This window comes from Larimichthys crocea, chromosome XXII, assembly GCF_000972845.2.
Source record: "Larimichthys crocea isolate SSNF chromosome XXII, L_crocea_2.0, whole genome shotgun sequence".
In the NCBI taxonomy this organism is placed as follows: Eukaryota; Metazoa; Chordata; class Actinopteri; family Sciaenidae; genus Larimichthys; species Larimichthys crocea.
This window is the reverse complement of record NC_040032.1, coordinates 21,377,435-21,447,740: the sequence shown is the minus strand read 5'-3', so window position 1 is coordinate 21,447,740 and position 70,306 is coordinate 21,377,435. Positions and strand designations below refer to the sequence as shown.

General features: G+C 41.2%; 5 protein-coding genes across 7 annotated transcripts; 3 read left to right on the top strand and 2 right to left on the bottom strand.

Moving 5' to 3' along the window:
• Positions 1–8,150: 8,150 nt before the first annotated feature.
• Positions 8,151–14,684, bottom strand: LOC104921840 (microfibril associated protein 3). Of its 2 annotated transcripts, none has more exons than XM_019265371.2 (4): positions 14,574–14,684; positions 12,815–12,947; positions 11,700–11,988; positions 8,151–11,266 (listed from the first exon to the last, which is right to left on the bottom strand). In XM_019265371.2, the coding sequence occupies exons 3-4, from the start codon at positions 11,941–11,943 to the stop codon at positions 10,515–10,517; spliced, it is 996 nt and encodes a 331-aa protein (XP_019120916.2). In that variant the 5' UTR covers positions 11,944–11,988; positions 12,815–12,947; positions 14,574–14,684; the 3' UTR covers positions 8,151–10,514. The 2 variants fall into 2 exon arrangements, with proteins under 2 accessions (XP_019120916.2, XP_027129251.1); XM_027273450.1 differs by lacking the exon at positions 14,574–14,684 and having other exon boundaries at positions 8,152–9,645; positions 10,592–11,266.
• fam114a2 (family with sequence similarity 114 member A2) lies at positions 13,867–18,718 on the top strand. The gene is made up of 14 exons (XM_010734522.3): positions 13,867–14,123; positions 14,691–14,928; positions 15,067–15,166; positions 15,279–15,380; positions 15,476–15,579; positions 15,728–15,862; positions 16,071–16,235; positions 16,357–16,480; positions 16,566–16,651; positions 16,795–16,887; positions 17,062–17,186; positions 17,271–17,343; positions 17,428–17,481; positions 17,568–18,718. Exons 2-14 carry the CDS (start codon positions 14,713–14,715, stop codon positions 17,667–17,669), a joined length of 1,479 nt encoding a protein of 492 aa, XP_010732824.2. The 5' UTR covers positions 13,867–14,123; positions 14,691–14,712; the 3' UTR covers positions 17,670–18,718.
• A 1,158-nt stretch (positions 18,719–19,876) lies between these two features.
• On the top strand, positions 19,877–23,703 carry cnot8 (CCR4-NOT transcription complex, subunit 8). The gene is made up of 7 exons (XM_010734535.3): positions 19,877–20,026; positions 21,100–21,317; positions 21,621–21,814; positions 21,929–22,090; positions 22,307–22,451; positions 22,567–22,677; positions 22,845–23,703. The coding sequence occupies exons 2-7, from the start codon at positions 21,201–21,203 to the stop codon at positions 22,971–22,973; spliced, it is 858 nt and encodes a 285-aa protein (XP_010732837.1). The 5' UTR covers positions 19,877–20,026; positions 21,100–21,200; the 3' UTR covers positions 22,974–23,703.
• Positions 23,704–25,121: 1,418 nt separating this feature from the next.
• Positions 25,122–39,979, bottom strand: gemin5 (gem (nuclear organelle) associated protein 5). Of its 2 annotated transcripts, none has more exons than XM_027273559.1 (28): positions 39,712–39,979; positions 38,102–38,256; positions 37,371–37,552; positions 37,102–37,253; positions 36,907–37,005; positions 36,532–36,664; positions 36,143–36,308; positions 35,741–35,953; positions 34,963–35,048; positions 33,979–34,061; positions 33,136–33,272; positions 32,636–32,709; positions 31,819–32,000; positions 31,547–31,686; positions 31,289–31,460; positions 30,991–31,200; positions 30,854–30,916; positions 30,645–30,776; positions 29,395–29,490; positions 28,999–29,136; positions 28,698–28,845; positions 28,398–28,517; positions 27,527–27,737; positions 27,141–27,395; positions 26,866–27,028; positions 25,981–26,446; positions 25,740–25,827; positions 25,122–25,343 (listed from the first exon to the last, which is right to left on the bottom strand). In XM_027273559.1, the coding sequence occupies exons 1-28, from the start codon at positions 39,851–39,853 to the stop codon at positions 25,179–25,181; spliced, it is 4,371 nt and encodes a 1,456-aa protein (XP_027129360.1). In that variant the 5' UTR covers positions 39,854–39,979; the 3' UTR covers positions 25,122–25,178. The 2 variants fall into 2 exon arrangements, with proteins under 2 accessions (XP_027129360.1, XP_019120917.2); XM_019265372.2 differs by having other exon boundaries at positions 30,854–30,910.
• A 108-nt stretch (positions 39,980–40,087) lies between these two features.
• mrpl22 (mitochondrial ribosomal protein L22) lies at positions 40,088–45,318 on the top strand. The gene is made up of 7 exons (XM_010734554.3): positions 40,088–40,243; positions 40,329–40,371; positions 41,993–42,128; positions 42,227–42,292; positions 43,613–43,690; positions 43,822–43,891; positions 45,033–45,318. Exons 1-7 carry the CDS (start codon positions 40,219–40,221, stop codon positions 45,239–45,241), a joined length of 627 nt encoding a protein of 208 aa, XP_010732856.1. The 5' UTR covers positions 40,088–40,218; the 3' UTR covers positions 45,242–45,318.
• Positions 45,319–70,306: the final 24,988 nt, after the last annotated feature.

Genomic DNA, 70,306 nt, shown 5'->3' with positions numbered 1-70,306 from the left:
AGCGATTGGTTGAGGAGCTCAGACATTACGAAGTAGCTTACTGGCATGTCCTTGCTTCAGGATTACATATTGCATTGGATTACCCAGGTGGAGGTGGAAAACTTTTCTGGAGTAAGGGATGTTTGCCCTGCTAAAACTGCTGTCACCACAGACAAACAAAGGAAAACAAATAGAGAGAATTGTATCTCTGACTTGCTTTTGAGGTAAACACACTCTAAGGGGAAAGTTTTGAAGCTACACCGTAACCCCTTGACATTGTAAATTTTTTTTAACAGCACGAGAAATGCACGTTATCAATGACAGGTGGACATTAATTCCTTTGAGAGTATACAGATGATGTTCTGATTTTGCATGAACCCATAGTAATAATTTGAGTGCAGTCAAATTCCGTACTAGTTTGTTCAAGCGAAGTCAGACCAACAAACAGTTGTGGTTTCTTGGTCCATGAAAAAGTATTTATTTAGAGAACAAGAGGTGTTTGGATGAAAATGGTTTACATAAGCTTTGTAAGTGCCCTAAAATGATCTGTTCCAGCCAACTGAAAAGGACTATTTTGTACTAAGGTTGTTTTCCAGTGATAAAAAAAGTCTTTTTCTCTGAAAGTTCTTGAAAGCTCCTTGAAGAGGATGTCTGCTCCATAATAAAATCTACCAAAAATTAGGATGAAATATCAAAATTGCTTTGCACAGGGGAGACGTCTTTGAAAACCCTTCAAAAATATGGATGGATGTTTCCAAGCTCTTCTTGGCACCAGTTGCCACAGCATGAGTCCTCTTCTCTTGCCACTCTTTTAGATGAGCATATTCAGGTTCCTAATTGGTTTTACTATCTCAGAAGCTCAGTAGTTTGTTAATGACATCTAAACCTGTGGTGTGACGACATCAGACAGTTCCTGGAGTAGTGTTTTTATGAAGAAAAGTGTTATTCTTGTGATGCACTGTAGGTGGTGGAGGGCAAAGGAAGTGTGTCTGTGTTCAGAAATAAGTGTGTGTAAATGAGTTAGAGGCTGTCTGCCGTTTACGGGTGGGTGGTTTTGCTTAAGATTTTGTTTGCACAAGCTGTTGCTCCCATGTGGCATTTCTGCTTGTATAAAAGCTTTCTGAAATTCTCAATGTGTTAAAAGTGCTGCCAAATGAGCAAACACACACTGACAGCATTTGACTGCGGCGCCATTCAGCTGCAGGACTCAAAACAATAAAACAAAGCCGTTACGGCAGATGAGACGCATCTTCGCCAAGATCCATTTGAGTTTTGAGGGTGTGACTTTTCTCATTCAGGGAGTCACTAGAGCTCTGAGGCAGTTGAAAACCTTGAGTAAAAATAATGTCCTAACGGGTAGAAATTCAACATCCAATCTGCAAGAAAAACGGACAGATGGTTCTCTACACAAGCGAATGGTTTTGGTTTCTTTCTGTGATTTGGTTCGGCCTTTTGCCACGTAAACTAATTGTCACTAACAGAGAATCCTCCCAGGTTTTCAGTACAGTTTGACATGAAATAAGACGTTACATAAATTGACAATGTCATACAAGAGCAGCCACTCAGGGGGATCTTAATGAGAACATCAGAGAAATGAACCCAAGGCTGTAGACGGCAGAGAAATGAAGCATTAAAATGGTGCGATTTCCCGTGTGTGCGATGAGGAAAAGACAGCTTTCTTTCAGCTTTCTGAGTAAGACAAGGACGCTATCTTTTAATCTTAAAAGCCAAGCTTCATACATATTCTCATCTGCAGCCATCTTCCTTGCATGAGTCCACCCAAATAGTTCTGTCATGATGAAAAGGGCAGCCAGCTCTTTTTTTTTCCACTCAAAGTTTTAAGGTTTTTTCCATTAGAGTAAACTTTAATGGAATTTAAAGTTCGACTTCTATATTTCACAGAGGATGAGCTGGAGCTATTTTTCCATTTTGCATAACTTAGGCCATTAAGTACAAATCAGCCATACAGGTATTACTGTATACGTGCAATGCTGCTGAACATTTTACAAAGCGGTTTGAGGAAGTTTGATGGGTGAATATAGATAAACATATATTGTCTTTATGAATTGTTGGGCTATGACTTTGCCTTTCCAGGAACCCAAAGCCATTTAAAGGTCTACTGTGTAGGATTTAGTGGGACCTAGTGGTGAAGTTGTCTGTCTATAAACAAAGTGAGTACCCATTCATAAAGGTTAACAGGTAAGGCTTTTGTGGGTCATGTGAATCCCATTCAGACAGCCAAGAATATTCCAGTGACTCATTGTTGGTATTGTCTGTATGATTAGGATCACTGTCCTGCTGCATTGCACTACAACTGAGGGACTGTGTATAAAAAGGGCTCAATCCAATGTGGAAGACCTCAAATTAAAGCTGGATAACATCACTTCCATAACATGATTATAGCCTAATTTTAAATCCAAACATGCTGCAATATGGAGACAAAACTATAAAAATCGCAGTCTGACTTTAAAACAGTCTAAATGCCTACAGCGACATCTGTGATGCCAAAACACACATTCACACTTCATACTTAGCTTGTTCGCAGTGTGTCATGTAATTGAAGATTGAGCAGGGACTGTAAAATTGACTTACCAGTTTCCATGACCTACATATGAGAGAATGTTATTGCCATGCAGCTCGTATGAAGCCCATGTTGGATATTGGCAAGCCCTGAAATAATGCTCCGTGGCCCTGGGACTGTGACAGCTTGTCTTAAACTGATTTATGTAAATATAACCAGAGCTAAAATCCGCCATTTGAATAGTGGCTTGAATAGTAACTTGAAGTCATTACAGTAATGTCATCCAGTAACTTCCAGTCTTATTTCACGAGAGCAGCACATCCTACCTGTCTGGGAAAAGATGGAGGAAGGAGCTGGTCAATAAATATTTCATGAGTTTCATTATTGCATATTTATAGTGTGTCTGCCACTCAGTAAATCTGTCTGAGTCCGTGCCGTGAAACAATCTTTAACCCAACAGGCACAAAGTCGAGCCGTGCAGTGCCGATGAGACCGAGTCATCTAATTTAACTGTCCTGCCAAGTGAAGCCCGCAGAGCCGTTACTGCCAGAGAAATGACAACAAGGGCAGAATCTAGTTAGCTGATCTACTGCGGTGGGAAGTTTGTCTTTGAGGGCATCAGGACACAATATGTGCAACATGAAAAGCCACAGCAAATGAGGGGAATGAACTTTGTAAATGATGATGAGTTTGGGTTTTTATCTGTGTTGCTGCTTTATGCAGTGCATGTCTAATTGCTCAGCAGGAGAGCGAGGGGGGAATGATATGGGAATATGAAAGTGTAAATTGAATATTAGAGGAAAGGGCTTTTGTAAGCCTTCAGTGACTGAGCAAATCTGTTTTTTGGGGGGAGGAGGACTGTCTGCATACAGCACACATTATCATCAGTGTCTGAGCCAAAGGAATTATGCTAAATTAAAATACAAAGTTAAAAATTTGAAAAACAAAACATAATGTAAAAGCAAACACACACACACACACAAATCAAATTAAAATGAGTTTAAAAGAAAATAAAAGTAAGACAAAATAGGAAAGTGGAAGTTCCAGTGTCCCAGTTTTGATTTATTAAAAGGCAGAGGCAAGCAGAACCCCAAAATTGCTCTGAGAAAAGTGTTTTGCAAAGTGTCTGCTAAAAGTGCATCTGCTCAATATAACGGAAATTAAAAAGTAAAATAAAAAGCACTTAAAAAGAAATCCATTTTGTGGGCATGTTTCTTTTGTCGCCAAACAAAAGTCAAAATGTCCAATTAAAATCATTTCATTAATAATTGAACAACAACACAAAGACATTGTTCACATTTTCCAACAACCCTTACTATTTGAGCATATTATGACTGTCGCCTCTTTAAAGAAAGTTTACGGTTTTTAAGTTTTTCATTTTCTGTGAGACAGGAGAAAATTCATCATCATATTTTGGCCACTGACCAAACAGCAGTATTTAATGAGTTGGGAACATGATTCGCAAGGCGTGATGCAGAACTGATTTGCAATATGAAAAAAAGGAAGTGGTTGAAAGTTGTGAAATGTTACTTTTATTAGAGTAATATTAGGCATCTCTCTTGTGGTTTGAGAAAAAGTGAGGCACTGGTGGGTTAGTAGGTTAGTATTATTATTATTTTTTCCCTCTGTGGACAAATATATATTTGTGGAGAAAGAAAAATATAATTGTAGTTTCTGGTATAACTACTACATGGTTTTGTATGTGTCACACTTGCTCAAGGACACCTTGGCCGTGGCAATATTTTTTGAGCAGCAAGAGCGGAGATCGATTAAAGGGACTATAACTGACTAAATGCAACATAATGCTGTATGGAAGATGACTAGGCTAGTGAAACTAGTGTTTGAGACCACAAACTCATTAGGAAACTGTTTAATAAGGTAATAAATCAACTGAGAATTTGGGTCATTTTTCCATTACATTCAAATGCATGTCTTTTTGCAGCCAGTGGAGTTGCCCCTGCTGGCCGCTGGAGCTGAGGACAAGATCGCAGAAATCATTACGTTTGCTTTCATTGGTCTGAAGAATGACAATAGAAATGAAGGGACTGGGGCGGCATTTAGCTCAGTTGGTAGAGCAGCCGCCCCGTGTGCGAAGACTTAGTCCTGAAGAGAAATGAAGGGACCTTTGTTCTACACAACCCATAGCTTTAAATGCATGCACTTAAAGTCTTGGTAAGACTCCCATAAGCTGGACTCCTGACTTTCACAAAACAAAGTCTTATTCTCATTCCTTCTTTTAGAGTCACACTGTGAGTATCTGAAATGTTCAAAACTGATTTACTGATTTATTTTTTTTACTTCCACAACCAATTCTTTATGAAAGTAAAGGGATTATGTTCCCAAAATAAAAGCATATTGTACAAATGTTTTATAGTAACATTGTCAGAACAGCTCATTGCATGAATGCAACTATACAGTGCATTGATGATATATCACTTCCACAGTGATTATCTGTTTCCATCTCACTATCAAACTGCCCTACCCGGCATCTGATCTGATTATCTGCATATTTGAGTCGACATAGTCTTTTTACACTGGATGCCCTTCCTGATACGACCCCCCACAACAGGACCAGCAGTAAGGAATACACAGGCCTGTGGAATGACCTGTTCTACCGCCTGAGTCACGCCCACCCCATCCTTATAATAGATTAATTACAAATGTGTAGACAGGCAAGCACACATTTCAGCATTTAGGGAATAGAAACTTTCCAATAGTAAATGAGTAATGAGTGAAAAACAAAGCTTTTATGTCAAGACGTTTTCCTGTCCAGTACCAAATTATGTGGTTCTGTCCACAAAATTATTAGGAAATTAGAGACCCATTAGCACATGACATTTCACATCAATGAAGGAAGAGAAACAACCACTTAGACCTACCCACAAGCTTCATGGACGCACAATCAGTCTTCAGCCTAACAACCTTTCCGTACGACCTCATTTGGAAAACGTCATCACTCGCTACTTTCCCACTTTGCCTGCAGATGTTTTCTCTCTGTGCGGTATGTATCTGTCCAAGCATGCAAGGAGCTGTCAGAAGATGTGACCCCAATACTTTCACCCCAGTCCCTAGCGAGCCCAGCCTGCTGCTGTGATGCTTCTGCAGCCATTATTTCCCATTAGTTCCTGACAGTGGGGCTGTTTGTAGCAGTAAGACCGTATGGAGAATCAGGTCGGCCACAGTGCCCCCATCCCTTTGTTAGCACAAAGGCATAGGGGCACTGACCTAGCCTGGACTGTTCCTGGGTGCAAGTTTTTATTGGAGGTTATTTGGAAATAAGGACATACGTTGGAAACCTACATTTGCTGCTACTACAAAGTACGGTTGAAAATGTAAACCCAAACAACAAATAAGACTGTAAACTTGATTTATATTTCTACTTTTCAAACTTTTCAAAACTGCTTTGGGGAAAAGGAGAGAAAATAGAAGAGATAGAATAGACTATGGAAAACAAGAGTGTATAGCCATGCTAGTAAGGCTGTGCAAATTAAACTTAAATTTAACTCAGTCATTAAGGTTAATCATCTGCATACCATGATTGTAACCTTGCAAGACAAGATCACGTCGATACCACAATGGTTCAAACCAATCAGTGTCCTTCAAGGAACAACACCGATTGTGAGCCAGGACAAATCTTCACTGTACAAAAGTAAAGCTGTCGTCTCTTTGCAGAGAAAAAAGGGGTAAAAAAAACTTTGGAGTGTTTGTTTGTCCTTCAGTGTACAGTCCAGCATAAGGCTAAGAGAACAAAACAATGTATGGAATCGTGCCAATGAAAAAAAAAAAGTGCACATACACACAAAGTCGTAACTGCAGAGCTAATTGTGGTTGCAGCATCTGCACCGAGTCCTTTCATTTAATGAACAGACATGATGAGCACTTCTCTCATCATGTCATCTAATTCATCATCTACTGTCCTTGGCTTCTTTTTTTTTTTTCATCATCTTGCTCCTCCAGGCTGATTAGATATAAAATACAATTTGAGCTATTTAAATTCAAGATGCTCAAATTTACTGTATGCGCAGAGAGGCTTCATTCATTTATGTAACATAGTATGAAGGGACTACAACTTATATTTCATTGTCCAATCCTGGGATGCACAATGACAGATGAATAACCTTGATGGCAGACACACACACACACTCAAGAAATGCTCTGTCTTGCACGTAAACATACTCAACATGCACACAGGATGGTATAAGCATGTCCTTTAAGATAATCAATCTCTCATATATATAGTTCAATATATTTCTTTCGCTCACACACGTGCAGTGTCTGTCCTCTTTAACCTGATCAATTTGTTTAGTTTACCTCGATGACACCGAGCGCCTGCAGAAAATATCCTATCTGTAAAATCTTCCTTCCCTTTCTCCTTAAATGTCTGCTTTGGCTCGGCATGATGAATGATTGCTCGGGCCAATCAATTCTATTTAGATAAGCTTGCCTCCAGAGGGGATGGGAAAGAGAAGAAGGATGGATTCTTTGAGTTATTCAACGCAGAGGCCCAAGGTTATTGTTATTTGGGCTGCTCTCCAACCTGATCAGGTAAGGCAGGCTGTTCCACTTTGGTAGCTGTATTCCAGGAGATTAACCTTTGGGAAAGTATTGCTAGTACAAAGCAGCAGCATACACTGTATGGGATTAGCTCTATGAAGCATCATTTACTCACACAGGTAGAACATGCCAGAACATGTGTGTGTGTGTGTGTGTGTGTGTGTTACCACTGTTGACTCACAGCAAGAAGGTTCTGAACACCATAGTTGGTTGGGTTACTTTCTGTGAGGAGTGCATGTTCTCTATATGTCTGCATGGGTTCTCTCCGGTAACTTCCTCCCACAGACTTTGGGTTTGAATGTGAGAGTGAATGGCTGGTGGCTTGCCCTGAGTGTACCCAGGGTGTCACCTCTCGCCCAATATCAGCTGGGATTGGTTTAGTAGTTATGGAAATTAATGTATGGACTTTGAAAACTTTATGACACTTCTTTTTTTTTAGATTAGAAAAGTTTATGGTTATAGATGAGGAGGAAAACAGTAAAACGAGGCTTCATTTTTTAAATGTAATGTTTTAATACGTCTCAGTTTTGGTGACTCAACTCATTCTGGGTGGACAAGTACTGTTCTATCCCAACTAAAGCACAATAGCATAAATTAAATGTTGAAACAAGCAAAAAGTTCAACCTGAATGAATTCAACCTTTTTGTTTTTTTGTTTTAACTGTTTAACTAAGAAAATAATTTTCTTAAAAATTGTATTCTTTCTTGAGTTACTGACTTAAGAACAGGTGGAAATATATATATATACAGTACATATCGTTGTGACATTTATCTAAAGTTACTAAGAAAAGGGACACAGAAGTACAAATAAAGTATTTTAAACAGCAAACAGTACTTCAACAAGTAAGACACTGAAATGTGGGATTTACAGCGAAACTTGGTCCTGAGATGTGGTGACACTTCAGCTCTCAGCAGTTCATCTCTCCTTGTTCATTTAACAATGATGAGTGTTCATCTGCAGCTGTTGTGCATTCGCCACCTGAAACCCCTGGCGAAGGCTCATTTTTCACGAGTGTTGACATACAGAAGTGATGTTTGACGCAACAGCTCCACTCAGTGGCTTAATAACAGTGTTACCCAGAGAGCAGAAATAACCAGGAAACAGACATTTGCAAGATTTTTGGATTTATTGTCTATTACAGGATGTTTTTTTAAACTGTGGTCAAAAAAAAACAAAACAAAAAAACAATTTACTTCAATTCCTGAGAATAACCAATTTTTAAACACCTTTTAATATGATACCATTTCACACAGCAACAGCAGTTATACAATGGGAAGATTCAGCTTAAAGTATTACAGTGACCTTGTATTAAACGATAGTTATCAAGTTTCACAACCAATTCACAGTTAAGTAACCTTACGTGATGCAGTTTTCTTACATATTTCTCTAAGATGCTGTAAAGAAGTCGTGTGTCTAGTTTTCTTGACCAATTTTGGACTCTTTTAGTTTTTAGGTTTTAAGTACTCCTCATAACCACCAAGTTCATGTGATTTTGAGAATTACTTTCTTTTGTCTTTTGCTTCACGAGCTTGAAACAAACTTAAAACATCAAACACTTAAACCATCTTCATATTTGAATATACAAACAAATCTTAAGCTGGCCTGCAAACCTCAAGCCTGGTGAGCCCACGTAGCGTGACTGCTGTCGGGATGCGTATTTAGATTTACACCTATATATAAACCTCTATGTAAAAACACACAAACCTGTTCAAGTGACTCAGTATTCACCTTCCATACATCGTTAATGTAATTATTAAACCAGTCTTTACAAATATGACTCATGCATGTCACGATAAATACAGAGGAGAAACATTTTATCACCTTCATAACAAAACAAATAAAGCCCCTGAATCTTTCAAGCATTCACACACCAAAATATGATGGTGACCTGCAAATTTATGAGCACAATTTCAAGCATTTTCCTTCACAGCAGATATGTTTGAAGCCAGTGTAAAAATAATCACATTCATATTTCAGTTCCTCTGAAAGGAGGAAGTCGCTGGAAGCTTTGTGTTTAATATCCAACTATTTTCTCAAACATTTTGTATTGCTTTGAGTTTTGTCTTTTTTTAAGTTTGCTTCTATTATTGAAACAGTCACTCTGACTAAACTAACCTGTAATCAACTGCTATTCTGACTGACAAAGACCCAAATAAAGAGGCATGTAGATGGCAATCAAGTCTGTCAAGTGACATGTTTTTGAGACATTATTTCAAGTCTTCCACTTGTTCCTGTGAGCATCTGGTTGATTGACAGGAAGCAGTGACAAGAAAACAAACGACACAATGAAACAAGAGGGGTTTTGTTACAACATCTTGTTCTGTGGAACCTGACTGACAGACAAGATGTGTGCAGAGAAAGTAAACCACCACATGAAGATGAACACCAAAAAATTATTTAAGACGAGAGGGAAAATATTTCTGAGCTGATTGGATGCAGTTTGGCTCAGGTCAAACAAACATTGCTAAGTGGGCGGCGTCACAGAGACAAACATCAAATAACTGCAAAGTCACAGATACAAAAATTTGGCTGAGAAATGATGGTGAGTTATCCTCTGTCTGCCGCCAGGTTTCCTGTCCAATTCTATATTGCTGAAAGAAGCACAAAAACAATGATTGAGACACTGATTTCTGAGATTTTGCTTCCATAACATGTCTACTTTCAGACTAGTGCCAAGAAAACACCCCAAAAGCTATTTAACAGTATTCTTTCAATTCATGCAGGGATAAAAAGAGATAACCAGATTTCCCTCAGTTTAATATGTCGACAAAATGAAACAAGAATTTTGAACCTGCCTTTATCAAATGTTCACATTTCTGTTCTGGAAATGTATGCAGTGCGATAATGAGACAATGTCTTATTTACATATTGAAACATAAAGTTTCAGAAAACCTGTAATACAAATTAGTAATTGTAAATAACCCACTCAGGAAGTTCCATGGTGATATCTATCAGTCAAAAACGTTACCCTATTCACCTGCAGTGTCTCCTTTTAAAAAAGTGCAATTTTTCATGGTTTCTTTTAAAAGAAACCAGTTTGATCTGTCTGGTTTTGTTCTAGTAGTAAAATGTAATCACTGCATGGACATTTCACGAAGAACATGACTCAGCAGGTATAAGAATGTAGCATTTCGATGACCACAGACAGATGTAGTCACAATGTCCAATGACGATGTTCTCATATCAAGTTGGAAACCAGAAACAGAATCCAACTTGTTCACAGCAAGATAGAATATATATATGTTTTCCTTTATTTGACCTTGGGTATTCTACCAATCAGCATTTCAACACCTTGAAATAAGGCGGTGTTTCGCTTTAAACAGCTTAGGACAAGATTTAGAGCCAGGATTCCATAAGCAGAACAAAAATATCCAAAATCTAAGTGAACCCCACAATTTGGCAAATGATTTTTATCTCTTTTAACTCTACGCTTTGGAAAATGGATTCAGACTGAAGGGGGCTATATGTTGCTTTCGTAGGACACGCTTGTTCGTGAGCCTGGTGCGAGCACATGGAGGCACATGGCAGCCTCCTTACCCTCATTGGTGACCTCAGAAACTGTGTGGACTGACGCTTTGGTGTCAACGCTGCTTCCATTGTTCCCTTGTCCTTCACTCGACAGCAGTGCCTGACACACCCCCTCCTCTTCATCTTCATTTCTGTTGGAGGATGGCGGGCCTATAGCTTGTCTCTTCCCAGGCTTGGCTTGATCTGCAGGCTGGGGCTCCGGGTTGACTGTTTCTGCCCCCTCCTCCCCAAACGTACGGCAGTTCAGGATGAGTGGTGGCAGGGGAACGCTCCGTGCCAGCTCCTCCATGTGACGGGCAAACTCCATGGTCTTGAACTGTGTGACCTTGGCAAACTCCTGTGTCTTGGCCGACGTGACGATGGGAATCCGCTTGGCAACCTCGAAAGCCCTCTGCAGCTTCTCTGCGCCTTCGGTGCGGAAAAACTCATTGATAGCTCTTTCTGTCTTTTTGAGGTGACTGCTGACCATGCAGACCCGCGCCACATTAAGGATCATGGTGATGGTGAAGGTCACCAAGCAGACGATGACAAAGTACAGGCCCAGGCCGCTCTCACTGTGAGCTACACGCAGAGTGACGGTGTAGTTTTTGGACCCAGGGGTGACACAGGTGTAGCGTCCACGGTCTTTGAAAGAGACCGCAGTGATGTTCAGGACGCCATTCTCCTGAATCAGCCACTTCCCACCTGGAGTCACAACACAAAAGACAACAAGACAAAGACAGTTTCACTAAAAGCTTTAGAGATACGACTTGAGAATTGGGGAAAGCGGGAAGAGACCTTCTCATTGATAGCAGATTTGAAATCAGTTCTTTCATCAAGCAGTTTGTAATGCAGCATCAGAAACATTTACACTGGCAAAGAAACCCAGTTATCTCTCATTTAATTTCAATTTTACTTGATGTAATTTAATTTCTTCCACAAAGTGGTACACAAACACTACTTGATGAGATAAAAACAGTTTTATATATCAAATTTTATTCAGTAAACAAAGAACATTCTTGTGTTGCTGTTGCTGTGTTTTGCTGCTTCTGTATTCTGTGTATGTAAAACTGGACTTAATGTCAAAACTGATACATGAAACAATTCATGAACCTCTTCAGCACAGCATCATTCTCACCGAGCAAAGGCCCTTTAGAGTTGTACCACTTGATGTCATTGTGGCCTCCGGTCACGTTGCACTCAATCAGAGCGTTGGATCCCTCCTTGACCACGATGCACCTGCTGGACGAGATGCTGTCCAGCCGGAGGCAGGCCGCCGTTTCTGTCTCCGACCCGTTCAGAGCTCCATGTGCCGTCCAGCTACCAAGCAGCAGGACTGTGAGCAGCAGGTGTGACAGGTGGTGTCTTTGAGTTGGTAACATGTCGAAACGAGTTACAGCTTCAGCTCACCTGCAGACGAGATAAACCTGCAGAACAGGAAGAGTCGAGGACAGGACAGGACTGTAAGACCCTTACTTTTTAGTGTATTCACAATCTGGAGTCCTGTCCATATTTGATAAATCTCTACCTACATCAACACGAATGAATCTGCATCTGCAGACACATTACTGACATTAATCACTTTTTTAATTCAGTGTAGAAATGAGTTTAGTTGTGAAATTCAAACCACAGTTTCAAACTCAAGTTGAAGGCTGACGCCCATTTTTTTGCTTATCTTTACCCCTGTCACATAATAAACAACAGTTTTAAGATGAAATAATGTTAATTTGACTGGTTCCTTTGACCTTTCATTGTCTCATGAGAGCATTGATCAATATTGTTGTGCCTGGAAGTATTGAAGATCATTTTGAGTTGTGGCATTATGTCCAGAGAGGAAGTCAGCAGCCATACTTTCAAAATGCTAACGCTAATCAAGATTAATAATCTGGTCCTGTAGAAATAAATGAAAGAAATTAGTAGAATTATATTTTAATTTAAAATTATATATTCACAAACTATAAATCTCATTGGTCAAATTAGGCTTTGTAGTGATAGTAAAGGAGATAAGCAAGGAGTAGTTGAAATAAAATTAATAAAATTAGTTAAATAATTAATATTATTTTTTTAAAGTTTATTTGGCATAATGTTGGTGTATCTAAGAAAGAAAAAAAACACACAATTCCCCAGGTGAGCTCTGAGTCAGCGATTCACCTGTCGCACCGACAGCGACAAAAACATCAAATCTTCCATTGAACTGAGCGTCAGTTAGTTTTAGTAATTTGCTGTATGTTTAAGGAGATCTGCTTTACTCACATTTTAGTCAGTTACTCAGGTTTTATCCAAGTGTTTAAGCAAAGCAAACACGATCCGTCTAATCCGTTCACTTCCTGCTTCAGGTATGAGGGAGTATGCGTGCTTTGTTTTTGATTCTCCCAGGCGACGTCACCTGGCGGAGGGAAAAATACAGACTACAGTGTAATCAGTGTTTCAAATACAGCTTATGTAATACTTACAAATGATAACTCATTTACAAAGGCTGAACAAACAATATAATCACAAGGTGGACACTTCTGCATTTTGCTCTAAACATGCATACTATTTTTTCTAAGCCTATGATTTATTTATTTTTTTTTTTACAATGTTTATGTTTTCACAATGATGTTAAGTAGTAAGTATTTGTTGATTGTCCCAATTATAATTTGTATTCTCCAGAATACATAAATGACTTATCGTGACATGGAAGACAAACGGCAAATAAACATTTATTTTTGAGAGTCAACTTTTTTGTTACCGGAAGTTAACATAATTTTATTTTGGTAGTTTCGGAAGTCTTGCGTTAATTTTATTTGTGAAACCAAACATTTCGTCAAGTTGGATCAGTAATGACGGACTTCTCTTCAAAATAAAATCACAACAACCGCGAAGTCAAGTCAAGTAAACTTTATTGTCAATGCTGCTGTATGTACAGGACATGCAGAGTATTGACATTTCGTTTCCCTCTTATCCCAAACAGCATAAACATAAAATATAGGTAAAAAAATATATACAAATCTAAAAATATATACAAGTTGAAAGACATCAATGTGGCACAGTGTTAACGGAGTTATTAGTATAAATATAAGTATAAGGATGGTAATATGGGCAGCATTTACCGTATTTACAGTAATATGTACACGTTTATCTATTTATCTATGCACAAAAAAACTCAGAAGTGCCTTATTGTTTAAAACAAATAAATCAACACAGGTCGTTCAACATTTGTAGCTATATATATATATTCTTACTCAAACGCATTCTTCACTTTACACAACAATTTTGTTCAAATCCCTAGGTCGTAAACATGCTTTTATTTTGAAGACAATAACCGGAAGTGGGTCTTTCTCAGCGTGGCTAACTGTCGGAGCTCGTGAGTGAAAACAAAATGTGACGTGGCTAATCCTGGTGGACAGAAAGAAAAACAGCGAGAAAACCTTCAGTGTCAAAGTATCTACTGGGAAACTAAAAAGCGTTTAAGGCGTACAAACCGACAAAAAAAAAAAAAAAGAAGATCAACATTTTCCCGCCGTTAACTTTGGGACGGAAACCGGTAGCAGGCTGGGCTGACGTTAGCTAGCATCAAGAGGTGAGTTTGTAGTAAGAGTTCACCTTGTTTCTGCGTCGATAAGTACGAAAACAACTAATAACAGGAAAATACAAGCTTAAAATAAACTAACAAGTGCATGAACGAGTCTTTAGCTTGCCAAAAGTACGAGCTGGCTGCTCGTAGTAAAGCATGAATGTCAATATGACAGTAAGTCATGTTGACATGTAGTTATGATGTATATTCTTGGTGTGTGTGTGTGTTATGCACACACACACATACAGTATGTTGACACACTGCGGCACAAAACGTCTGAGCTCAGAGTTCAGGCAGCCCGGCTAACAGACTGAGGTAACATGAGCTAACAGCAGCTACAGTTCACAGCAGTTTACTTGGCTGTGCGTCAGGAAACGTGGTGACTGACTTTAGTGTTGCACAATGTGACATCATACCAGGAGTACAAAGTACATAGTGACCTTTCACTTGACTTACACGTCAGTAGGGGCATCAAAAGTGATTTGAAACTTCAGGCAGTCCTCTGTTCTGGTCACTCTTTTACGTAGTCGGTTGCCTGTCTGGATAATAGTCGCACACTTTTGACTTTTGCAGGCATGCACTAAAAGACGTCAAGATGTCAGACAGCGAAGCTACAGCGGCAGCAGAGGGTGCAGAGGTGGCACAAGAAGAGTTTCAGGATGCCCGCGAAACGCCCGACAGCTCCCCGCCGACGACGCCCGACATCTCGACCGACGTGGCCCCGACGAGGAAAGCCAGGAGGAGACCGGACCCCAAACCTGCAGCAGCTGAAGTTGAGGAGAAGCCGAAAGTGGAGGAGCAGCCGGCGAAGGCACTGATGAGATAATTGTTGTTTATAGACAATGACACAAATGATGGTTATAAACGTCGTCGGCTAGTATAACCGGACATTAACTGACAACTCTCTGTCTTTTCTTTCCTTCTTCCGTCCTCGTGTCTTCCCTCTCAGACACCCAGTGACTCCACTGTGTCTCAGGGTGGGTGGGGATACTGGGGCAGCTGGGGGAAATCCATCCTATCCACAGCAACAGCCACTGTGGCCACTGTGGGTGAGTACAGACCACCTGACTGACCGAATCGTTCTGTTTTATGTACAGCATGCATAGTTCATAGTTCGTTTTAAATGAATCTAATCACCGCTTGTCTCTCCGGGCTGTCCAGGTCAAGGGCTCACTCAGGTGATAGAGAAGGCGGAGACGTCTCTGGGAATCCCCAGCCCGACCGAGCTGTCGGCACAAGCTGAGGAAGAGCAGAAAGAGCAGGGTGAGTTATCTGGTCCAATCATCGCGGATATAAATTAAAAACATTAACCTGATGTAGTTTGTATGTGTAATATACACACACACACACACATACAGGTGAGGCCAGCAGTCAGACGGACAGAGCGGCAGGAGAAGGATCGGTGGCAATGGGAAGTGCGATGGGAATGCTGACGTCCCTCACCAGCGTCGTCCAGAGTACTGTAAGCAGAAATGTCCCTAGTTACACTAATATTTTATTAATTAATGGACTGATTCATTATGTTATATTTATTCTAATTTGTTCTAAGAGCAGATGTCATCATGGATATTACTCCGAAACTAAACCTTCATATTTTCTTCTCCTTGCAGGGGAAAACGGTGATAACAGGCGGTCTGGATGCTTTGGAGTTCATCGGGAAGAAGACGATGGACGTGATAGCAGAAGGTGATCCGGGCTTTAAGAAGACCAAAGGACTGATTAACAGGAACTCCACTCTGTCTCAGGTAGGCAGAGGTCAGATATTTCAGCATGTGACGATCAGCAGAAGTAAACAGACGAAGAAGTGAGACTAAAAAGTGATTTCTTTTTTTTTTTTTCCAATCCTTGACTTTGATGTTTTATCAGCACACAAGGAGCTTTCTTTCAAGGAGTTTTCTTCCTGACTTTCTGACAGGTGACTTCAAATCTTTTTGATCTGTGTCTGTCTCGCAGGTGTTGAGGGAGGCGAAGGAGCGAGAGGAGCTGCAGCAGACGGCAGAGAAAGAGTCTGACTCCGAGAAGAAGGCGGTGGCTCACTACGGGATGCTGTTTGATGAGTTTCAGGGTCTGTCCCACCTCGAGGCGCTGGAGATTCTGTCTCGAGAGAGTGAGTCTAAGGTACGACGGGCGTTTGATTCTAAAATATGACATCAGCTGTGGTTTAATATACACACTGAGTCATCGTTTTTACACTTTATAATCCAGCGGAGTCGCTCATTCTTATGTGTGTGTGTTTCAGGTGAAGTCGGTGCTGACCACCCTGTCGGGAGACGAGCTGGTTCAGCTCAGAGAAGAGCTGGAACTCATCAAGGAGTCTTTCTCCCTGGTGGAGTTTGACGAGGAGGAAGTGGACGAGAAGAAAGGTGACGTCTGCGAAACGGTTACAGCAGCATCACGTTCACCAGAATCGCCGTGACACCTGAAACGATTTTGTATTTGTACTTCCAGACGAAGACGGCTCAGAGTTTGAGAAGGAGATAATGGAGGCCTTGGAGGGTCTCAGCATCACTGCCACCGCTGAAAAACTCAGCAAGGTACCAACTACACATTTCTGTGTCAGCGTAAAACGTTCTCAGTGTTGTGACAGTATTTAACCTTGATCCGCCCTTGAGTTTGAAATCACTGTGTCGAGTTCTGTGGTGGCATTTGTGTTAATCGTGTGATCTCTAACCTACAGGCCTGTAAGAGCACCTGCAGCCAGATCACTGACATGATCAAACCACAGGAGGAGGAGAGTGAAGAGGACATGAAGAAGGCGCTCTCTGTCGAGGTATAACCTCTTCCACTCCATTCTTCCTTTTTAAGAAATACGTTTTTATCTCTTTTAGGGGGGCAGAGGGTCTTTAGAGGGCGGCAGCAAGTCAGCAGAAGCGATACAAGCAGCTCAGAACTGTGCGTCAGGTTTTTCTAGTCCGAAATGTTGAATGTGTTTGAATTCCATCAGGAGATTCACGCTGCAGCCATCAGGAGTCTGGCCGAGCTGACGGCTCGATCCATCGAGCTTTTCCACAAGCTGGCTGAGATGATCCTCTTCGCCAACAGCAGCACCGAGGCCGGCGTTCTGTCACAGTAAGACTGCACAGGCTTTCTGCTGGAACGCTTTCACCTGGACCTCTGGACTAACTAAACGTCTTTGTTGTCTTCTGTCCTCAGGTTAACTGTTGTCCTGTGTAAAGAAATCTCACTGCTTTCCAAGAGGTTCACGTCCTGTTTAACAACAGCTGGGGTAAGTGTGATGAAAGAGTTAAGAGAGTCAATATTATATAATAACTGAATGTCTCTGTAAAATCTAAACGTTCTTTATTTACAGTCAAACGAGAAGGGCGATGTCCTCAACCCGCTGATAACAGGAGTCTTTTTAGAGGTTTGTGTCTTCGTCCTACAGCAGGTGGATTGTCCTCATTTCCCTCGCAGCACTTCCACATGTTGACGATCTTCTTTTGCTCTCAGGCATCCAACAGCGCGTCCTACATCCAGGATGCCTTCCAGCTCCTGATGCCCATCCTGGAGATCTCCCACATCCAGAGGAGAGCCGAGTCCTCAGAGCAGTGACCAGCCGGGCCTCTTTGTCACAGCAGAGAACTGACACGTCTTTCAAACTTTGTGTATAAAAAAAAATCGTCTGCGTCAGCTCTTACTCTTGTCTGGTTTTCAGCCTCAGGACGAATCAATTTCACGCCGGGGAGGAGAAGCGTGTCTTTGTCAAACAGTGTTAACCTTTTTCTGGCATTGCAGGTTTATAATTGTAAAGCCCAGTAGATGGACTCGTTGAAGTGCGGGCTTGAGACAGTCTGCATCATGTGTTAAACAGAGAGCAACTTATTGTTCTCCGTTTGGTTCTCACATGTACACCATCTACTTTTTTTTTCTCTTCTGATAGCACTTTTGCTCATAACTATTTCAATTCTGCCTCGAAGAACACTTTAAAAAATATATACAGGATGGAAACACTAGTCAGAATTAGTTTGAAACAGGTGTCTTATAATAAATAAGATATATATCGATGTATTACTGCTCTAAAACACTGCCATGAAACATGTTGCTGGTCCTGGAACAGTTAGGACCTGAGTCTCTTTGCTCATGTAGGCTCGGACGTAAAACTGACAAAACTCACACGCTAATCTAACCTGGATTCTAGCTGTTTCAAGAAGCCTTGAAAAGCCTTGAAGGTTTGTTTTTTTTAATTTTGGTATCCTCCGCAAAACATGAGCAGGCTGGCTGTAATCAGTCTGCAGGAGTGTCGGTCTGAAGACTTTGTTGCTTTCCCTTGTATACTCAATAGTTTTGTATCCAAATATCGGCTTTAAATAAGTATTTTTCTGTTATCTGCAAGTACAAGACATCTTCACAGTTTTCAATGTTCTTTTATTGTTCAAACGACATTTTCCTTTCAGAGTCTTGAAAGACCGGGAACATAACCTTACGCTCTTTTATACGCCACTTTGTGTTCATACAGAGGGTGTAGATCAAAAGTGATTCACAAAAGAGTGAAAAGACGAGAACAGGTGCAGATGCTGCACGATAAAACCACACAACTAGAACAGGCTTGCTAAAAACGATAAGAGAGGACGGTATGGAAAAGATAAGATGGCTAAAAAAAATCAATCCTGAGCTACCGATTTTCTATTTTGTGTCAGTTTGGATTTGAAATGTTGGCTCTAAAAGGATTATAAAACAACAATGGTATTGATAATTGGTATTGTAGGCCGGTCCCAAACAGTTATGATATTTGTAAAGCAGTAAAAACTAATTCAAAATTAATCCTACTTTCAGATTAATTCATTCATTGATAGACTTTCTTTAATAAGCCGATGGCTCCACATTCTGCCAGAAGTTACATTTCCCTCCCTCCCTACCTTCTTCTTCATCATTCATGAAACTTCAGTCTAACTTCAGGTGTTTCTAAATCAACGAAGGAGCTTCTGTCTGCCCGATCTTGAACAGCTGTGTGTTGTTCTTTTAAGCAGTATATTGTACTGTATGTCAGGTATTTGAGCTGGTTTTCAAATAAATGTGCTTCCATACAGGCCCAATGTGTGATTTGTGTGTGCGAGTGGAAAGTTACAGATTTAGTCGACTAGTTTTATTATGATTAACAGTCATCAGAAATGATAAAAATATGATTTTATGCTTCAGCCCCATCTCACTGATGCTGACAACATTAATAACACAAATTCCTGCAAGCTGGTATAAACTGGTAATCTGAGCAAACATTTAGATGTAAACTTCAGTCTAGATTTATCTGTAGACAAAATGTTACTATATGTATACTATGGACTATAATTTAATAATAATGATAATGCTAAAGGTTATTTACAAAGCACTCGCCAAACAAAGAGTGCAAACAGCTTTCCAAAGTATGGCCTTAAAAAAAAAAATACATAAAGATAAATTAAGCATAATAAAAAAATAAATAAAAAAAATAATAATGATAATGATACTTATCATTATATTCATTAAGGTACCATGTAGAGATGGATGTGTTCTTTTGACATTTAGACCTACGAATGAAAAAAATTGACTAAAATGAGCAAAACATTTATATAACACAATTATGTGTCTTATATTACACCAAAGGTAATAACTATTACGGTCTATAGCAGAGATTGCTGTTAAGCAATTGCTTCCAGAACAACTTTCTTTCTTTCTTTCTTTCTTTCTTTCTTTCTTTCTTTCTTTCTTTCTTTCTTTCTTTCTTTCTTTCTTTTAAAAAGAAGTCCTCCGTTAGTCCTCCGGCACAGGAGGTGGCGCTGTTGCTCTTTCATCGTCTAAACGCGACCCGCCATCGCACACAAAGAAGAGGCCGGAGCAGCAGAAGAAGAAGAGGAAGAAGAGGAAGACGAAGAAGACGAAGAAGACAAGAGGCGCTATCGGGCTAGCTTGGCAGGCTACATCGAGGATATTCAGAGGTAAAACCTGTTTGTTGTTTTCACACTTTTCTGCTCTCCACAACAACACACCGCCGTGTCCGCGGTGCGCGTAGCCGCCGCGTCCCGCTGAGTGTCGGAACAAAGCGGGTCTAACTCTCCGCTGACGTTAGCTCCGTGGATAGCTCCGCGGTTAGCTTTAAGCGTTAGCCGCAGCTCCCTCGCTGCAGCGTCGTCACCGAGACACAAAGTGTGTCTGAGACTTTCAAACTAAAGATGTCCAACACTATAAACTGTCCACAAAGACTTTGGTGGAAGAGGACTGTTTGTCTGACTCGGTGTTTTTCTTCTTCAGCTGTCTGTCGGCTCAGTTAGCACGATGTTATAAACAAGCAGCGCTTACATAAGCGGAACTCCTCCTGATGCCATGGCAACACGGTTCATTAACGAGCAACCAGATGTGTCTGAATTAACATTAAACATTAAAAAACAGCAGCACGGACTCTCTGGAAGAGTTTCAACTTTTCTCCTGTCTCTGTTTTTATGGGTTAGTTTGAACAAATAATTTTTTTTTTAAGCATTTCACTTATTACAGCTTGAATCCAATAACCTTTTAAGTACAAGTTTAATCGAGCTAGAGCGACTTTATGAGCAGATATCGGCCTGTTACAGATAGTCTGCATGTGTGGTTCCCATGTTGCCCAAGTGTTTGATTTTTGAGAGATGAAGGCGAAAGCTGTGTGTTGATACAAGCCGATAGGCTGATGTTGGAGTTTAACCAGACTCAAAAACAAAACAAACAGAAGTAAGACGACTTTAAATCTCTGCGGTTCTGCAGAAAGCAGATGGCGCTCACATTAGATGGTGATCCGGCTCTGAAATCTGTCGTTTCTATTCTCTGTAAAAAAGATGAGCGACCTGGTATTAAGTGTGATATAACCGCCATAACACTTTAAGGCCACGTGGTTAAATTTCCATCATTTATTTAAATAACAAAAGCTTTCTGCACAAAGAGAGAATCAGCCGTTTAGCCCTCGCCTCGTCCTCGTTTGTGTTCATCCTTCCACCGGTGTTGCAGCGAGGTTTAAAGTGCCGCTCCTCTCCTTCTCTTCCAGGGTTGTCTTTCTTCATCACACTGCCTCCCCCTTCGTCCCCCCCCCTCCCCACATACGCTGCAGGATTGCTGGGGTTTTAGCTCTCTTCCCGACCTGCCAACATGCCAGCCGCACTTACAGATTCCAGTCAGATAATCTGTGAGGTCTGGGCGAGCAATGTGGAGGAGGAAATGAGGAAAATCCGGCAGATTATTCAAAGCTACAATTACATCGCCATGGTAAGTGACAGGCGGTTTGGAGAGAATAAATGATGGTCAGTCTAAAGAATCAGTTTCTCGTGTTTTCGAGTCACGAGGAGTACGTTTTATTACATTTAAACTTCTTAGGGACTTCTGTTCCTTCTGTTTTTTTTCTTCTCACTTCCTTTTACATGTCTTAGATTATGATTAGAAGAGCATTTCATGTCTGTAAACATCAGAATATCTAGATGGAGATGATTTAAAGCCGTCACACACTCATGTGAAACAGAAGCACAGGGGTATTAAAGAGTTTTTGTGTTAACATGTTTTTTTTTTCATCAGGACACAGAATTCCCCGGCGTGGTCGTCCGGCCGATCGGCGAGTTTCGCAGCACAGTGGACTACCAGTACCAGCTCCTGAGGTGTAACGTCGACCTCCTGAAGATCATCCAGCTCGGCCTCACGTTCATGAACGAGGACGGAGACTATCCTCCCGGCACGACGACGTGGCAGTTCAACTTCAAGTTTAACCTCACGTAGGCACACTGTCGTTCTTGTAACACTTTCTAAAAAAAAATTTATTTTTGTTTGTTTAATAGCTGTTTGGTGATAACACATCTAAATACTTTTTTTTTTTTTGCTCTTTACAGAGAAGACATGTACTCACAGGACTCCATAGACCTGCTACAGAACTCCGGCCTCCAGTTTAAAAAACATGAAGAAGAAGGAATCGACACACTCTACTTCGCTGAGCTCCTCATGACGTCTGGTCTGGTGCTGTGTGAAAACGTCAAGTGGTTGTCCTTTCACAGGTCCGTTCCTTCACATCACTGCGACCAAATGTCATTCAAACCGTGACTTATTATTTGTTTCAGTCTCTGTATTCCAGTGGAAATTAACAGCTAAAAAATATAGATTTGAAATGTTTGTAGCTTCGTTCAGAGCCATTTGCTTATTAGTTTGAACGCACCAACATCAGTGTGATCCAGTCCATCCTGACCTGAATCGTCCTCTTCTGTTTTTCTCAGCGGCTACGACTTCGGCTACCTGGTGAAGCTCCTGACGGACGCGCGGCTCCCCGAGGAGGAACACGACTTCTTCCAGATCCTCAACCTGTTCTTCCCCGCAATCTACGACGTCAAGTACTTGATGAAGAGCTGCAAGAACCTGAAGGTAGACTAGTTTGTGACTGTCTTCATGTTGTTTTTATATAGAGGAGACAAACAAAATCATGTCAAAACAAGCCATGAAACGTGGTGTGTGTGTGTGTGTGTGTGTGTGTGTGCAGGGAGGACTACAGGAAGTAGCAGACCAGCTGGAGCTGAAGAGGATTGGGCGGCAGCATCAGGCTGGATCAGACTCGCTGCTTACCGGCATGGCTTTTTTCAGGATGAAAGAGGTAAAGTCACACAAATATCCAGCGGCTGTGCTGAAGGAAAAATATTATTATGGGAACACACATCAGTTTCCGTCAGTCCACTTCTTATTGATTTGATCACATACGAGAATAGCGGGTGTATTTCACAGTAGTAATCTAACGGAAATCTTTTGCTCTATTTCGTTCAGCTCTTCTTTGAAGACAACATTGACGACGCAAAGTATTGTGGGAGACTGTACGGCCTGGGCTCGGGCTCAACCCAACCCCAGAACGGCATCTCCAGCTCGGGCCAGGAGGAGACGAACAACAAGCACTGACTGAGCGCTCGATTCTTCAAGTGGATTACGCACTTGTTTTAAAAGAAAAAAAAACACCCAACCAGCAGATTTGTTTCCTCCTGATCTCCCTCAACACTCGAAACAAAACGACAACACGTTTCTTTCAGTTTTCCTTCTGTCGGCAGTGGATCCTTTGCTGGCTCACTCGTTTCTTTTTAGTCGCTTTTATTGAGTATATGGCCATATATTCAGAACACTTTTTTTTTTTTAATCTGTTGGATTTTTTTTTTTTTTTACAGCATTATAGTGACACCCTTGTTTAACAGCATGGGACCAGCACCTGTTTCATACTGTGATCTCAGACGAAACCTTGACACACACAAAAAAAAAAACAGTCCGATTCTTCAGTTCAGACTTTCCTTCATCAGCTGGGACTCACTTCTTGTTGCAGGGATTTCAATTTTTTTAAGTTAAATGTTGGAAGGGCCTGTAAATTAAAAATGTATAATTTTGATGAAAATAAAAATGTTTTAGCTCTTTTCCACTTTCAGAAACTTTTAACAGTGAGCGTCAAAAAAAGAAAAAAAGGTGTATAACTGTGCTTGGTTATGCATGTTTTCAATGAGCAAACTACTGTCGTTCTGTACATTCACCGACCAAACCGAACTGTTCGCCGGCAGGTTCACAGATGTTGTGGTTACTGTTGTTTTTACAGTCTACATTGTTTTAAACAGTTGTATATTAAATTGTTTTGTATTTTCAATGTAAACGTTAAGCATTTTGATCTTTTTTACTAGCCGTACACTGACACATGGCTGCTTCAGTTCATTCATTTCATTCCAGGTCTTTAGAAACCGAGGCTGAAATGGAAGGCTCGGCACAAAACACTCAAAGTAATGTTGATGTTCTTCCACCTTGTTTCATCAACTTTGTGCAACCCCAGGTTTAAAATCTGATTGTAGATCTGTGTTTGTTTTTTTATTCCGTTTGGTACTTTTCAATACTATTGAATGATATTTTTGTATTGTAGCATTGCACGTAACAAAAGTATTGATAGTTTGGACAACCTTGTTCAGAACTTGCATCTATGAGACTTAAGTTCCCCCAAACCTTTCTCAGCTGTCAAGTTGTCTACAGATTTCAAAATTTCAGAAAAGCTGAAAATAATTAATTAGTTAATTCAAAGAAAATATATTAAGCAAAATATTCTGTTTTCATAACAGCCCGAATTGGATAACTAAGTAAGGTTGGTCAGTCGAAACAAAGTTCTTAAGATGTTTAAGGCCCCGTTTAATTATTTCCTCAGGAAAATGGCATTTTAGGTTTTCTAGAGGCTTAAAGCGCTCTACTTAGCTTCAATCGTCAGTGTCCTCTTCAGTCTCGCCTCTGCCATTATGTCCATAGAAGCTGCTGAGTCCGGTTGTGGCACGACGACAGCTCTGCTGCCCGCCAGCATTTCACTGGACCTCAGTCCTAAAAACCTCTTTGCGGTGGTCCAAAACGCCTCTTGTGCAAACACTCAACAGTCTCCAACCCGGCTAACCAACTGAGTTTACATTATCTACCAGCAGCTTTGCCAAAAAGCAGTAACTCTTCTCGTGAGAAACTGGAAGCAGAGAATGTTTTACACTTCTGCTTGATTATTAACAGGGAATATTCACCATGTTTTATATGGATGTCCAGTCAAATGGAGTCATTTTTAGAGAAAATAGATTTCTCAGTGTGCTATATTGCCCATGAACGAGTTCTCCTGCTCACAGAGTTGTGCCTACATGTACCAGGATGCTTGAGCTTCTGATGGAGACACCTACAAAACAGGCTAAGTGAACTGCTTTGTGTACATCAGTTACCAAACGTTTGACTGTTCATTTCAGTCCTAGTTATATCGTTACCTTCCAACAACCTTCTTTTGTTGCTTATTTCAGGAAATCTGTCTTTACTTCGGGCCCACACCAGCACTGTGGATATTAATATTTATCACCAGGCAGTTGTTTAACAAACTGGAATCTTTCCTCAACAACAAAAGGCACATCACTCAACTGTTAGATTTTTACTTGAGGGAAATTCAGTTCAATCTCTTCCAGCCGAGACAAAAATCAATTCAAGGCTCCTTTGGGTTTTCTGGATGTGAATTTCAAACAGAAACATTTGCACCTCATTTTCAATCAAAGTTGTTTTTTTTTATTTAACAAAAAAAAAAGCTGTACAGTCAAAGTGCTTCTTTTAAGTCCACTAATGAAATATTCAGGTGAGGAATCGCCGAGAGGCTTTGAGGAAGGAGGGGCTCGTTCCGTATTTGCGGAGCAGGTCTTTGGCCTCCTGCTGGAGTGACTCGGGGATGGATGGTGAACTCTTGCTGATGTGCAAGAGAACCAAGCAGCATTCAACAACGTCTGGCTGAGGATACATCTGAGAGGAAACACACACACAGACGGAAACGTTTACCAGCACTGGTGATAATCTGGATGCACGGTGGTTTTGGTATGTATTCGATCAGATAACATTTCTAAAGTCTAGAAAAGTTGCAAAAAATAAAGTTTTTATTCCTATTCATGTTAGCAGAGAGCATTTGTTCTATGGGCCACACAATGCGGAAGCATATGTGGAAGATGGGGGTGATTTTATGCCCTGAAGTCAAACTGGAACTGGCAAAAAATACTACAACTCTCTCATTCCTGTCGTTTCGCCAATATAACTCGAAAGAGGGGTGAAATGATGCGTGAAAAAGAAACATTTTGTTGTGATTTAATTTTAAACTGTGTGTGTGTGTGTGTGTGTGTGTGTGTTGTTGTGAGGGAGGTGTACCTTGACTGTGTCGGGCAGGTCAGCCAGCTGTTTTTGCTGTTCTGACATCTTGGAAGACAAAGTGAGCAGGGTGTCCTCGTCCTCAGGCCTGAGGGAGAGAAAACACAGACGCTTCAACGGACTGATGACTGCAGGAAACCGTCCGTTACAAATACAAGAATTCATGAACCGTGTATTTATAGCTTCAGATACAAACAACTGGAAAATAATTGTCGTCGATCATCATTAACAGAGCTCTCACCGCTGCGGAGCATCTGCGTGGCTGTCTGATGACTCTGAGACCTGCGTGGGCGAGTCGTCTGTTTTCTCCCCGGAGTCGGGCTGGGCTCTGCTGTGCAGCCGCACCATGGCTGCCAGCCGCTCCTGTATGTCTCTCACTGACCTCTGCGTGGCCTGACAGGCGGCGTGACGCTCAGACAGAAGAAGAGACGCGTCAAAGTCCAGCTGATCGACCCTCCCAGTCACCGGGGAGACGCTCTCCTCTGACTCTGATACACCTCCATTCACCGCTTTGCCCTTCCCCTCATGTACGGGACCGGACGCTGAGAGGGGAAGTCCGTTTTGGGTCCGGGTGGAGTTGCTCCACCAGTATTCGTACAGGTGCTGGTAATGGACGTAAGCCTGCAGACTGTTGGCGGCAGCTTTGCCTTCATCGTCTGTGAGGTGAAGTGTTTTGGAATGTTTCCTGGAACAAACGCTGACGTCGCCTGATGAAAGAGAAAGAGCTTGATATTTTACAAATACACAAACTGTCGGTTCATTACATTAATTGTTAATGGACAGCCAATGTGAGATCTAAATCATGATTTGGGGGCGGTCGGTAGCGTAGTGGGTTAAGCGGCCGCCCCGTGTGTGGAGGCTACAGTCCTCGCTGCAGCTGGCCCCAGTTGGAATCCCGCATCGGACGGCCATTTACTGCGTGTCACTCCCCCTCTCTCTGACCCCTGCTTCCTGTCTATCTTCAGCTGTACTACCATTAAAGGCATAAAAGGCCCAAAAAAAAGTTTAAATCATGATTTGACCACAAGATGTCGCCAAATAAACTAAAAAACAGAAATCTCTCGGCTGCTTTATAGACAGTTTATTTCCTCTCCAGCATTTTCTAAATGATGTTTGACAGACGTACCGTCAGGGAACAGTAGCCTGCAGAGCTCTGCAGAGACACAGGAGTGTCCGGCGTCTTTGAGCCAGGCCACCGCCTTCCACAGCTCCTTCATCAGCTGTCCATCATCGTCCAACAACCAGCTCAGCACAGCGCGGGTCAGATGGAGGGATGAATACAACTGGACCTGAGGATGAGTGAGACAACAGAGTCAGATAAACTGCTGGGATCGATTTACTACATCTAAAAAAAAAAAACATGCTGCTTCAAACCCACAAAGCAGTTTGAGGACTCTGCACCTGTGTTAGGGGGATGCTGGCGGTGGGCGTTGGACTCTCCACAGACTTCAGCTCCTGCAGAAGAGCTGCGACGCTGCAGTGTCTTTCGGACTTTTGTGAAACCCCAAACTGCCGCTCCCACACGTCCCTCACTCGGTCCTGGATGCTGACGTGACGCTGACCCGCTTTCGCCCACGGGTGGCTGGAAACGCAGGGCTGAGAGTCTGCCAGCATCGCGGCCAACAGCTCAGCGACACAGAGGTGCAGCCTGTGCACCTGCAGGGGTGTCAAAACAGACACTTCTGTCATCATACGATACACACTCGAATCTCTAAAACCTTTATCAAATTGACAAAGGACAGTAAAACGATCATTTGTGCCGTGTCCATGATGTTTTTCTAACTAACCATCAGGTTGTCCTGTGAGCTCAGGACCTCCTGGGCCCCGACCCAGTCCAGAGCAGCAGCCAGGTCTTTAGCGCACCGCAGCGCCAGCGACTGAGCCAGAGCGAGCTCTCCTGAGATCCTCGCTAGGCTGGCTGCCGCCCTCAGCGAGGAGATGTCATTCTTCCTGGCGATGACTTTAGCGGCGTCGAAATTGGCGCCGGCAGCCAGGTAACTGGGAGAAGTGACGTAAAACAAACATTTAAGGCAGATTTAAGTAACGTGTCTGTAAAAAAGGACTTTTTAAATTTAAAAATATAGGATTGTGAGACATTCACATCATTTTATAGTCATTTTGATGCTTCATTGACTTGAATCCAGTGAATGTTTCATATTCTGTTCATACGTCTGTCCTTGCAATGTGCAACTTTGTGTTCCAGGTACGATCAACCAGGAGAAATATGTAACACTTTCGCAGCACTGAGTTACACACCATCAACTATTTCCAATCCACTGGCTTTGGCAGAACTGGATCATATTTTAAGGAGAAAGTCTTTTCCCTCAGATTTCCTCTAGCTGTTTCGCCTCAACTCTCTGTGACTAACAGAGTTTCGTGACAGGACAGTAAAGTAAACTGCTGCAAACTGTAGCAGTTGTTACCTAATGTTCGCTCAGTTTGTGAGCTTTAAATGAGCTCTTCTACGTCTTCCTGCCCAAACATATTGTGACATCGTGGTGGTAATGGAAGCTCGCTTGCAAAAAATATTGTCTCCATCACCGCGAGCAGGAGCAACAGGATGCTGCACTCATTATTGCCAATGCTTGTTTAACCCACGACAGGACGACGAAGAGTCTTTGACAACTGGCGATTCCGTGAAATCCTTCGCGCTCTCACCATTTAGCGGCTGCAGAGAAATGTCCGTCCTTCTCCAGCACGGCGGCCCAGCAGGTGTACAGCTCCTTCAGGACTGGATCGTCTGCTGGAAGCCTGGCTTTGACCAGAGCTATGGCCTCCCTGACATACAACACACACACACACTTACTCTGTTAACATATGAAAAAACATTAGCTGCATTTAAAAATGAAATGACTTTTTGTTCTGCTGAACAAAAACTTTGAAAAAACAGTGTGTAGGTATATGACAGAAAAGTAAATAATAAGCGTCCATTAAAAACTAAAAAGGATGGAGGTGAACCTGTAGAACTTGTGAGAGCGCAGCAGGTCGACGGCCTCGTACAGCTTGTTGACTGACAGCAGGTGGGACGCTGCCTTCAGGTACTGCTCCTGCAGACACAGCTGCTTGACGAAGGCCTCCACTGCGCGGCTCCACACCTCGAACCCGGCTGCAGGAAGGAAACACACAAAGTATTATTGCGATATGTGGAAAGATCCACAATGCTGTCTTTTCGTAGACCTCCAACATGAATTATCGTGGCGCACGCGCAGATTTATTACGTTTTCTCTGTTTGACAACAGGAATCAAATATGAATGGTACCCATAGGAGCGATGGAGAGCAGGTGGTCGTTCAGTTCTCCTTTCTCAGTGGCGAGCTGCAGCGCCCCCTCCAGGTCTCCGGTCCACAGCCGCAGGTACACGACAGAGTCGTAGTGACCCGCCTCCACGTGACCCTCCTCTGAAGAGCGACAGACAGCACAGACAATGACCTCACAGGTGAAATACTCACTTCAAGAGCTGACAAGAACACTGACACGGCAAAGCGTGCATCACGTTCAGGGCTATCTCATCTGTAATTATGTTGATGCTTTAATTAAACTTGTGAAATGGGCAGATTAACAAAGTGAACGAGAGAAAATGAATCCCTGAAGGACATGAACATGTGTTTTTCTGTTAATCAAAGAGTGAACATGCGACACAAGGAAAGGCGACATACCTTCTGCCTCGAACATGCGGTACAGAGCCTGTCTGTCAGTGAACAGGCCCAGGTGGAGGTGCTCTCCCTGGCCTGGGACACAGCCTGCAAGGGGTGCTAAACACACACAAACACACACACACACACAGTAAACCATCCATCCACTTGATGCAACGACGTCTCCATGTGACTCACTGATCTGTTTGCTTCTAATTTTCCAAACTCGGACACTGACATGCGCTGCTCTGAGTTATTACCACAATGTGAGCTTATGCTGTGATCAATCATTGTCATCTGCAGAGCTGCATCAGATCCTGATGTGTCTCGCCTCAGTTTCGTTTAGCAATTTAGTAACTAGATGATGACATAAGCAACTTCCTCTCGGATTAAATATACGGTTGACGTAGAATAGCAGGGGCTGTCTGGATGTGTAAATGTTAAAATGCGCTAATGAGAGCTTCTGCTGCTTCGGGCTCTTCTTCCCTTCCCCGGATGCTCCTGGAAGGTGAATCTCTCGTTATTTCGCTCTGTGCTCTAATAGAAGTTGAGCAAGCTTGGGAGCCAGCAGTCAACTTCCTCCCGTCCTGTACTTAGATATGCTACGTGCTGGCTGGTCTTTGTTGAAAATACAACCAAAGTATAAGAGCACAGCGGCACCCTGACCCTGTTTGACCTGCTGTTAGTCCATGTCTCATTTGCAGGTTTCTGTTCTGCTGTTAAAGTTTAAATCGTTTGAGTTTGTTGTTTTCTTTTTGTCTTCTCTCTTTTATCTCCGTGCCAGGGTGCTGTCATTTCGTTTCCTTCTCTCTTCTCCTGTTGTTTGCGCAGCTAGGCATAAAGTTTCGTATTATAATAACTTTTTTTTTTTTTTCGTTTTGGAGAGTTGATACAGCAATGCGGTTTTATTTCCAGCTCGTTAGCCTGAGCTCACACTGAAGTTCAAACTGACGCTTCCAGCTTTGGGAATAAAATAATCAGGAAACGTACAAAGTGACTCGCCTTGACCAACTTGGGGTCGTAACACAGTCTTTCAGGAACTTTATGGGAACAGTGAAGTACAGCTGCAAAATGGCCTGTTACCATAGCAACTGATGATTAAATCTAACCCGCTTTGAATCCCTCGACCTAAACCCCCAGACTCCACGTTTTTCAACTCTCAACTATGAAGCTAAACTGCACTTAAACATCAGTTATTCTAACTCATCGCTGCTCGTGTCTTCCTTGGCATTATAATCACCGCCTCAACTCAAACTTCTCCATAACAGACTCACCGCTGCTGTGCTTGACAGAGGCCAGACTGATGCAGTCTTGCAGCAGATCTTCTTTGGGCCGATGGTCCATGGAGGTACTGAGGGGCAGCATGGAGCGAGGCTTCTTCTTCTTCAGCAGGTTAGTAGGTAAGTCTAGAGACACAAGACAAGTTATGCACAAAAACATACAGAAACACACTGAGCTAAAGTTGATGAATAAAATGGTGTACCTGGTTTGTCTTTGCTCTTTGGGACAGTGGAGGATTTTCTTTGCGTCTCAAAAGAGGCTGAAACAGAATTTCAGAATAAAGTCACAACACTCTTACTGTTTTTCCAAGTCCGTCACAGCTGTTTGTTTGTTTTTTACCTGGTGGTACAGCACTGTTCGTTGAGCTGACTTCATCTTCCTCATCTTCACCCGACAGTTCGAGTCCAGGTGCCGCTTTCTGTCCGCCTGTAACCGATTCTCCGTTCATCTCTACTGGAGCAGGCCCTCCAGCCCCAGACGCCTTCTTGTTCTTCTTCTTCTGCTTGGAATTGGCCTTCATCTTCTCCTTCAGGTCGACCATCTTCTTCCCTGAGAGGATGAGTGAATGTTAGGGTTACGCCACAAGGCAAAAAGAGAACTTGTTCTTGAACGACGTGCTGCGTGGACAGATGTTCACCTTTAGGTGGCATTGTAAACTCTTGTTTGGAGACTCTCCACTCCTGCAGGGTGAAGTCCTTCCCTCCGGTCCAGATCACATCAGGATCAACAGGCGACCAGTCCACGCACAGCAGATAACCAACGTGACCCCGGTAGTTGCAGACAGCTGCTTCCTGCTGTACATCCCACACCTGAACGGAACAGATTCAAGACATGGTTGGTTGGTTCAGACAGACTACATCTGGCAGGAAGATCATGGCACCGGTCTGGTACTGACCTGGGCTGTGCCATCATACGAGGCGGTGACCAGCCGGGCGTCGTGGTGTGGACTCCAGGCCATGCAGGTGATTTTAGCTGTATGACCACATAGCCTGCGATATGGCTCCGTCATCACGACCGGGCTTTCTGGAGGATTTTCTGGACAAAAGGGAAAACACAAATGTCAATAACTGCCAAGCTCTAACCCCTCAAACTCATCTACAAGCAGGCATTGTAGGCAAACTCTTTAGACGGACTGAATAATACAACGTGTTCGAGGTCTCCTCCCACCTATGACGGAGCGGAGATCGTGCACATAGACGGTGGCGTTGCTGGAACCCGAGGCCAGGAGGCAGTGCAGCTCCGGCAGAGAGCCGTGGTCGTGGTGCCACTGTAACGTGTTGATGATCTTGTGGTGCTGCTGGATGCTGCACAGCAGCTTCAGACTGGGAGCCTCATACACATCAATACACCTGCAGCAGAGAGCATGTGGGGGAAAAAAAACTAAGGATAACTATCAGGATATTTCAGTTTTCTCCCTCCCTCGTTCGGACAGAGTCATGTTTACCACTGTGTTGCATCACCAACAACACTCTGAGGGACTTGGTGTAATCTTGAAAGTGAAATGTTTTTCAGGCGTTTTTCTTTTAGTGGTAACTTTTTCCAGTCTTTTGCTGCCGTTGTCCCAACGTGATGCTGGCATCAGATTCAAAACGGGCATATCATTTTTCAAAAACAACATTTCTCAGTTCCAACATTTGCTAAGTTGCCTTTGTGCCATTTTCAGTTAAATACAGGGTATGTCGTGGCAGTTGAACCATGGTGGACTTTATGGATATAACGCCAACAAAAACATAATGAATGTATGAAAACATAGTTATGAATATTAAATTCCATCTCTGTCAATAAATCCCTTTAAGCTTTAAGTGTTGAGATGAGTCAGTGTGAATGTGACCTAGTTAGCCGAGTTCAACAGTTCACGCAGCACCAAATCCATTATCCTGTAGCCTAAAGACTACACACTGTCAGCGGACAGTTGGTCCCCCGCAGGAGTCTACAGGCTGATGGTCTATTATGAGACGGGTCGGGCCCCGGGCCAGTCACTCACCCGTCCTCGTTGCCGATGGCAACCACCTTCCCATCTGGCTTCCAGCTGAGGTCGGTGTGAGGAGACAGCTTGTGCTGTTGGGGAAGCAGAGCTCACCTTAATAACCTTATTCAAATCACTTTCCATTTACATTCAGCAGCAAACACCGACACAAACTGTCGCAGCCGGGAGCGCCCGTCGTAATACCTTCGCTCGATTAAAGCTTTGACACTGAGAACCTGAAATCTGTGATCTGTTTCCCCGGGTTTGTTGTCCACCTGGAGGTGTCAGGTGTTACCGTGGCTGACAGGCGCTCCTGGTTCACTAAAGGGTTTCTAAAGTCTGTCTGTGAATGTAAGTGCGGGACACCAATTCATTTCTGTGGATGGATAATGACTTGTTTTAGTGCTCATCATAGTGTCAGCAGCATAAACAAGCTCTCTATGCTTTTGGGTTGCAGGAGCTCAGTGGTGGGGGGGCTGACATTGTTGTTACATGGTCCGAACATCATCGTCACTCACCTTGATGTCGTTGGTGTCCCTGATTAGCTTGTCGATGTTGGACGCCTCTCCGCTCAGCTTAGACGGATCGTGCTGCAGGATGACGCCTTCGCCGGCGCAGCTGTACAGGCTGTAGGACAGCTTTCCTCCTGCCACTCCTGAACACCACACACAGAACAAACACAAGAGATGGATACACCGGAGACAGATTCAAGGTGGAGAGCACTGTAGTTGCCACCTGCATTCATCCGTTTCAGCTCATATTACTGTGAGGGCTGGTGATCTAAAATATGTTTTAATCAGCATTTGTGCATGCTCGGATTTAATATAAAGAACAAAAGTGAGTGTGAGAGTTGACAGAGACAAGGAAGCAGCTTGTCCTAATTTCCTGTACACACTGCAGTAAGTCATCCTGATGATCTGAACCAATGAGATCGCAGAACTCCAACGGCAACATGAACTGAGCTGATTGGTGTCAAGGCTGCGGGTAAGCAACTTAGTGGCAGCTTTTTGTTCAATTAAGAGCCATCAGCAGATTGTTGGCATGGCAACAATTACGTCTATGACTTCGAAGCCGAGTGACTGATACGCTAATCAAAATGTCATCTGCCGACAGCTGGTAAAATTAACTTCCAACGTCTTGATTTCCCAACGAGCGACTGAAGTGAGGTGGGGCGGCGAGCGCAGAGTGTTTTCTTGGCTCATTCAATTACTGAGTCGATTACAAAAAGGGCGTGCGGAGATGTTTGGGCTTTTTTTAGCTGACGCGCTGGATTTTTCGGCGTCCCACCGCCAGTCTTTTTGCTGGGTCAGAGTGTTCGGAGCAAACAAGCAGCAGTTGCTAAGAGTTCATTAGGAACTTACCAAATGACATCGGGGGGACTGGTGGTCCCCAGGCCAATGTGTACACCGTTTGTCGGTGATAGGAGCTCGATATCTGAGGTGGCCTGGGAGGAGATGAAGCAGAACAAATGCCCAGTCAGGAAGAGTTGACGTAGATAGCTGGAAGAAAATGGGACTCAGGGGGCTTTGAGGGATTATGAGAAGAATCCACAGGGTCTCCAGCAAAGAAAAGCAACATCATGGCTTTCAGAGAAGCCTCTAAGCTCATATTTTTGCAGTGCCTATAGTCATATTTAAAAAGGTGCAGTTTGGAGATTTACACTAAAGAAACTAAAGTTGTTTCAATTCAGTAAAATGTATTGTGTGAATCATTGAGGTGTAATGAGTGGAATGGTTTTCCCTCCTCGTAAAACTTAATTTCAATGTCATAAACAACGCAGTGTTTACATCCATGTTTGCCCGCTAGAGGTCTTCTTCTTCACTGCTTCTTTACGTGTTATCACCGCTATGTAAGAATATCATGTGGTATCAAGGTATGACACTACACCAGGGTATTTAGAACATTTTTAGAATCTTAGTCTTTCTATTAAACAGATATGGAGCCAAAGACCGCAGTTCCTCAAACGGCCACTTGAGTCTGGCCCCGAAAACGAGTCCGTCTCCATGAGTCCCCATGTTAGAATGTTAGAATGAATAGGATGTTCAGAGCCTGGTACAAAAAACTGTTTTGGTCTTTACAGCTAATTTCCCCCTTCATGACTGTACTAAGGCAGATTTTTATATAAAAGTTTTTTATCAAATTATATTAAGGCGTAAAGTTATGCATAATTAAAAGTGTGGGTCCTGTCATTCATTCAGCCCGCCTCGACACTGTGTCTGCACCGAGACAGACACAACAGCATTCTGAAAGACGTCAAGGAACTTCAGTGTGTGTGCAGTTTAAAACTTTCAAACCATAAATTCAAACCATTATAAAAAAAAACAACTTTAAACAATGAATCTTACTTGTTTGAGAAGACTTCGTAGATACCGACTTTACCATCATCTGTTCCAAAAGACAGGGAGCCTTCTTTTTTTGGGTGCCATGCCAGCTGCAGTGAATAAAAAAAAAAAAAATAAAATAAAAACTTCTTAATGCGCTTCATCTTATCTCAAGTGCTTCTTTCGCGACATCAAAGAGTTTGTGAAATAAGTAACGGCCGCTGATAATGGAGAACGCGTCAGAATAATCAGAATAATAATAATCCTGTCCACAGGATGAGATTTCTTACAGCACGGTCGGCTCGTAGTGAATGAAACAGATGGCAGGTTGATATCGGCTCTTCATTAGATGCCTGATATCATTCAGCCATTGTCACCGACCTCAGACACGATGTGGGTTTGAAGATTCCAGTGAAAAATTAAAGGATGTTAAAACTGATAAATCGTAGCGAGTTCACAAATGTCCCTCTTGACTTGTACGGCTGCGAGTTGCTGATAGGAGCGTGTGTGGTCTTATCAGCAGCTCAGTGGAGGATTTTATTAAAAAGCAGAGACATTTAGACAGTAGACAAATGTCTTTGTTTCTTCGTCTCGCTGCTCTGGGTCCTCTTAATATATTTCAGAAACATACAGACAATATGAAACACAACTATTCTGTAAATTCTGCACGTCAACAGGGAATTATTTTAAATATGGCTAAAAGCTTCGTTACGTCGAGTAAAATTCAACAAAGATGAAAATAAAATAGTAATATTTTACACTAACAAACATAAGCAAAAATCAAATCAAACCAAAAACTTACCGCTGTGACTTTGGACTTGATGCCCTGCCAGAAGGACCTGGTGTCGTACTGGTTCTGGGTGGTCAGTGTGTTCCACACTCGGATCATGTTGTCACCAACGCCCAGCGCCAAACACCCTGACCCCACGGGAGAGAAGGTCAGGGCGTAGATGAAACCGCCGAGGGTGGGTAGAGTCCAGCAGCAGTCCAGAGTGGCCAGGTCCCAGCATTTAATCTGAGGAATAAAAATAAGTCAACGAAGCCTCGATACATATTCTGCAGTTGGTAGTTCTAACTACTGAATTAACTACCAACTATTTTGATAATTGATCAAGTAAAGGCTGCCAAAATAACATAAAACATTACCAAAACTCTGTCCGATAAACAAACTGCAGCTGGTTACATAAAAAGAAGGCTGACCCACCTCTCGGTCCATGGAGGTGCTGATGAGCAGCTCTCTGTCATCCTGCAGTTGGATTGAACTCATGTTGAAGATGATCCTGCTGTGGTTCTGACCCTCTGAAGACGTCCCAAACAGAGTCCACATCTGCTTCCCTGTTCTGGTCAAGTCCCACATCACCAACTCACCACTGAGGGACGAGCACACACACACACACACACACACACAAATAGACAAATAGTAAAATTAACTGTAAAACGATGTCTAGAAACTTCATTTACAGGTCATTGTCTGAATAACGATTGAAGAATAATCATCTTGCAGCTGCGTCACAGTGAGACAATATCATGACTCATGAAGACGAAACACTGTGAAACAATTCCGATGTTCTGGTTGATAAGACGTGCGTCTACCTAAAGCAGCTGGACACGAGTTGTGTCGACCGGCCCTTTGGCCAGTGGACGTGGAGCCACAGTCTCTCTTTGACCCCGGGGTCGACTGCAGACCGTCTTTTCTTCATGTACGGTAGTTTCAGAGTCATCAGACCTGCGGGGGCGGGGTGCAGATGAGATGATTTACATAAAAATCATCAAGTTCGTCCAGCTTTCTTAAAAAAAGATTTTGACTTTGGCTTTGATATCAACAGGTTTTTGGATAGAATATAGGGGAACATTTTGTTTCATTAGCTGTGTAAACGGCTTAGTATGAATACAGTCTTTTTTGGAATAAGCAAAAAAAACATTTTCTGCATGTAAACGTAGTGACTGATGCTGATCTTAACTTCGTACCTTTTCCCTTCGCTGTGCTCCAGATCCTCACCGTCTGGTCTTTGCTCCCGGAAGCAAGAAAGCAGCCTTTGTCGTCTCCTGCAGACACTCCACTGGTAGCTATAGGATGAAAAAACAGTTATATAATATACACAGACTAAACACACACTAAAATGAGAAATTGAGCATTGAGAATGTAGAAGTGAACTCTGATACCTTCACTGTCCTCAAGTCTGCTGCAGATGGCGTCCTCGCTGGCGAGTGGCGACCACGCCAGAGAGTGGATCTCATTGTCGTGCCCACGCAGACGGTGCATCACCTCGCCTTTCTTACTCACATCAATCAGCACGATCATCCCATCTTTGTACCTTAGACAGAAAAATGATCGCAAACAGTGATATTTAGATACTTGCAGCTGAAGGTTGAATCTGACTAAACTTTGTAAAACAGTCTTCTGATCTCAGATTTGAAAAAACACTTCTTACCCCACAGCCACAGTGCTCCAGGTGTGAGGAGAGCAGGTGAGGCAGAAGATGGTCCTGGGCTCTGGGAAGAAGCTGGCTGTATCTCCTGTGTTGTACCAGTGACAGACCACGATGCCCTTCTCATCCCCTGACACCACCAGGTTTTTATCCACCGGAGACCAGTGCACAGCTGTGACGGAGGTCTGTTCGCGTGTATGAGGAAATAAAAACCAACTGTTAGTGACATCCTGATGATGCTGAGTGTCACAGATTTTACTAGTCAGGCTCGAGTGGAAAGTTTTAGTTTCTTATGATAGTCAAAAAAGCAGTTGCCAGGGTTTTTTCTTCCTTCACGGGACACAAGTCAGCCTTATTCATGGACAGATATTTGGAGCCTGAATCTGTGCTCAAAGATCTATGTTCTATGGCTTTTACTTTTTCAAATCAAACCACTGAAAATGTGCAGCCATCATTTGAAGCAAATAGTGAAAACTAAATAAGCAATGCCCTCCATAAGCTTGGCAACTTTTAAAAATGCCCTCGAGGGAGTCACTGAATTGCTGCAGAGGAGTAAAAAAAAAATGTCCTCCACATCCTGTCAAGCTCAGGCAGTTTACTTTCTGTGTACAGACTGGATAAGCAGCCCATTCTCTCCATGACAGCAAAGAAATGTGAGACCGGAATGTCACCATCTCTTCAACAAACCATTTCTGCTGCTATGGTGCAACAGAAACAGGAACGCTGACACTCACCTGATGAGCTGCATGTTCCTTTATGAGAACCTTGCTGTCCGAGTCCCAGAAGCGAACGCTCCCATCGTTGGAGGAGCTGACACAGAGGTGACTCTGGCCTGCATGCTGACAGAATGAAAAGCCCGACACCAGGTCTTTGTGGCCGACCAGCTCACCTGATAAAACACAGAGAACCCTAATGGTTAAGATTCAATATTTTGAATGAGTGACGAACAGTTTGTCCTCTGTGGACAAAGTCTGAGAAAATAACCTCGATGACATCACAATGACGTAATTTCTCAGACTTTGGTAGGTTTAGGATTGCAATTTTTAATTTCTAACAGAAAGCCTGATTTGCAAACTAACAAGTTTGCATTATGGGATTTGTAGGATCCAGTGTTGTTGCAGGTTTTTAAAGATATTTTAAACTGTGCTGTGTTGATTTTGGCTTTTTGTCTCATGAAGGTCCCCTAACTTGATCTTCTCCTTTCGACTTTTCCCTTCAGGGGTCGCCACAGCGAATCAGTTGCCTCCATCTAACCTTGTCTTCTGCATCCTCTTCTCTCACACCAACTACCTTCATGTCCTCTTTCACTGCATCCATAAACCTCCTCTTTGGTCTTCCTCTAGGCCTCCTGTCTGGCAGTTCAAACCTCAGCATCCTTTTACCAATATATTCACTCTCTCTCCTCTGGACATGTCCGAACCATCTCAGTCTGGCCTCTCTGACTTTATCTCCAAAACCTCTAACATGTGCTGTCCCTGTCTGATGTACTAATTCCTGATCCTGTTCATCTTGGTCACTCCCAAAGAGAACCTCAGCATCTTCATCTCTGCTACCTCCAGCTCTGCCTCCCGTCTTTTCCTCAGTGGCACTGTCTCTAGACCAAACAACATCACTGGTCTCACCACAGTACACCTTTGTTGGGATGTTGCTGTTCTAGTAGCCGTTGGTAGGTCATTCCACCATTTGGGGACGACCACAGAGAAGAGTTTAGAGTGACCTCGCTTTGCGAGAGGTGAGGGTACAACTAGACGGTTTGTATGAGCGGAGCGTAATGCCCTGGTCGGGACGGGAGCCTTTAGTAAGACGCTGAGATAGGCAGGGGCAGATCCTGAGGTGGTTTTGTAGGAGTCAGAGCTTTGTGTTTAGTTCTGGCAGCTACAGGCAGCCAGTGCAGGTCGCTGAAGAGTGGGGTGACGTGTCATTTTGGGTTGGGTCTTCTATCACACATCACACCTGACACTTTTGAAAGTTCTGACATTTGATAAAAGTGCAATAACAAATCACTTTAATTGATTAATCATTGTCTGAAAACAGTTAAAAACACCAATCACAATTGCTCGTGCCCTAAAGAAAGATTATGATCATCAGTTTACAATCATGAGACATACAACAACTGGCTGGAAGTAGAAATTCTGCATTTTTTTGTTGCTCAATCAGTTCAAAAAGTCCTGTTACTTAAAAAAAAATGAATTAGTTTTAGTGATTGACGACCTGATCAGCATTTTACCGATCAGATATCAGCTTTTTTTTTCTTTCAGCACATGAGATCACAGGAGCTGCGATCATCACACCTTGGGACGATCTCACAGAGGCTTGGACGATGAGCAGCATGTGACGGACTCACCTACGACCCTGCAGGAGGACGCGGACACGTCAATCAAATAGATGTTGTTTTTGGCTCCGACGCCCAGTAAAGCGCTGCTGCTGACGTCACTGCAGCGGGAGCAGTACCAGTTAGGAGAGGCGGGAAGTGCCCGCTCGTGCATGACGCCTCCTGTCTGTGTAAACGCGCCGATTAATGTGAAATAAAGTCTGATATGAAGCGGGATCAAACTTCTCACATGTCACCTGCGACTACACTAGCAGCCGTACGGCACAGCGTGGTGTCGTAAAAAAAAAAAAATCCCTGCCGGTGTGCCCACACTACGGAATCCTATTTGGGTCAAACCGCTTCAAATTCGCGGCAATTGAAGCTTAATAATTGTTTGAATGTGTGAAAGTAGACGCTGACACACTATATCCTCGCTAAACGCGTTAAAATAGTAGGTGCAGACGGCGAATGACGAAGCTGTTTTCTATACCGACGCTGTAAACACTCACTGCCGTAAAGCGAACACGCTTGTGTTACAGCATGGCGGCTGCAATGACAGGACGCGGTGAGAGACTCGAACTCAGAAATGTTTCATATCCAGACATTAACTCTGTCTGTGAGCAGGTTTTAACGGGTTGTACTTGTTACAGGTGTCGCTTTCATCAGGAATATATCCGGGCTGCTGCATTCAAGGTAAGCGCGTGGATATCAGTGATGCGTTCACTGTCCGTGCAGAAGGACAAATGTCTGAGACAGGACGATGTGTTTGACGTTTGGACTGTAATCAATGTGATATTTGTAAAAACACAAGTAGAAACACTTGAACATTTAATGTAAATGTAAATGTACTTTATGTATACAGCCCTTTACAACAGTCCTGTCTGTGTACCAAAGTGCTTTACAGCAGATAATAAATAACGAGAACCCTAGGTAAAAAACAAAAAACAAAATAAAAACAATAAAATACAACAAAATCGAATAAGATATGATAAAAGTGTCATCATACTACTGGGTGTTAAAAGCCATCCTAAATAATAAATAATAATGTTCTCTTGCAATCTATCTGATTTGTTTTGGAAAGACTTCAAAAATTGGTTAATCTATTATAATTAATAATAATAATGATAAATAATAATAATATGGATGTGCCACCCCTGATTTACAATGTGAGATTTGGTTTCATAATGCAGGACGGAAAACTAAAATATAACATAAATAATTTGGTTATACTTGCCAGATACTTTCTACACAAATAAAATACCCCACGTTTCAACATTTTTCTAAAATACCTGCACCTTTACTTTGATTCTTTAAAACTCATGAAATCAAAGAAAGCCCGATTGCTGTATGACAGTTTATCAACTTTTACTTCTGATTGATCCTCTATAAGATTTTTTTCTTTCTTTCTTTCCATTGTTTTACTTTATATTGTTGTTCTGTTTATACCCTGTTCTTCTTAAATGTAAGAAATGCTACGCTCATGACAATATGTCTGGGAAGTAACATCGTGAAATTAAAGAACTACAGTGCGACTTTGCTGTATGTGTTGTATAAACCTTAAAAATGTTTGTATAGCCCAAAGTCACAAAGTACATTTGCCTCAGAGGGCTTTACAATCTGTACAGGGAGTGACACCCTCTGTCCTTAGACCCTCAGTTCAAGTGAGGAAAAACTTGCCCACAAAAAACTTTTAACAGGGAAAAAATGTGGAAGAAACCTCAGGAAGAGCCACAGAGGAGGGATCCCTCTGCCAGGACGGACAGACGTGCAATAGATGTCACGTGTACAGGACAAATCAACACAAACATATTGTACAATTACAATGACTGACAAAATGATTACAGTAGCAGTGGAACCTGTGGTAGAGATAGAGAGACACAGATGTGCAGCAGCAGCAAATCATTAATTAACTGTAAACTGTAATGGAGATATGGACGTTTTAGAAGGATTACGGTAATTAAACTGAAACAGCCAATTATATTAGGTGATCCAATGACAGACAAAGAGCTCTTCTTCATTTATATATCCTGGTCTGCAATAATATTCTGCTCACAGCTAAATCGTGTTTTAATTAGACGAGCAAAAATCATTTATTATTATTTTATGTGATTTATATTAAGGCATCCAACATGTGTTAATGTATATTTCCATAAAAAGACACTTTAAACAATGTAAAATGTGTCAAAGTGCAGTATGCCAAGATTCTGCTTTCCTTAGCCTTTCATGGAAACTGTGAACATGTAAATGGGGACAATTCAACAGCCCTATTCTCTCTAAAGTACCTCTTTTTTTTTCTCCCTAAATGTGGGTCCAGGTTACAGGTTCTGGCTGGTGGACCTCAGCAGCTCTCATGTCTCCACACCAGCTCCTCACTGGAGGCAAAGACCTGGGAGAGGAGGAACCGGAAGATGTATCCGCCTCAGCTACCAGATGAGCCCCGCAGACCAGCGGTGAGTGTCTCTGCCTGGATATATTATGAATTTGCAAAGTTTCTACACTGCTCTTGTTGGTACAAACATCTGAATATGTTGGTGTCCCTTTTCTCCAGGAGATCCACCACAGCAGGAGGCAGATTAAATACAGCAAGGACAAGATGTGGTACCTGGCCAAAATGGTGAGACCTACAGTGTGGATTTTTCTTCAGAAATATCATATCCTCAAACAACTGAATTGCATCAAGCAGTAAATTAGTCTTGAATCTTCAGTTCTGACTGACTGATGGGGAAATCCGGGTATTAGCCTTACATGGAAGAAGGCCATTGTTAGAAAGAATTTGCAATTTGAAACCCGAAGAAGGCCATTGTTAGAAAGAATTTGCAATTTGAAACCCCAGATTTAATCATTTTTATGAATGATTTTTTTACCTTCATAGACTTTCTGTAAAAAGGTGGTGAGCAGATGTCTATGAAATATGATGGACAATCACACTGTCAAGTGGTCACAATATCCAGGAATGTTTTAAAATGATTTCTTAACATTAGGAGAGAAAACATTTTGAAAGAATTTTACTTTTTTATTTTCATTTATTCACATATTCTGTGTATGACCATCCACACATCCTCAGATAGAAGAGGCAGACCGGAGGATCAGCATTAAAATAAGCAATGTACTGGTGTGAACAGGGATGGCAACAAAATGTATTTTAGCTACCTAAATAAACAGACATGTTGGAAAAATGAATAGCAGTCTAAGTGTACACTATATTTAAAATATTTTCACTGCTTTATCTTGCTGTCAGACAGCCTTATCATTCTGTCCAAGCGACCAGACTTCATCGACAAAAAAAAGTAATGTTATCTAGCGGAACACAGGAGTTGCCTTTCTACTGCTGCCTAGATCCACAGCAACTAACGCAGCATGGATCCATATTAATGTGTTAAAACAATGAAGTCAAATAAAGTAACTGATCAGGGCAGTGTTGGACCAGTAACTCCTGAAAAATAAAATAAAATCAGCGCTTTTGTCAAAGAAGTCTGGTCACTTTGAAAAGCGCATAGATAGTTATGATACAGTTTGTCGCCGTAGGGCTGTCTTACAGCAAGGTAAACTGCTGACTGCCGTCTACTGCAAGTCATATGCTGACTATGGATAGTAGTACCTCATATGACCCCACTTCAAAAAATGAACCCTTCAAGTGACTGAAAAAAGAAATCTTGCAGACGGATGACTCTTGTTGTGTTGATACAGACCGGAATCTCGCTTCACATTTTCAATGAATTAAATAGACAAACCCTTGAGTTCCTATAAATTGTATCTGTTTTATCAGCATATGTTTCTTCCTGTGGTTTTGTTCATAGATCCACTGTGGTGAGGGTTGACTTAAGCACGGAGGCATTTAAAAAGTTGCCTCCTCAGGCAGTCCAACACCCCGCTGTCCCAACAGCTGTGGCAGTCATTTGGTTGTTTTCATCTCACTGTTTGTTCTTCTTCACAGATCCGAGGGATGAGCATCGACCAGGCTATCGCACAGCTGGAGTTCAACGACAAGAAAGGGGCGAAGATCATGAAAGAGGTCTGGAGCTGCATGTTCACCCTTTTGCCGCTGGACACTATTTGATATTTTGATACACTCGCCATCACTCTTATGCACTAGAAGTATATGTATGGATGTCAGAGGGTCTGTGTTTATTTGCCTTTGTTTAGGTCCTTCTTGAAGCTCAGGAGATGGCGGTGAAAAATCACAATGTAGAGTACAAATCCAACCTGTATGTTGGTAAGTAAGTGTTTCACTGTGTAAACAACTGCAGATTAACTTTTGTAAGTGATTAATGGGGGCATCAAGTTTTTAAAAATAAGTCCAGTATTAAAGCTGCAATATGTAATCCTTTGTGGGGCAATTGTGCACCGTCAACATACATCCACTAAAAGTGTTGCCACCAACAGGCTTACATTATTATTATTATTGTATCTGACACCATTATGGAAAGAACCCCTACAGAGATAAACCTTTTTGTTAAAGAGTAAAATCCTTGTTGCTTCACGAGAATCAGCCGTTCCGTATCCCTCTGTTCAACGTCACCAGACTCCATTGACAAAAACAGTCATTTTGCATCGATCTTTAAAACACTAAAGTCACACAATAACATTACACCGTAGCTTGTTTCATGGCTCAATACTGGACCAAGTTTCAAGAACTGTTGTTAGTTAATCAGACACAGAAACATGGGAAATGGGGTCTTTCAAGGCTGAAAAAGTTTCACTCTATAACACAACATGAACTCCTTGCAGCTGGATGACTAAGTATCAAGTTTTGCGTTTTTAATTAGCACGGTAGCTTAAGTGAAGTTCCCACCTCTGGGATGCCTTGAGGCATCTCAACATGAAGCCGTTTTTATTGTCTTTGTGAAACTCTGCTCACAAGATAAAACTGAAACCATATTTTTTGTTGGTGGAGGTAATAACTGTGGCATCTTAAATAATCTTTTTCGGGATAAAAGCTATGTTATTGATGGATGCGGTAATTACTTGAATATGTAGACTTGAATGTTTTTCAAAGACTCCTGCTTCCCCAAACTTCTCTAAAAGCTTCTATAAGTCATCACATCCTGTCAGCCATTCTGCCAAAGAACAAGACAATAAATTTCAGAGTTGGGGAAATGACCTTCAGTAGGAGGGAAAGCAGGTAATGAATTTTTTAAAGCAGTGCATTTCTTTTGAGTTCATATGCTGTGCAGAGTGAGTAATTTATGTTGTGTTTCAGACATTATTACAGATAAGCTTAAACTCAGCACAGTCTCTGTTATTTTGACCAGTTTTCATTCAAAGGCACCTCTAGAAATTAAATGAGTTATTCTCTACATTTTATCTCGCTCTCCGTTTATCTCATCCCCTCTTTAATCCCCTCCTGCTTGCAGCTGAGTCCAATTCCAGCAAAGGGAAGTACCTGAAGCGGATCCGTTACCACGGCCGCGGGATGTTTGGCATCATGGACAAAGTCTACTGTCACTACTTTGTGAAGCTGGTGGAGGGATCGCCACCCAAAACAGAGAAGAAGACGAGCTTTGACCAGGCCAAAGAGTACGTCCAGAACCTCAAGAACCGAACCATCATCCACAGCCTATAGACCTTCTGATTGGATAATATTCTACATGTATGTCTGTGTGTGTGTGTCATTTGTAAATAAATACATTGATAATGAAATATTACAACATTGTTCATTTTTTAATATTTTCATTCTGATTTTGAAAATAAAATTGACTGTGTGGGCCCGGTAAATTTAAAGGAATTAGAAACAGAAAGTCCTGGAAAATAGAAATAAATAGGCTGCATTGCATTTATTCTTTTTTTTTTTTTTTAATTGTTGTAATAGTAAGTAGACTTGATTCATGTCTCAAATTAAGCCATGTCGGGTCTTGAAATTCATGACATTAGGCCTTTAAGGTCTTTGAATTTAATGAGTTATAAGCTGTGGAAACCCTGATTCATAAACAACTCACATTTATGATTCATGAAGCACAGCTTGATTGATCATATGTGGTAGAAGCTGGAGGTGCCAATCAGATACAAGGAGCCACCTAGGTGCCATTTTATTTATATATATATATATATATATATGTATGTTCACATTTAGAAAAGCATGCATTTAGTATTGTTAATAATGTCTGTACCAACAAACACATTAAATTATTAACAATTTATATAATTTATGAATATAGAAATAGGGAGAAAATTATACATTGGCTGAAACACAAACAATAAAAAAAGAAGCAGGAGCAGATAGAGCAGGTTCAGTACATCATAAAGAATGGATAAACATTGACAAGTGTAGATGATCAATATCAGGTTTATTCTTTTTGTTTGTACTGCTGCCAGCATACATTTGGAGATAACAGTTTACAAGAAAGCAGAATCTGCAAATAGTACACCGAAACTGCCCAATTCTGAATTCTAAACATAACTTCAGACGTATTGCTTATAATGAAAGTCATTTCAAAACATCTCTCAGAAGGTGAGTGCTCGCCTCTGCAGCATATCTGTGACCTCAGCACTTTGAGTTTGAATCGCAGTATTGACTTTCACTCCAATCTTTCACTTACCAAGTTACCAAGACACCGGCACAGGCACAGGTGAGGAAAGTATCTGTGTTTTAGTACACAAAAATAGAGCTTTAAATTTGTCTGTTATGCTGTCAAAGCTTCACCGTGATGGGTCGTCGTGCTGGGGTGACAACAGTCACCACAACTCCTCCCCCGAGTGCAAATCTGTCTGCTTCACTCTTCTTCTTCCCTTCACTCCCACCACAGCTCTGTGAGAAACCTGCCTCAAAGCCTTTTGTAAAACACAGGAAACGATAAGCTGGAAGTGACTGGCTTCGCAGGGAGGCAAAAAGAGGAAGAACTTAATGGTGATTTCCTAGAGAGCATCAGCCTTCTTTTGTGGCTATAAAATATGATTAAACCTGCTTTTATAATTGCCTCGTTTATTATTATTATGTTCTGAAGATTTCTCTGTATAAGAAGGCAGACATGAATTGAATTTAGAGGGAAAGAAATCATCTTTAGAGAAACAAACTAAGGAGGATCCATGAAAACATGCCCGCTTTGGGAATTTGTATTTTCTAAAGGTCACAGTGTCTCACTATCATCAGGGCCCAGAGCTTCGTTCTATGTTGCTGTTCCTCATTGGCCTTTAGTTTTCTGTTCCTGATGTGAGTAATCCGGCTAGTGTATCTGCCTGTCACCACGTCCCTCCAAAGCCCTTGTCAGTTCTAAGGAGCTTTGAGTGTATTTTCAAATAAAATGCCATCTGCTGGCCCCAATTTCAGTAGACAAGTGCCCTCAATCTCAGGTTGGCGGCCGGTTCGGTCCCACAGCACAAAGCAGCACCGACCTGAGCACAGGCTTCATTTTCCTTTTTTTCCCCACCTTCTTCACATAAACTTTCACGACCTGATCGTCCCTCTTTACTCTCACTCAAGCTCTACAAGCACAAATACTAACATATAGAAAATATTCAGCCTGAATGAAACTGGATTTTTGAGCGAACATCATAATCGAGAAAAAAAAGACTAATATTAAAAACACTGTTGAAAATCACTCTCTCACTGAATTTTAAATTGTGAAAAACACATGTTTTTGAATTATCCCAAGCATACAGTACATCTTCAGTATTTCTGTATCAGTGTTCGAGGGTTAGGGTTCAGATTTATTGAAGTGTGGTTGTATGAGTTACTTATCCATAGTCACTGTACAGACAGGTGGCAGTCAGCATGCCTCCGATTTAAAGAAGCACCTAGACAAAGATCAAAATATAACATTAATATATTGTTTAAGTCTACACTGTATTTAGTGGGTGACTATTTTCGCCAGTTTACCTTAATGCTTCAGTTTCATGTTGGAAAGGGACAACTGACAGCAAGATAAATCAGTGAAAATATTCTAAGTAAAATAAATGGCTAAAGTTTTGTTTCTCCCCCCTGGCTCTTAACACAAACAAATGGACAAGGCTCTTTAAAGATACATGAGGCGAAAATCCAAGGGATGGTTTGTTTGTGTTCCTTTAACTACACTGAGACTAATTGGAGGATTGAATGGATCTATGAAGTCAGTAAACTGAGCAATGATGCATTCAGGTGAACCACAGAAAACTACAAAACAGCGCAATAACATTTGTTTTCCGCAAGCAAACTTGCGTTTTTCCAACTGTAATCATGCAAAGACAGGCTACAATCATGCACACACAGACGCAACCTGTGTAACGTCTACACTAATTAGTCAGAATTGGACAGATGACTTCCTCTGCCTGGCGGCTACGGACACGCAGATACACACTGAGATTGAAGTGAAAAATGTTTGGCAAAGCTACGGCCAATAAACCTGAGAGGCTTGTGGTCCATCTGGGCTTTCTGTCAGAAAAGAGCATGTTTCTGTGATTCGTGTTGGTGAAGCGGCAATACTGCTGATTAGCAGATGTGTGAATATCGTGCCACGTTAGTCTGTGTGCATGAGAATCCGTAGATTATCACTCTGCTCTTGCCCTACTACTGATGAGTTTTCATGAAAATCGTACCAATGCTTGTTTTGATTTGTTGCCCATTTACTTTACACCACTGTTGGCCATTTTACAAATAATGCTGTTGTATTTTAAGAGGTACTAAAACCTCATACAACCCCACTTGCAAACTATTCCTTTAAATTCCCAGTAGTGGTACCTCAAATAAACATAATGGCCATCTGGGGAAGAGTGAGGTTGTCAAGTTGTCCGTCAAACCAGCTCCTGCTAGCATTGGGGCAAAAATCTATAAAACCAACCAAACACGCCTGCGAAGAGTTAAAATGACCTTCAGAAGAAGCACAATGAAGTTAGTAGTAGTGATGGGAAAGTTGTCTTTAGTTGGACAACTAACAATAGATACTACAGCTATCAGCAACTATCTCTTTAAAACCCCAATAGCAATGAGCCGCACTAGTAGATGAAACTTCTTAAATAATGCGACAAAGAGAAATAAATCACCGCAGTCTCAGAAGATTCATGTTAAAACTTCTCCAACTTCAGTTTATCTTGAGAATTGCTGCTTGGCTTCGATTTCAAGAAGCAATTCTCTCTCTTCAAGTTGGAGATTTTGGTTGCCGCAGTTCTCTCTAAGTTCTCTTTTCTCTACCCTTGTTTCCTGTACGTCTCTTCACTGTGTGTCCAATAAATGTCAAATGACTATAATCATATAGTCATGAGAAGTCACAGGAATAAAACATTAAACAAAATTAAGCTACTATCCAATTCTGTTGCTCACCCTCACCATTCGTCCGTGGGGGGAACCGTGGTGGAGTTCATTGCTTACATGAAGTGAATTACGTGTCGTCTCATTCCAAGCATGAGCTCACTGGGCAAACAAGACCAGAAAACGTGCCACCAGACTAGGAATTAACTGGAGGAACCATTCAAATAGTCTGGAATTTATTATTCATGACGGGTGAAATTGTGCATTGAAAATATTCTGTACACAAGCGTATGCTGGTGGAATCACACACACACACACACACACCTGGATGAAAGAATGGGATGTCAGGATGCTTCCTTTCATTTGTTTTTAATGTTGGTTGTCGGTCAACGTGCCGGGCAGCCCTGCAGAGGCACAGATTGAGAAACAAATAGAAATCAGAAGCCAGTTGTGTGGGGAGTGCCTCGGGGTGTTATTCATTTCCTTTTAACTTTTCCATTTTTTTTTCCCTCTCTCCCTGTCTCTCTTTGGCAGCGGTGTGCAGAGAACGACAACCGCAAAATGGTGTTAGCTCCCAAATGAAATCTCCAGCACAAACACCACAGAGCAGGCTGCCTGCTGGCCCGGCACTGGATGCTTTGCCCTTGAGAAACAAATCCAGACACGAAACACTTTGTTAGCTCTCTGGACAGCCTCCAATAAAGCCACATTCACCCCCTTTTCCCTGAAAAAGCTCAGAGTCTTTATCTCTCTGACAGGGACACATCTGTTTCTAAAGGAAAAGAAAGTAGCAGAAACAAAGTACTTGTCTGTTCTTGTTGCAGTTCAATATTTTAGTTGATTTTTTTTTTTTTTAATACCAGTTTTTCAACACCATCTAAACTTTTTTGACCTTTCAGATCTTTTCAGTATCAAACATGCGCCAGAGTCTTGAAAGATGACCGTAGAAGGTTTCCAATTTCCCTAAAGGTTTCTGTATGAATGAAGACGGACACTCGAAGACGGACAAAAAGTTACAGAAAAGAGCGAGAAGTTATGAATCACACAAAATCCGATAGCGAGACAACCTTTTGGACAGTCTTTCCTCGAGGGCCTTCATAGTGTACACACAAAAAAAAAAAAATGAAAGAAGAGAGCTTGAGGAAGACATTCAAACCTTGGCTTTCTTTCTCAGCTCTGCAGACCAGGCCATTCACTGTGTTTTGGATTGTTTTCATAAAGTTAGAACAATTATCTGGTGCTGTTTTAAGCATACTGAAGCATGCAGGCTTCCTCCAGCTCCTCCTGTGATAATATCATCAGGGCTTTCTGTCAGATAAGAGACAGAATGTCCCTGGAACACTTCCAGTGGCCAAATCTGATTTCTCCAGTGTGTTCGGAGTCTTCACCGAGGACCTCCTCCTAGTTGAATTTGTCCAGAAAACCTCCTCAGGGCAGCTTAACCACCTCAACAATTCTACTTGGACCTTTGTCTGGATGTCCAGGCTCCTCACTCTGTCACCTGCAATGAACTCAGGCAGTATGCAAGGGAAACTTGTTTCAGCTGCTTGTATCCTCAATCTCATACCTTTGGTAAACTCATAAACATAAAACCAGTGGCCAAGATACTTCAAGACAGCAACTTATCTCGATCCCACTCCAAACGGCCATTTTCCAGACCTGGTTTCCAGACTTAAAAATGCATGTAAATACTAAAGGAATATTGAAATGCTGTTCCTTTGTCACTAGAGTTGGAGAGGCCTTGTAGGTTTAAGATCTGCATTGAACAGCAGCTTCCTACTCCGCTTTGTGTTAATGCTTTGTTCAAGAAGACAAAGCCAAGCAGCAACAGGTGACATCGCTGCAGAGTGGAAGCAAAAAGAAGGTATTACCACGATTAGGTGCACAAACTCAAAAGAAGCTGAGAGAGGAAACTGCGGAGGGTCGATACACGGGAATTCAAATGATGAAGCTTTGTTGATCAATGGGGAATTAATTTGATCAAGCGTCTGAAATAATTTAGCCGTTGAAGCCAGTTAAGTGGCAAGTGGCTTTTGGGGTGAAACATTTTGAGCACAAGAAGATGGAGTTGATTAAAATTCACACTCCCATACTGACACAGTACTGTTTATTTAAATTGATACACACTGATATTACAAATGAATGATCATTGTAATGTTATCTGTAATTTCCATCAAGGTTTTCAACTGCACAATGATATGACTACATTTTAGCAGCACTGGGTGTCACTGTTGCATCACTTCTGAATCCTCCTGCGCCACACTGCATTTCAGAGGCTTCAGCAGCAGCAGCAGCAGCAGCAGCAGCAACTCAAAGCCTGAGCGTCATGACTCACAGGAGGGAGAAGACGGCTTCCCTTAGCATGTCTGCAGACTCCTCCAGTGGATCACATCCCACTTGAAACACAGAGACCCAGAAACCAATCTGATACAACCCTGCTGGGTATGTGCGCTGCATGTCTTTCAATTCATCAAGATGAATTTCAATATTTCAATTTGTCACGCCTGCTGCAGCTGTTGGCGCAGAGCTGTGCGGTGTAGGGAGCCCGTGTGCAGCAGGCTGAGAAAACAACTACCATTAAAGACTGTAAGATGGTAAAATTGGCTTTCTGTAATTCTGATATCGGCCGTATGCTTTCCAATATTTCATTACAGCTGTACAATGGTTAATCAAATGTCCAGGCGCACTGCCCTGAATGACAAGCACCACTGCATTTGCATTGACGCCAGAACCCCACAGTGACTCCTGTCCACACAAATCCATCTGAAGCTGAATCAAAGTAAAGTTCATTTTGCAAAGCGACAAAGGCCCAAAGTCAAAACACAAGGCAAACAAATAAGTTTGAAGCCATTTTTTTCCACCCCACCTCCTTCAGCACTCCTTTCCATTGTTGAGTTTTCCAGCTATAAAATTCAACTTCACTTTAGAGGCCTTTGGGTGATGTGACAGGTTCTATGTCACTGTTTTTTTCTATGCTCTGTGGCCAAACCATATAATATATGAAAATATACAAAAATGGAGAGCGGTGACCTTGAAGGTACATTATTTAGATACCAAACAATGGTGTTCTTTAAGAAAAAGGACTGAAAGTTACTTTTATTTTTTCTACCTTCTCCAAACTTCTCAAAACTTTGGGCAAAGTGAAGAAGGCACAAAGTCAAAAACATAAGGCAAGCAAACTTTCTAAAACTTCAAACCTCAAACTTTCGAATGACATTCATTTTCATCTAGCTGTTATGGATGTATAAAACCTGAGGTGTCTTCTCCTGCTTTGAACCTAAAGAACACCTGCAAATATTGGTCTTTCAAGGTCCTTACAAGACATTCGGTTTCATTAATTAGACATGTGCCAAAAATTATATTTATTACCAAATATTTAATGTATCCTTTCAAACTGATCACTTAATCCTTTCCATCAGTGTGGAAAAAAGCCTGTGAAAACATCATGGAGGGGTGGTAAAGTGAAATTTTTGCACTCAATAAAACATATTATGTGGTATAATGTCATTTATTCCTTGGCAAAAGTAAGTTGAGAGACAAGAGGCTGTCACTCATTCACCACTCACTCCAAAGGGAATTCTATGAAGAGGACCACATAGTGTGACAGATGGCAAATTGCTTGCAAATGACTTAACTGTTTATTGACACGTTTTCTCTCTCTGTGCATGCATGATTATAACTGGCTCTTGTTTAGTGACCATCAGTTGTACATCATGCAATTACACAAGACATAGCAGCCAACAGACAACCAGTCCAACAGCAAGAAGCCCAACTCGGCATCTGTCTTTCAGTGTTTTATGTCACAAAGATCTGGCCAACGTTTAAAACTGAGTTCCAGATTTACTCTGTTTTGTTGCATTTGGCTTGGTCACTCTCTCTTTGTTTTGCTCTCAGTTTCCTTCATCAACGTCCTCTTTGGCCTTTTCACTTCTGCCATTATTCCCATAGAAGCTTCTGAGCCCATTCATGTCTTGCCACTCTAAGATAGCATCCCCCTCCCTGTCCTGGGCTCGATAACCTCCTCCTCTCAGAGTTCCAAACGTGTGTGTCACCAGTGTAAAGACAAACACTCATATGAACCCTGATGGTCTGGACTCACTCTCTTGGCAGTACGGCTAACGGAGTGAAGCTAACATTACCCAACAGCAGCTATAGTTCACAGCAGTTCATTTCACTGTGCATCATGAAAGTCTGTAAATCACAGAGAGTTGAGGCAGAGCAGCCCGAGGACATCGGGGGGGGAAACCAGAACTATTTTCTCTGTAAAATATGATCCAATTTCACAGAAAAATCAGTAAAATAGTTGGTGATGTGTGACTTTGTGCCATAAAGTATTACTTCTCCCAACCTGGACCCAAGTTACATAGCATGACAATGTGCGTAAGACACTATTCACTCAATAATAAGTCAGTGTAGCATCAAAATGATTTTTAAGCTGTTATTTTAAGGTAGAAAAGTTACATAATGTTGTTTTAACCTGCCTCGGGCAAGGCTGCTATCATTTCTAATGGATGAGCAAAAATAAATAAAATAGTGTGTTTTTACATCCAACCAGTTGTACTGTTGCTATGCGAACATTCACACTTCATCGGCATCATTTTTACAGTGGATTAACAGATTTTTTTCAGGATATTTTCTAGCCATTTTTTTCATGTTGTGATATGTCTGTTAACAACCTAAGAGCCCCAGGAACTTCCAAGTATTGAATAGTTTTGCAAAATCCAATAAAATAAACTCAACATTCAACATAGGGGACAATAACTTAAAAAGACAGTATGCTATAGGTTACCAACAACGTTACATCAGTAATATGTTAATGTGTTTCTGTTATTATTGCTATTTTAGACCGAAAAGCAGACATGTTGACTGTGAAGGTACCGTTATTTCAATAAATACAAAAACAGAAATTGAAGCCAAAATTGAATTAGTTGTTTTGTCTGAGGGCAAAGCAGCCACCCTCCTGTGTGAGTTCTGTGGCTTGCCAATATTTCTTTTTGGTGGTCATGACTCCAAAAGATTGAGAACCACAGACCACTAGACCAGGCAAGGATTAGGCCAGATTTAATTATCAATATTAATTATAAGTGATCATATTGACGCTCCCTTCACAAACAAATTCTATTGTTCTATCGTTCTGTCCAGAGACAAATGTGAGTGAGTGTGCATAGAACTCGTGACATCAGGGAATTAATGGAAAACATAAAACCAGGTCAAATCTGATTAACTGAAACAAGTGGCGTTCTAACTTTGAATAATATAAAATTTGAATGCTGTCTGTCACGGCTGTGTGGTTATTTTAAAATTATGCACCCATCCCAAATAGTCCGAGCTGAATATTCTCAGTGGTCTGTAAATCAGTCCAACCCTACCTGAATTCAAATAAGCTCTTTAAATGTGATCTATATGGCCTCTCAGCGAGCTAATTCTGTCCTGAATCTCACTCTGTATTTACAGCGTCGTTAGCAAGGCGGCTGCACCTTCTCTGTCACTTGAATTAGGGCCAAAGTCAGAGGAGCCCACGTTTGCCGCGGGGAAAGTCACCTGACGCCTGGCGACGCTGGAGATCAGTGGCTCTCCAGTCATAAAACGGCCCATAAACACAGAAACAATCAAGGGAGGACGAGGTTTTTGTGTGTGTGTGTGTGTGTGTGTGTGTGTGTGCTGCATATAAAGAATACACTGAATGTATGTGTTTGTGCGAAGGCCAGGTGGAACATAATTGCCCACCTCCCTGCCTGAAATTCACTAAAGCTAAACGTTAACTCTGTGCTGAGCCAAACCTTCTTTATTAACAAGGAACATTGCACCTCTATCCAGTTAATGAAATATTGATTTGGAAATTGTATTGTAAGACGACGGAAGGCTTTTAAAGTGCTTAGTGCCTTTGCTCAGAGCCAACTTCATCAATTATTATTTTTAATGGTATTCTTTGAAAACGCTCCTAAAGCAGAGAGCAGTTTTCCCTGGGCTTGCCGTGCACTGTGTCCGCGATTAGCGTCATATTTCCGTACCGACGGAACTCAGGGACCGAAATGACTGCATGTTTTTTTAATGAAAGATGTTGGCATCAAACTGAGTTTTATAATGACGACGACAGTGGAACATTGCTGATTTAATGATGTGTTTGTTCCTATTCCAGTTCAGCTGTTTAAAGAAAAGAAAAAAAAGAAAATTAGTCACATTTCCAAATGTAGTTTACAATCAGCAACTCGGTATAACGGGATTGTGGGTCTCTGGTGTCCGAGCTGGGCCAATTTTTGAGAACCTCATGAATCAAAAATGACAAAAATTCGAATGTGTCTGCACTGTAGTATCCATCTGTACAGTACAGATAAGAAACTAATCCAAACCAAATGGAAACCACTTGCTGCCTGAATTTGGTTATTTTGGTATCAGTGTTGAACAGCAGACTTCACTGAACCTTGACATCTCAAACTGAGAGATAAAACTAACCGTCACTGCAGTGAAATAAAAAGCCAAAAGTATTTGCACCAAAACAAACACAGGGTTTCAATAATGCATTAAACTTTAAACTTCTTTCTTTTCTTTTTTATTTTTTTTTTTTTGCCTTTTATTTCACCAAGCTCTCGCCAACAACTAAAAGTCAGTTCTAGATTTATTCTGTCTGGTGGTTTCTCTTTCTCTCTTCTTAGCTTCTTCTTCTGTTCTTCCTCTTCACTTCCGTTGCCTTTGATATTATGTTGAGTAGAGTGGATCAAGCGGAGATTTGCCACTTTAAACAGCTGTCTGTGTGGTGAGACAACCAAAACAGTAAATTATGGGTCATAAAAGCAGCATCCAAATTATTTAACACAATGACAATTTAACAGAGAAGAAACAGGTTCTGTGGTTGATTTAGAGGTGCCAATGGCCTAATGAAGTCTGTTTCAGTTGTTGGATTTTGTAGTTTACATGACCAAAGCAGGTAGAGCATCTCAACTGGGCAGATTTCCATTCATTGGCTGTGCTTTAGTGACTCTGGGCTGCAGAGTCTGGATTAGCAGGAGGTCATCATGGTTTATTACACACAGTCCATCAGAGCCGTTTCCATTCGGCCAACGTGTAACGCATGTCCAGTCTAATCAGAGCCATGGACACGACCTCTCACACTTCTCTCAGCTCAAGCAGCGCTACACACGATTGAAATTCACAATGCAATTCACACTCCAGTGCACGTAGTCCAGCCTTTGTTTTCACTCCATGCATGGGCAGCTCTCAACCATTCATTTACCATTGCAATACAAGCTTTAATAAAGTTTTGCCTGCACAGAACAATTCTTTTTTTTTTGCAGTGGTACACAACATAGTAAAAGCAAGATCAAAAACAGCAGCCAGCAACACATTTTGGCATTGAATAGATGTTGAGGTGACAGTCTCGGCAGTGCTGGAAACCTTTTAAAATAGAGCATCAAAAGAAATCTCGACGTTTTCTCTGGTCAGTCACTGCACAACATGTTGTTTTGCTAAATTCTGGATGTCTTTCTAAATGTCTTGCTTGCATCAGTTTAAAACATCGAAAGTTGTATTTTAGTGTAAATCTGTCATCCTGTCTCTCAAATATGACTCTCAGGAGATCATTTCAGGAAGCAGGTGTAGTATAGATAGCTCTTCCACAGAATCAGAAAGGTTCTTGTAGGAAGGATTAGCAGGAATTTGTCTTAGTGTAAATAAAAATGAAAGGAGTACTAGAATGTAAGTACTAGAAGATAAAAAAAAATATGTACAATGTGTTTAAGAAATGTACAGAAATGTGCAAAGTATTCACCAGCGCAGTGTGCAAAAGTTCACAGAATATTTAGTTGTGCAAGATAGGTGAAGGTTCTGACCTCAGTGCAACCTGATGACCTGGGGATAGACAAGGGAGTTAGCTTCTTCTCCAAGAAATTCAATTCATGTCAGTTGAAATGCTCTGTGATTTAAAAATAGGCTTTGGCACTAATTCTGTCCCTGAAACATTTCAATGTGTATGTTGATGGCAGGAGTACGCCTGGAGTAATTTATACTGACCACAATCCACTGACCTTCCTCAACTCCAACTCCCAACCAGAGGTTGGTGCGATGGTCATTATTCTTGCAGTCGCTCTGCTTGGACATTCGTTATGTGAACAGAACTGACAATGTGGTGGCAGATGTATTGTCCTAAGCTCCTCCGTTGTGTTGACCTTGACTGTCGTCTCCTTGGTTCTCCTCTAGCCTGTTTCCCAACTCTTAATCAGCTTTCTAGGTGTACCGGTTGCTGAGGCAGGATCCTCCCTTAGAGATGTTGGACCATTGGAGTAGGTTGTCAGATGTCGGCTGTCAAAATCTATATAGGTTTTGGGGTTAGCAACTTTTTTTTTGATGTATGTTACGACCATATATAAGGGTATGAAACATAAAACCAGATTTTAAGGTTATTTAACAAAAGGAGGTGAGGCAAAAGGGAACTAAGGGCAAGCGAGTGCTGTTAAACGAACAAAAGAACTCTAAACAGAGCCTATATTATCTAAGTAGCAAACCAAAATGACAAAGAAAAACCTCACTATCTAAGCTACTATATAATAACAAAAACACATCAAACAGCACTCCTAAACTAATGGGTCTAACAGAAATATACTATTGTGCAATCAGTAAATATATATCTAAACTAATCCCTGCCCAGTCCCAGAAGAAATCACCAACCTTGACAGTTTCAAAGGTTTTTTTTGATGATTGTAATATTTGTTACCGGGAATCCTTGCAGAACCCCGTTCTTATGGTTCCCTAGTTATAGGGAAGCTATAATACATATCACAGACCCTTTTAATAATGTCATAATAAATTAGAGGAATAGACAGATGTCAATCAGCCATATCTGTCACTTTTGATTGGGTTTGGACAAGACACCCACTCGTTCATTTGGACATTTTAAAAAAGTGAATAATTGACAGCATTACAACCTTTGATTAACACTAGAGAAACTGTTCATTTCAGAGTAATTATCAGTCTGGTTGATCTAGATCTTCATCAATTCCGTAATGACATAATCATTACGTATGCATGCAACATGCATACAAGGGTCACATTACTGTAAATCTATACATATATTCAACGATTCACAGTTGGAATCGTTAAGACTGATGATGAGTTTAAGGACGCGTAAAGAACTTTGTAATGCCAGAAATTTGTAAATTATCAATATCAACGTTGGCTTTCTGTTTGTCTTCCAGATCTGATTTTCCATTATTGAATGAGTCTTAAGAGCCTGCGGTCTACTTCTGAAATCCTGTATGAAAAGTAAAGAATTTAGATACTTTTCCCACCTCTGCTGCCACTGTGGGTGGTGAGGGAATTAGTCTGACAGATGCAATTTCTCCTCAAACCCTCTGATCCCAACAACCTTCTCTGGTGGCTGTGTGTGCGCTCACCTAAAGGACCACCAGCGAATCCACTGGATATGTACATGAGGACCAGATGTTGTTGTTGTGTTGCTGCTACAGAGTCACTCACATTTTCATTAATCACTATTCCAACGCTTCTCCTCCTCTCTTCTTAAACAATCGAGCATATGGGCTGCCTTGTCTGCACTGTGCCCACAACAAATGCAATGCCCGGACCACGGTTCATCAAGGTCCCTCATGATGAAACAGCCTGAGCCACTGATCTCCCTCTAATTTAATGATAACTATCACCTGTTCTCCAAACGCGGCACCACACTCTAGATGGTTTGTGAGTAATTGGCCTGTGCCTTTTGCCTGATTAATTTGATTGCTACATTTTTCACTGTCCCCTCTCTGGTGATTGCTCTGGCACTACAGGTGCTGGGTTTCATTAATTACGTCCTTAATTGGTTTGGAAATGTTGCACGCAAGTTTGTTTTGGGGGAAGGTTGTGGTTTGTTGCGAGCGGCAAAACATCACAGCGTGTTCCTCTCACTTAAAAAGATAAATGAACCTCATCTTCTTTAGCAGATTGTGGCAAAGATGCAGGAGGCACCGAAACTCAAGGACAACAAGCTGCTGGAGCCGTTGGATGGAGAAGTCTGGAAACTAATGTATGTTCTTGCCCTATGTGATGTGTTTGATTTATTATCTGAAGACTGACGTGTGACTCCAAGATAACAGAAAGTTGAGATGTAAAGACCACAGGAGTTAACCTGCTGACTGACGATGCATTTCATGATCGATCTTGACTGATTGCAACTCATGATGACATGACATATCATAACCAATCTTGTCCTGAAACATGAAATAAAGGCATAGTGTCTGGGTTCTGTGTTTGGTAATAAATGTAATCACAAGTCTAGTTTTCTTATGTCAGCCTGTATTGTGATCAGATCTCAGTATGCAATTTAGGTTAAATAGAGTTCTTAAAGACGTGAGTGGCATGGTGACATTGTCCAGGGAGTATATCGTTTTAGCTGTATCCAACAACAACAATGAAAGTTAACAAAAATAAAGGTGAAGTTGTACAAAGAGAAGCATTTGTTTCATTGAGAGTCTGCATCCTTTAAAAGGCTCCAGATAATCATTTTGTTTCTTGTTCCCCTTTCTCCCCTTGGCTCAGAGTGAATCATAGTTGTCCCTTAAAAGTTAATGATGCTCTGACATCTGCAAGAAACCCAAGTCCATGTTTGATTATTGGTTGTTGTCTGGGTTTTATGATCAGTGAACAATGAACAATGGACAGTGTGTCCTTGAATGTACGACTATTGAGAAGGAGTTTCAGAACAGTCCTTCCCACTCAATGATCACATACCTCTGATACAAAATACAGATTCATTAGTCACTGATTACCTACATTAAACAAGCTTCACATCATGACAGCATAGCTTACTAAAGTGACCAAAAACAAAGCATCAGTTTGATGATTTATTTCCTTTGATTTGTCCTTTAAACAGCATTTAACTTTGTTTTTTATACCCATTGAAGGTTTAATGAGTTAAATCTGTCATGCAAAGAGTAAACACAATTCAATACAACAAATGAAAGTTTAAAATCCCTTTATTTTGATTGCAGTAAATCTTTGGAGAGGGATTAGATGTTCTAACAAGAAGTCTGACAAGATAGGCACCATGTAACTGAAATTGTCTGTGAAAGGAAAGAAAAACCCTTGAGGAGCCATTCTCCTGCCTCGCAATTACAGCTTCAAAGACTCTGGAGTCTGTGATGGCAAAATAATCAACAGCTCTGTCTTACCATAATGTGAGATCCTTTGTAAAACATTTTCATGAATATATTGCCAACATTACCACTGATGTTGTTTAATATTTTCAACTCAGGCGACATGTTATAATGGGTCATGAATTGGTTGTTTGTAAAGGGGCCACAGTGAAATTGAAGTTAGGGTAGTGTTTTCATTGGTTTTACATTGGTCCCATTGGTATTGGTTGAATAGGAGCACATTTCACATGTGAAATGCAAGTTTACACAAGTTAAAACAACAATTTCACAGAATATATACATTTACAAGGCACATGAACTATGTTTCACATAAAACTCTCTTTCACATTATCTGGATTTTGTCCTTTCCGTGAGAGCTCTGTAATGACTTATGTTCTGGCATGGTCAATCTGTTTTTATCAGCCTTTGTTTTCTCCTCTCTCTTTCTATAATGCAATTTGTAGCTGCAAGCTGTTTTGGAAATATATAAATATTTTACAATATAAATTGTTTATTTACCATACATACCTACATAAAAGTCTCCACTACAGAAGGAGAAGGAGTAGAATGAGGCAAAACAAAACTATAATCAGATTAGTATTATTATTCACATGGTAGATGCTAAAGCCCTTTCTGGAATAATTTCTCCATCTCTTCTCAGCTTTCTCGCATACATTGTATTATAGTGGAATTCTAAAATAAATAAAACCAAACTCCTACAGAGATATAATGAAACATATTTTTTTGTGATTTGGGTAAACCAATCTTGACTTGAGTCCCATTCCTCCTTAAGTTTTTGCGAACATAACAAACAAAAAAAAGAAAAGAAAGAAAAAAGACCTGTGTGTGGATTAAATGCAGTAAAGGACATGGTCCATGTTGCAGACCTTTGCAGCTGATTGTAAATAGAGTGTGCGAAAGGACGGATGACTTTAGGAGTCTCAGATTGAGATTGATTTTTCTGACGGTGATCAACACATAAGACATACAGCAGCAACAGGGTCATAAAGGCAGAGCTTTGGTTATATTGGTTATGGGGGCGACTGTTTACTCTGGAGGCGTTTTTTTTAATGTCAAAGCTTGAGAGTGATAAACCTTTATATGTGGTTCGATTTTTGCTCTCAACAAGGACGTTTAGCTCCTCCGCTGCCTCAGTCTGTGATCCTCTCCCCTCTCTGCTGTTTTCCTAAACCTCCTCTCTATCCAGTCAGTCTCCGTCTTTCCATCTGTCTCCATAAGTTTCTCTCATCTCCTTATCTAACCAAAAAGCAAGCAACAAGTGTGACTAAATCTTTGTACCCATTTACCAAATGTGCCCTGTCTTCTTCTCAGTTATGTGGCTGAGGTTCTGCCTATTTGGCAGGGTATCCTGGATCCATACTCTTCACTAAATGTCTCCAATTAATCAAAATATTTATCAATTTATATATCTATTTATATGTATCAGACACTGTCATCAAAATTATACATAATGTGACTTTGTTAGTGTGACGCCTGTCCGTCCTGGAAGAGGGATTCCTTCTCTGTGGCTCTCACTTAGGTTTCTTCCATTTTTTTCCCTGTTACAACATTTTTCTAAGGTTCTAAGGATAGTGGGGAAATTGTGATTTGCGTACATGGTATAAAATAAATTTGCCAACCAAATCTGCAGAGATATACATTGCCTCCAATAAATCAAACTTTAAACTGGATGACAGCAACCAGGAAAAGTTTGCAGTGAGGTCTGTGGATTACCACTTTCATCCCTCTTCACTCTTTGGTGTGTTAAGTAAAATAAAAAAAAAATCATCATTGATATTAATTGGTATTGGGACTGTGATAGTTGCACAAATCTCAGTTATGGGTATCACAGAAACTGCAGCAAGCAAAACCTGCATGGTTAAATAAGCATAAAATTGCTAGCCCTACATTGCCACATCACCATTATCACTACCTACCTTACACAGGACCACCCGCTACTACAGCCACTGTACAGACTTTATGAGTGTGCAGAGGTTTCGCCCATACACCCGGTCAACTCATTTGATAGCTAGACTCAGCTGTTATATCAAATAGTTAATTAACTACTTTAAATGACAGAAAAATAGGTATCTCAGCAACTGCAGCAAATGAAACCTGCATGACTTAAGCAGGGAGCCGTCAAGTCCTTCTTGTGTCCAAGTCCATGGTCTGAATGCAGATTGTTCAGAAATGAACATGGCTTTGCACTTGTCAGGTGGTGAAAATAAGGAAGAAGAATTTCAAGTGTCTTACAAGATGTAAAATATGCAGTAGGGACAGGTTTTTTTCTTCTTTTTTTTTTTGGAAAGCTATCACCATGTGTGGAAAACCCCAACCCCCCTGGATCGATGCAGCCTTTCCCCACAGTCTAAATTGGATGGCCATGGATTGATTCATCTGAAAGCTCAACGAGGGCTCTGTACTACACACACACACACACACACATACGCAGAGGTATGCACATACACACTCCACCTGTGCAGCATCTTAACTCCTCTTAATCATGTAATGTGGTGTGTGTCTAGACACCTGGACCCTCCGCAGGCTGATCTTGATAATGGATCTGTGGTTCTCCAACACTTGACCCTGAGTGTAAGTGTGTGTGTATTTGCAAATGGTCATTTGTCTGGCCGGGCCTGCACTGTCACATCCCCGAGTCACGGGGTGGGAGGGAGGTGCAAGCAATTTGCTCTCTCACACATAGTCACTATACAGATGCAGCCCCACGTTTAACTGATTTAACTGCAACGCTGCAGCAAGTATGTTTTTGTTTCAGCCACTGGAAGGAACGCTCCCTGTTCTTCTTCTGCCTTCACTATCAGAGTGATACCACTGCCATAAATATGGACAGTTGTTGCTATGATTACATCACTTTACTTATTATGATTAAAAACTAGTGAGATGACAACTCTGCTAAGAGCCCCAACATCAAGCAAGTGTAACAACACAAGACATAGCAGCCAGATAATATTACTTACTAGTCCAACAGCAAAAAGCAGCTCAGCGTCTGTCTTTCAGCCTTTTATTTCACCAAGCTCTTGCCAACAGTCAGTCCCGGATTTATTCTCTTGCTTGGCCACTCTTTCCTTTTATCTTCTTAGCTTCCACCATCGGCATCCTCTGTGCCTCTGCCATGCTCTGACTCTGTGAACATTGCTCACTTGACCAACTCTGGTTCTGACATGACACTGGTTCTGCTCCTTAACATTCCCTTCTGTGCTCAGAGCTCCAAGTCTGGCTAACAAACTGCACTAACATGAGTTAACATCAGCTGTAGTTTACTGTCCATCATGACGCTCTGTAAATCACAGAGTTTATGTGGAGCAGCAAGAGGACATCAGAGAGAAAACCATAAAAAAAAATGATCAAGCGTCTACAAAATCTGTGAAATAGTTTGTGTTGTGTGACTTAATGCTGCAGAGTGTCACATAATAGTTTGTGTTGTGTGACTTAATGCTGCAGAGTGTCACATACTTGTTGTGGGTGATTGTACCTGCAGCACAAGTTACATAATGCAGAAACAGACGTACAGGGCACAGTGGGAATAATGGAGACATCATTCACCTGATTACAAGACAGTGTAGCATCAAAAAGATTTAAAATCTGTTATTTTCTGGTAGAAGAGTTACACAATGGGGCTTTATTATCTTGAGCAATGATAAAGTCAAAACAACCAGAGAGAGAAAGAGAAAGAAACTTTAGTTTTTACCTGCACGGATCAGTGGAGAGAAAAAAACAAACCCTGTTTGCCTGCAACATGTTTACACTTGCCCATCGACTGTCTGAAATAAATAATGGCAGCATGTAGACATAATTATGATCGTGGAGGACATTCTGATCCAGTTGGTGTTCTCATCTGAACCCTAAAGGCCTGATAGCTCACAGATATAGAAACAGAGGTCATGAGTTAATTTGAAATCATATCGCTTTGTCTTGTCAGTCGAGGTCGTGTGTGCCACATTTATTAAAACATCATTAATGTCAAAACTTGTGGCCAACACACTTTGCCAGTTAACTATGGTATCAGAGCTGCATGCAACAATGACACTGTGTGTGATATGTTTACAGGGATCGTGTAAATCAGGGGTTGTCCCAATGTACAAGAGAAAAAAAACATATATTCATATTTCTGCTTTCTTTTGAAGTGGCTGAATAAAGGTAAAAAGCCTGCATGTTTTTTTTCTTCTTCAAAAAATAAAAATAAATGAGGGCGTAGTAGTACTTAGTATGCTTGGAGCTAGAGAAATAAAAGAAATTCATTTCAAAAAGTAAAAGGCCTGGTAATCTGTTGTTGTTAAGTGCTCAGAATAATGTTTTTTCCCTGACTCTGAAAATAATCTGGTAATTTTGGATATCTTAAGCAGCGACTGTCTGTTTAGCTGTGATGGATTTATGTACCGAACAGTCCCTCATTGATCTGTGTTTGCTGTTATATCTTGACGTTAAGGTGACTGTTTGTGGGCCTGCCATTCAAAAACACAGATAGTCCTCTAAGTTTGAAAAGGGCCGTTTAGAGAGCTTTTTTTTTTTTTCCTTATTTCTGCTTGCTTCTCTTTTTCAAATCCAGCAGTTAACAACAATCAGATCAGCCTTCAGACTGCAGCTAACAACAGCAGCCACCCAGAATTGTGATGCCGATGCTGCCGCTGCAGAGCATCCATTGATTTCTGTGGGTTTTGTCTGTCCTTCTGTAAAGCTGCTGCTGTCACACACAGTCTAAGCAGCGATGGCACCTCCGGTCTCCTCCTCGCTGCAGCAGGAGCCTCCATGGAGCCCGCCGGACTCCAGCCTGTCACAAGCTGTTTAGGAGGCGGTGGACGGCGCCAGCGTTTAATCAGCTTCAGGGTCTCCATCGCGCGGCTCTCGGCCGCCGACACGCTGATACAGACAATCCAATCACCCACAATGCCCATCAAGAAAGAGGGTCTGTCGCCACTGCTGACTTTACTGGTTGTTCTCTTTCTAAGATGCTCCGGGGAATAAAGCTGCAGAGTCTTTGGAAATTAAAAGTAAAGTAATCTGATTGTTTTTTTTACAGTGGTGCATCTATATATCTTTATCTAATATTATATTTATATTGTATCATTCTTAAAAACATAGAATTATAAAAAAAACAAAAAAAAACATTAATGGGGCCTTGTCTGGAGCATTAATCTACTAAAATACTGCCTACAAAGAAGTTGAAGAAAATGATTAAATGATGGCAAAAAACACATTGGTTGTTGTCAGTCCTCACACACTCACAGCTGAACCACCGTCAATCAACTTGACACTTCCCTGAATACAGTTATTGGTACATGGTCCATCTATTCAACTCTCTGTTGAGCTATGAGCCAGCTTGATTAGAAATGGTCATGGTGCAAAGTGATGATAGCCAAAGAACTTAGAAACAAAGAAAAGGCAGCCAACAAATAAAACCCAAATTAACAAAATAGTTGCTGTATATATGACATGGTCAAAACCAAGTAGATATCAGCAACATTTGGGAAGATTGAACAATTAAAGCAGTCAAGAAATTAAGCAACACAAAGCTTCACAAATAGGCTCCACAAAATCACACAAATGTTACAGAAACTAAAGGAAACATAAAGTACAAAGAAGGGGAGCCTTTTAGCTTCTACCTTCTTCAAATCCCACTTGGTATGGTCCAGATTTTGAACACCTGGTTGAGCCGAGGAGCCATGAAACGCTCATGAGCCCTGACTGTGGATAGAACCTCTCAGAACACTGTTATTATAAATCAAAGTAGTGCGCTGTCATGTGTTGAACAACTCGTGTTCAAAGTTCTGATTAAGCTTTGTTTTGTCAAGGACAAAACTAAAAGACTGACCTCATTTTGAAGTTGCGTGTTTTTTTGCCTTTTCTTTGGTCTACTTTGGGATCTGCTGCTTTAGCTTTGCATAACAATGCAGACATTCAGTTCGTGCAATTACCCAACCTTTGTTTTAAATACCCTTGGAGGAAAACACGCCCAAGCACGCAGAAAAAAACTTTTAATGGTGCAAGCAGCCAAATCTCACAGCGAATTGAAGCTACAGAGTTTTAATTAAGAGAAAAATATATACAAACTAACTCTTCTCTCTCAGGAACATAAGGTACATACAGATGTAGCGGACGTGGTTTGCTGCTCTGCATTAGTTTTAGTGGAATCGTTTAGTTATGAACTTTTCTCCAGAAGATAGACTTTTACAGTCAGTGCATCAGAGCTTATGACGTGTCCTTATGGTCCAACCAGCAGCCAAAGGGGTCATCCTTTAAATGTGAAAGTTAAAGTGGCAGACAAGTTATAGACATGTTGCTTTAAAGGGGTTAGTTTGGATTATTTGAAGTGGGGTTGTATGTACTTTGGGGTTTTAACACATTGTTTGGTTAAACTTATTAAAACTGCAGATCTGCACTTGAACACATCGTATTTTAAATGATTGAAAACGTATTGATTTCATGTTTAAATTTTGTTTTACTATGCAAAGTACGCTGCATATTGTGTTTATGAGTGAATAAAACCAAAACAAATTTAAAGAATCTAAAACATAATGTCCAATGGTTTTGAAATACTATACAAAGAATCCAAAAGATCATAACTATTATTACTAATATTTAGAATATTAGTAACATATAGATTAAAAAGTGAATTTTTCCTCAGAGATCTGGTTTTATTCAGCACCTCTTGGTTATGTTACCATTCTGGCCTGTTGATTCATAAATCAGGGGATAATGTGATTGGCTGAGATCGAGTCAGGGAGGTGATTAATTCTCTCGACTCCTCCAGCACCACTTAAGGTGGCATTACTAACACTTCAAATGTATTATTTCAATCAGAGGACTCTCCTCTCGCTTAAAACCGACTGCAATAATGAAATGATGCGATAGAGAACTACTTGTTTCTCCTCCCCCTCATCATTCTTTCTTTCTTTTTTTCTGGTTTCTTTAAACTCTCTCTTCATTTGTGCTTATGTTTGCACTTTCCTGTTGTCTCATTACAGTAGCACCATGTGATCTATTTTATTTATTTGTATATACTATTTATACTATATATGCTATTTATATATTTTCACACACATGCTTGAGTCCTGTGTGCAAGACAAAAATGTTAAAGCTCAAGATGATTCGCTCAGTGCTCAATCTGATCTAAGAACACATCTTTGATGCCACCCACCTGTCAATCAAAGCTGCCACACTCTTAATTATGCATAACTTTAAGACTTAACATAATTTGAACGGGTGTTATATAAAAAAATCACCCCCAGTACAGTTGTCAAATTAGCTATAAAATTAAACTCCAAAACCAGGCTGCAAACATGCTTATTTCAGCTGTAGTTGAGCATTTTAACATGGGGACTTATGGAGCTGGAGTCAACCTCAAGTGGCCGTTTGAGGAACTGCAGCTTTCACTTTCAGCCACGGAGGTCGCTGTTTGATTTGAATCAGAAAACCAGTCTCAGATTGACTGCTACACAGTAACCTGACATTCACTTCAGGTGAGTTTCAGTGTGATTCAACACCAAGTATCACTAAGTGTGAAAGGGGAAACACAAACTGCAGAACACACTGCAGTATTACTACTACAGCTTTCGGGTATATTCACTGGCACATTAACTCACAATAAAATCAACACAATATCCAGATTTAATTAATTGCACAGTCTGATGTAAACATAGTTAGAGGTAGTTAGGATAAAATAAATAAAATCCCCTCTCTCTTTCTTTCTTTCTCTAATTTGGCCTCTCTCTCTCTCTCTCTCTCTCTCTGCAAATTGTGGCTCCCCACGGCTCTCCCGTTGAATTAAGCAATTTAACTGATTGCAATTACACACTGTCAAGGGTTCTTATATCACTTTGATTGAATAACAATTTTAATTCAATACCACCCCTTAACAAATTATCTTCCATTTTATACAATATGGCGGGAGTCAGTTGCAATTTTACTAACCCAACTTTCATGTCAGTTAATTTCCTCCTTTAAACTATGCAGCTTTTTTTTTTCTTTTTTTTTTTTTAGTTTAGACACGGCCAATCATAATAAAGCTTACCATGATCCATCATGAAAGGACAATGTTCCCCTACAGGATATAATATTATCTGGGTGACATTTGCACCCTCATGCTCCCAGTTTGCTTCCAGTTTCCAGCTCTCACTCACGATTATCTTTATCTTCATCTATTCAAACATGATCTCCAGGGAAAGGAAATTAAATTCAGCCCCCGCTCTGTGCTCTCTGCTCCTTACAGTGGGAACCAACCGATTTTGACATTCAGAAGCCCCTTTCAGACACTTCATTACGTAAATGTGACAGTGATTTTATATGTCGGTCTCATGCTTTAATGAGCAACCTAGACATAAAGTCACAAATGATAAATGGACTGTATTTATATAGTACCTTTCTAGTCTTCTCACCACTCAAGGCGTTTTTACACAACACAACACAACACGTCACATTCAATGATAATGAAGGAATTAAGGAACTATTCATGTACACTCAGAGATGGCACAGCCTTTGGGTGCAATTTGGGGTTCAGCATCTTGCCCAAGGACACTTTGACATGCAGACTGGAAGAATCAGGGACTGAACCACCAATACTGCTGAGGAAATTCTTCTGTGTCAGATCATGTCAGATCACCACAGTAATATCAAACCACAAAAACTGAAAATGAGTTTAATGTTCATTCAAAACTGGATATTGTCAGACTGCTCTTCATGTATGTATATAACTGAGAACTAACTTCTACCTTTATATCAGAGCCAGTATGCAACATTTACCCATGCAAAAGTCTGAATCCTGTTTGAGACAACTTTTTCTTGGAGACTGCAGTAAATTCAATGATTGATGATCTTTGTCATGACTTATTACTCCATGGGTAACAAAAATGCAGTTGCCTTGTGCATTTGACTGAGACCAATCTGTCAAAGCAGTGGGGGAGCCAACGCATAAAACTCTGGCAAACAAAACGCAACGTCTTCACCTGGCTCGGCATTTTAATGAAAGTGAACTGAGTATCTTTACTGTTAACTTGCAATTTTCACAATGAAAGATAAAATAATTGCAGCCATGATAGCTTTCAAGGGGTATAAAATCCTGGCTCAGAATGTTAGTCCCTGCTGGTGGCCCTCACAGACTGTACTGTTAGATCACACTAGACTAGTGTTCTTAGCACTGTTTTGGTTGAATTTTGTGGTTATTGAATGTTTGTGGTTATTGAAGGAACTATATCTGAGTGTGAGTATTTTGGTCTCACAATGGTTGCAGTAGGAACTGAGAGGGTTCATCCTCCAGGGTAAATGACCCCATTCAGTAAATTTCATATCCATCTGGGGATCATGAATGTTGATAATCTCATTGTGATTTGCCCAGTAGACAGAGCACACAGATTGACTGACCTCACTTGACCTGACAATTATTACATCCTGCTGCTAGTTGTCCAAAAATACGATAATAATATTTAATGATAAGTTTGATAACCCTCAACTTTGCCATCTGGTGCGCTTGGATATTGGGGGAACTTATTTTGACAGAACATATGTGTGTGGGGAGGTGAGCCTTGCCATTAAAATGGCTAAATCCCTGATGTTCATACCATTAGCAACTAGGTTAGAATTAGAGTAACTTATCATTTTTAGCGTGAAGATTACTAGCCTCGTTGTTGCTGCTGTTGTTGTTGTTGTTGTATCTGTGTTACAGGGACGGTAACACAGATAAGGAAATTGGAAGAGAATGCCACGTGAAATAGTCGCCCAGGGACAGGCTTATATCAACTGTGAATCTGACTAACAATACAGTGACAGAGAACACAGAACTTTCCACTGCAGTCTGAAGCATCATTATGGGCACATTGTAGTGTGAGCATTTTATCTATATACCCATAGATAATTGCAATCTACTGTAATGTTTCTTGATGTACATAATCTTAAAACTAAAAAGAAAAAGTCATCAATCCATTGTTGTCACTCTCTCTGTAGTGGGGAGGACTGGGAATATACAAATAATGTCCACAGGGATTTCACCTGAAAATCATTGACTGACTCGTTCCTTTGGTGGGATGAGATGGTATGATCTCTATGATGTTGTCAGCATGACCTCTGGCCCTCTGAGAGTCCACACTCTTCATTAACAGTCAGGTAAATATGTTATTATGGCCCAAGGCAGCCACTTACTTTCACCTGAGCAAGGAGCCTGGGTTGCCTGGGGCAACAATGAGCCCAGAATGTGAAATGGGATCCAGTCAATGAAAATATTGTTTTTGTAATATTTTGTGTTTGTTTTTGTCAATTTGCAGTCATGAAGATTTTGACTTTGAGTTTTGTCCTCTCAGTATTCTTTCACTCTTTCCAACTTTTCTCCTCTAATCTCCACTGC

Excerpts from the sequence above, each read along its gene's own strand:
- LOC104921840 (XM_019265371.2), bottom strand. The coding sequence starts at position 11,943 with ATGTTACCAACTCAAAGACACCACCTGTCACACCTGCTGCTCACAGTC. Across the intron at positions 11,267-11,699 it reads CTCTAAAGGGCCTTTGCTCG|GTGGGAAGTGGCTGATTCAG; the intron begins GTGAGAATGATG and ends TTGTGACTCCAG.
- fam114a2 (XM_010734522.3), top strand. The coding sequence starts at position 14,713 with ATGTCAGACAGCGAAGCTACAGCGGCAGCAGAGGGTGCAGAGGTGGCA. Across the intron at positions 15,580-15,727 it reads CCAGCGTCGTCCAGAGTACT|GGGAAAACGGTGATAACAGG; the intron begins GTAAGCAGAAAT and ends TTCTCCTTGCAG. Across the intron at positions 16,236-16,356 it reads CTCGAGAGAGTGAGTCTAAG|GTGAAGTCGGTGCTGACCAC; the intron begins GTACGACGGGCG and ends TGTGTGTTTCAG.
- cnot8 (XM_010734535.3), top strand. The coding sequence starts at position 21,201 with ATGCCAGCCGCACTTACAGATTCCAGTCAGATAATCTGTGAGGTCTGG. Across the intron at positions 21,815-21,928 it reads AACTTCAAGTTTAACCTCAC|AGAAGACATGTACTCACAGG; the intron begins GTAGGCACACTG and ends TGCTCTTTACAG. Across the intron at positions 22,091-22,306 it reads AAGTGGTTGTCCTTTCACAG|CGGCTACGACTTCGGCTACC; the intron begins GTCCGTTCCTTC and ends TGTTTTTCTCAG.
- gemin5 (XM_027273559.1), bottom strand. The coding sequence starts at position 39,853 with ATGCACGAGCGGGCACTTCCCGCCTCTCCTAACTGGTACTGCTCCCGC. Across the intron at positions 35,049-35,740 it reads TCAAGTCCAAAGTCACAGCG|CTGGCATGGCACCCAAAAAA; the intron begins GTAAGTTTTTGG and ends TATTCACTGCAG. Across the intron at positions 27,738-28,397 it reads TTCTCTGCAGCCGCTAAATG|TTACCTGGCTGCCGGCGCCA; the intron begins GTGAGAGCGCGA and ends CACTTCTCCCAG.
- mrpl22 (XM_010734554.3), top strand. The coding sequence starts at position 40,219 with ATGGCGGCTGCAATGACAGGACGCG. Across the intron at positions 42,129-42,226 it reads ATGAGCCCCGCAGACCAGCG|GAGATCCACCACAGCAGGAG; the intron begins GTGAGTGTCTCT and ends CCTTTTCTCCAG. Across the intron at positions 43,892-45,032 it reads CAAATCCAACCTGTATGTTG|CTGAGTCCAATTCCAGCAAA; the intron begins GTAAGTAAGTGT and ends TCCTGCTTGCAG.